The sequence below is a fragment of the Elgaria multicarinata genome, chromosome 3 (genome assembly GCF_023053635.1).
Source record: "Elgaria multicarinata webbii isolate HBS135686 ecotype San Diego chromosome 3, rElgMul1.1.pri, whole genome shotgun sequence".
NCBI lineage: Eukaryota > Metazoa > Chordata > Lepidosauria > Squamata > Anguidae > Elgaria > Elgaria multicarinata.
The window spans coordinates 17,501,339-17,571,502 of record NC_086173.1 but is presented as its reverse complement, the minus strand read 5'-3'; the positions used below and the strand labels follow the sequence as shown (position 1 = coordinate 17,571,502).

At 49.4% G+C, this 70,164-nt stretch overlaps 2 protein-coding genes across 5 annotated transcripts in view; one reads left to right on the top strand and one right to left on the bottom strand.

Moving 5' to 3' along the window:
• Window positions 1-28,340, top strand: part of ITIH6 (inter-alpha-trypsin inhibitor heavy chain family member 6) — a 35,211-nt gene extending 6,871 nt beyond the window's left edge. Inside the window, exons 2-14 of the mRNA XM_063119442.1 lie at window positions 6,829-6,983; window positions 11,155-11,265; window positions 12,279-12,526; window positions 13,558-13,727; window positions 16,375-16,491; window positions 17,148-17,319; window positions 18,973-20,760; window positions 21,268-21,294; window positions 22,679-22,708; window positions 23,773-23,823; window positions 23,916-24,029; window positions 25,270-25,650; window positions 26,986-28,340. Of these exons, the coding sequence (XP_062975512.1) occupies window positions 6,829-6,983; window positions 11,155-11,265; window positions 12,279-12,526; window positions 13,558-13,727; window positions 16,375-16,491; window positions 17,148-17,319; window positions 18,973-20,760; window positions 21,268-21,294; window positions 22,679-22,708; window positions 23,773-23,823; window positions 23,916-24,029; window positions 25,270-25,650; window positions 26,986-27,221 (3,600 nt within the window). The 3' untranslated portion in view covers window positions 27,222-28,340. The remainder of the gene's footprint in view (window positions 1-6,828; window positions 6,984-11,154; window positions 11,266-12,278; window positions 12,527-13,557; window positions 13,728-16,374; window positions 16,492-17,147; window positions 17,320-18,972; window positions 20,761-21,267; window positions 21,295-22,678; window positions 22,709-23,772; window positions 23,824-23,915; window positions 24,030-25,269; window positions 25,651-26,985) is intronic.
• Window positions 28,341-31,231: 2,891 nt separating this feature from the next.
• PHF8 (PHD finger protein 8) lies at window positions 31,232-68,518 on the bottom strand. 4 transcript variants are annotated; one of them, XM_063119438.1, is made up of 22 exons: window positions 68,139-68,518; window positions 67,405-67,574; window positions 65,492-65,577; window positions 63,915-64,035; window positions 61,547-61,707; window positions 59,429-59,570; window positions 56,939-57,125; window positions 54,632-54,794; window positions 53,965-54,052; window positions 53,130-53,236; window positions 52,931-53,022; window positions 52,090-52,179; window positions 50,177-50,398; window positions 49,848-49,948; window positions 48,570-48,739; window positions 46,500-46,585; window positions 44,277-44,413; window positions 43,358-43,629; window positions 42,250-42,345; window positions 40,937-41,046; window positions 39,792-40,173; window positions 31,232-32,847 (listed from the first exon to the last, which is right to left on the bottom strand). In XM_063119438.1, exons 2-22 carry the CDS (start codon window positions 67,500-67,502, stop codon window positions 32,759-32,761), a joined length of 3,000 nt encoding a protein of 999 aa, XP_062975508.1. In that variant the 5' UTR covers window positions 67,503-67,574; window positions 68,139-68,518; the 3' UTR covers window positions 31,232-32,758. The 4 variants fall into 4 exon arrangements, with proteins under 4 accessions (XP_062975508.1, XP_062975507.1, XP_062975509.1 ...); XM_063119437.1 differs by having other exon boundaries at window positions 67,405-68,518; XM_063119439.1 differs by having other exon boundaries at window positions 50,177-50,386; window positions 67,405-68,518.
• Between the last annotated feature and the right edge of the window lie 1,646 nt (window positions 68,519-70,164).

The following is a 70,164-nucleotide window of genomic DNA, read 5'->3' as shown; positions in this document are numbered from 1 at the left end:
TTTTAAACATAATAGCTATGTTTGTGCATATGTGTAAATTGTAATTTTCACAAATTCAGCCCTAGTATAAATTCAGCCATTACAGGAAGAAACTAGAAAACTAAACAAAATGTTGTGGGGAAAATGGAAAGCAAACAGGTGATGCTAAAAGAAATATAACTTGCACAAGAATCTAAGAATAAAGCAGAGGGGTGTGTGTGTGTCTGTCTTCGTTCCAAAACATAAAATCACTCATTTGAACCCACAGTTTTCTGCTCCAGCACCCATGTCCAAAAAGCAAACTGATATGGCTCTGAGATAAGAAACTGAGTACATAGAGGTTGGGTGGGAGTCACTGTTCGGCCTCCCCACTAAGGTGAGGGCGTTTGGCGCTCCCCCTGCCTCCTTGGAGCTCTCTAGCCAGTTCTAGTTCTCTCTCGAGCTTTTTGGGGGTGCTCGAGAGCCGGGCAAACTCAGCTCTCAAGAGGTTGCCCACAGTGAAGTCTTGGCATGGCGTTGTTCGGCAGGCTGGCTGCTCGTGGGCATCGCTGTTCCTGCAACTGGGTGGCAGCTTTGCGTTAATAGGCTTTGATTGTGCATACAGGATCCGGAACTCCAGGTCAAAGTGTTCAACCACTTGGCCCGAGAGTAGCAGCAAGTTGCTGCTGTTGAGTTTCCCATCAGTCCATGTGAAGCTGTAGGAGCCTGTAGTCACTCTTACACCATCAACCAACATGAACTTCTCATGGACACTCCCAATTATCTTGGCTCCTGATCTTGCATAATAAGTGCTTCCAGTAATAATTCGGACTCTCATCAGATTCTCCTGTTCAGGACAGAATCCCAGGTTTTTGCACATTTCCATGAAATGACAGAGAAAGGCCTGATCCAGAAGGATGTAAACTGGAATCAGCCTCTTTCTACAGGCTTCTTGGAGGTCGCTAAGGATGTCCATGTCTGTGAAGGAGTCCATAACTATAGCAATCACCTCCCTAGCCAACCAGATCTGCTTGCGCACCGCCTCCTTGCAGGGGTAGATGGTCTCGCCAAAGCTGGGCTGGAAGTGAGTCTCCACCCGCGTGAGCCCCTGAAAAGAGCCGCTCACAAAAGCCGGCCAGCCCAGCTCCAGCACCGGCGGCTCCACGTCGGATTGCACCGGGAAGTAAGTGAGCGACGAGCAATCCAACGATCCGCAGCGGCGGCGCTTTCGTCCTGTCCAGGCGGCAGCACCGCGGCACGCAGCACGGCCCAGATCTCGGGCTCGGAGAGGAAAGGGCGCATCTTCTCCCGGCGCAAGAAAGCGTGGAAAGCCGGCCGGCCGGTGGCCACGAGTTCCTCCAGCGCCAGGCGCTGCGCCTCGCTGTAGGCCTGGGGCGGGCTGGGCGGCTCCCACCCGCGGAACCCCCTGAAGGGCGCATCGTCCAAGCACTGAGATAGGTTCGCCATGGGCCGCTCCCTGCCCGCCACAAGCCGCCCTCCCTGGGGATTAACAAGCCATGGGGGAGCAAACAGAGTAATAGCAGAATAAATAAGCATGTGGGTACAAACAAGGAAGAGATCTTGCCGCTGTAAAGAAGGCAAACTCCATGTTAGACATTATAAGAAAAGGAATAGAGAATAAAACAGCCAGTATCGTACTGCCATTATACAAATCGATGGTGCGACCACGCTTAGAATACTGTGTACACTTCTGGTCACCACACCTAAAAAAAGATATTATAGAGCTGGAAAAAGTGCAGAAAAGGGCAACTAAAATGATTAAGGCTGGAAAATCTCCCCTATAAGAAAGGTTACATCAACTGTGATTGTTTAGCTTGGAGAAAAGGAGGCTAAGGGGAGACATGATAGAGATGTTCAAAATTATGCATGGTATGAAGAATATTGATAGGGAGACATTTTTCTCCCTCTCTCAAAATACTAGAAACCAATGGGGTCATCCCATGAAACTGATTGGTGGGAGATCCAGGACAAATAAAAGGAGGTACTTCTTCACACAGCGCAGAGTTTAATTATGTAGGGTGACCATATGACCGGATTTGTCCGGGTTCTTAATGACAAATCCGGGAGGAGGGGAAATCCGGATTTTTCCAAGAGCAGCTCTAATGGGAATTAACTAAAATGCTTATAACTCCATCATTTTTTTAAGATAATGACATGAAACTTGGCACAATGGTAGCTCTTAGGAAGGGCTTTAGTCATACCAAATTTGAAACAGATCTGTTCATCCATTGATTTTTTAGGGATTTTTTTAAAATTGAAGTTTTTAAATTATTATTTTTTTAACTGTCATTTTTAAAGATAAAGAGCTGAAAGTTGGCACCATGATAGCTTTTAGGTAGAGCTTTAGCCACACCAAATTTGAAACAGATCTGTTCATCCATTGATTTTTAGGAATTTTTTAAAATTTGAGGATTTAAAAAAAAATTAAAAAAATTAAAAATATATTATTTTTAAAGATAAAGAGATGAAACTTGGCACCATGATTGCTCTTAACAAGGACTTTAGCTATGCCAAGTTTGAAACAGATCTGTCCAACCATTGAGTTTTAGGATTTTTTTTTAAAGTTTGAGGTTTTAAAATTATTTTTTAAAAATGAATTTTTTAAAAGATAAAGGGCTGAAAGTTGGCACCATGATAGCTCTTAAGGAGAGATTTAGCCATGCCAGGTTTGAATCAGATCTGTTCATCCATTGTTTTTTTAGGATTTTTTTAAAAGTTCAAAGTTTTAACATTATTGTGTTTTAAAACTGCTGGAGCCATATCCTTCGAACTCAGGTTGTCAAACCTCCTCTTTGGGGTTTTGCATATTGAACAGTTTCAGCCCTTGGCATTAAGGGGATCTGCAGTCTTTAGGTAAACTGCCACAACACCCACCCTAATGTTAGAGTAGAGAAACTTGTGACAATTATACACAAGCTTTTTTAAAAAATTGAAATTAAAAAAAGCCAGCCACCCGGCCGGCCAGTAGCAAACCCTGTCAACAACAACAGCAGCTTGCAATGAGTGAAGACACAGTCAGAAAAGATATTTGAGGGAAGGGGAGACTGTATCACACAAAGCATAGCAAAAGCTTCAAAGTACAGCAAAACCTAGAAAAGCAGGAGTGAGTGCAGTTAATTTCAGATACATTGAATCTCTCACTTGTTCTTTATTTCAGTGATTTTAACATTAAGATGCTATGTAGAACAGATTTGTCTTAAATGTGTGCTGTAAAATCAGACATGTGACCAAGGCTATGTTCGGGTGGGCACGCCCCCTTGGTGCTGGACATGCCCCCTTGGAGGCCGACCATGTTGTCCTCCTTTTTGGTTTCCAAAATATGGTCACCCTAAATTATGGAACTCACTACCACAAGATGTAGTGATTGCCACTAATTTGGATGACTTTAAAAGGGGGTTGGATAAATTTCTGGAGGCGAAGGCTATCCATGGCTATTAGCTCTGATGGTTGTGTGCTATCTCCAGTATTCGAGGCAGTAAGCCTGTGTGCGCCAGTTGCTGGGGAGCATGGGTGGGAGGGTGCTGTCGCACCATGTCCTGCTTGTTCATCCCTGGCCGATGACTGGTTGGCCACTGTGTGAACAGAGTGCTGGACTAGATGGACCCTTGGTCTGATCCAGCAGGGCACTTATGTTCTTATGCTCATGGTAGGTTGTAGATCTGCATCTGGACTGTAGGCCCTATAAACTTTGGCTGATTGTTGTGGGCCTTGCCTTTGACCAAAGGCCCACAGCAAAGCCAGATGAGGGCCTAATGGAACAAAAATGTCTCCACATCCTCAGCTGGTCCAAACAAGGCTCAATTTCATTCTAAACAAGTTTTATGCAAGGTGAGAACAACCAAGGCTTTAAAAGGAAGCTACCTATTCCTATAAACTCAACCCTGTGGTTTGGCAGGCTGTAATCTGGAGGAAATAAGACTTCTGTTGTTGTTGCTGCGGGTCTGGCCTTCCCTGGTCACTGAGGCTTGCAGTCTGGGAATTCTCATAAAAAGCATAAAAAGAGCAGTGCTGGATCGTGGCAAAGGCCTATCTAGTCCAACACCCTGTTTCTGAACTGGCTAACCTAATGCCCCAATGGGAAGCCCACAAGTACCAGTGTGGCGTGGTGGCTAGAGTGTTGGACTGGGAGTCAGGAGATGCGGGTTCTAGTCCCCACTCGGCCATGGAAACCCACTGGGTGACTTTGGGCCAGTTACAGACTCTCAGCCCAACCCACCTCACAGGGTTGTTGTTGTGAGGATAAAATGAAGAGGAGAAGGAGAATTATGTACACCATTCCTTGGAGGAAAAAAGGCAGGATATAAATGAAAATAAATAAATAAATAACATAAATAAATAGGACATGAGGGCATATTCTCAATCCATGACTCCCCTTGGAACATCAAGTTGCAGCAGTGGTTGGAAGCTATTTTAATCACATCCTTCTTGTGACAAGTTTGAAGGCTGGGATATTTTCTTCCACATTTGGATTTCGCAATAATCACTCATGCCTTTGGAAGGCATTTGATTGCTCCTAGGTAGAGATGTTTTTGAAGTCTGTTCAGAGGTGGCAACATGTGCAAAATATGCCAACTCACGGTTTCTCATAATTAAGTTTGTTCCAGAGCCTTCCTTTTTCATTTTTGTAATATATAGCGTCAGCCTGTTTATAAGAGACCAGAGATAGAACCATTTTGAAGGAAATCACTCTTATGTTTTCTTTCACAGAGGACTACACGCCAAGTGAAAGCCCCCAAAACAGAGGTAGGTGACACGTTGGACTACCAATTAATTTATTAGTGATCTTCCATTCTTTCTACCACAGCCACATCCATGTAAAGGCTGTTCTATGTAGATAGCAGAATGAGGTAATAGAATGGGTTATACTGCTTAGTCTGTAGATGTGGGATGCCATTTTGAATGCTCCCTCACATTCACTACAACACAGAACACATGGATGCCTGCAACAGGAAAACTAGCACAGCAACTCTCCCCTCTTTGTGTTAGTTTTCTGCTTGCAGGGAGTTGTTGCACAGAAGGGAACATTCCAAAATGGTACCACCCACGCACCCACCCACCCAGCCAAGCCTGAACTGTATAGACACAAATTTAGACATGATGATTACTATAATTTAAACAGAAATAACATCTCATAACAGGGAAGACTGTGACCTCTGTTCCTGCTCAAGTCTGCTGTCCAGGTGCTAACTTTTGTTGGACAATTTCAAGGTCTCCTTTATTTATTTATTTATTTATTTATTACGTTTATCTACCACCCCATAGGCGAAGCTCTCTTTTTTAAAAACAGTGAACATTAAAAGCAAATATACATTATAAATATATATAAAATATATAAAAATTCTATATAAATATATAAATTATTTTTCTTATAATTTCTTATGGTTCTTTATCTTTAAACTGGACTTGGATTGGGCAGCCTGTCAAACAGAGGGTGCCTTCAAAATAGAGAACTGTCCTCTGACAGACCTTGAAATAGAGGACTGTCTTCTGTAAAATAGCCCCCCAAGCCACTCTAGCGTTGATGGAAAATGGAAGGCTGGTTTTCTTAGCCCCTTCCTGTGCTGTGGTTAACAACACAGGGGTGGCTTTGAGCAATTCAGTTCGCAGTCAAAATATTATTAAAAAATGAACTCCCAGCCGAACAACTGGAACACCTGGGTCTACCACCTTTTCTTCATCCATCTGCTGCCTGGTTCTTACCATGATCCAGGAGTATTATCCCAGTAGAGTAACTTTCCTTCTCCATTAAAACTGAGTCCTGGTTGTCATGAAGCAAACATACCAGAATAGAACAAGTGAACCAAGTATCAACTGACCACTGTAAACCTATCCTATAAGTAAGTCCCATTAAATTCATGGAGGCTTTCTCCCAGGTAAGTAAGTATAGGAGTGCAGAAACCCCTAAAGCAAGGTTATTCTGCCACCATCCAACATTTATTTAAAAACCAGGCTGATGGGATGGCATTGGGGACAAGGACCAGTCAGGCTTCTCAGCCACCATAGGATAGCAGCATAAGCAGCTGTAGCCTGAGTGATTGGCAGGTTCCAATTCATAACAAAGGCAGAGTCGATTTAGGTGTGTATCTGTGACATCACAAAACTATGCATTCCCCCACCCCCTGAGTGTGGACCCTTGGCAACTGCCCAAACATTCCTACCCTTAGCAATGGCCCTGCAATCAATAGCTAAGCAATAAAGATATTAATAACTGCATGAATCAATGCAATTCCACTGCATTATTGTAGCTTGAAAGGCCAATAGCAGGGTTTTTCTTGGTCCTCACTCCACCCACAGCCCACCTGCCCGGTCACTGAGGTCATCTGAGGGCCTGCTCCTGGTGGTTCCACATAGACCCATCCTCTGATTGGAGTCCACCAGGGGAAGAGCCTTCAGCGTGGTGGGGCCCCTCCTATGGAATTCCCTGCCTCTGGAGGTCAGGCAGGCGCCAAATTTGTATTCCTTTCAGTGCCGCCTGAAAACATCATTATTCCAGGAAGCTTTTCCTTAATGATCAGCTACGGTTCACTTTTCCTTTTGCTTCTTTTAAAAAATCTATTTTGAAGTGTTTTATTCTGTTTTTATTTTATTTTATCTTGTACACTGCTCTGAAATTTTGAATGGGGAGCAGTATATAAATATTGTAAACAAATAAATAATAAATATTCTGTGAGGCTGGGGACCCCATACAAGCCAGGTGGGGGACAGAGGGCCTTGTCCCACCTGGAGTGTTCTCACTGCTGGTTTTGGTCAGACTCCCATGTACCTTACAAACAAGCCAGAGAACACTTCCAAGAAGTGTTCAAGGATGGCCACAATTCTTTTGATGATCCTTCTGGTTTCTCTCCTTAGCTCATCATTTCTAGCTTCTTGGTGCGCTCAGCTGTTGTGTCCCGCTACGCCTCCACCCAAGTGTGGGCTTCCATGACCAACCCGCACACCGAGGCAAAAGAAGCCGTCTTTGACTTGGACCTGCCCAGTTCAGCCTTCATCTCCAACTTTACCATGTGAGTCTGAGCTGGAGAAAGACGGTTCCTACACCCCTGAAACTTAGTCCACAACCAACCCATAATTCTGTCAGCGCTAGAACACAGGCTTTGCATACAGGTTCTATTCCTGGCACCTCCAAAAGAGTCAGGTAGCAGCGGACGGTGGGAAAGAGCCTCTGCTTGAGTGCCTGGGGAATGGCTGCTGGCCAGAGCAGGCAAAGGGGTGGGCAGACTCCAGGTTTAAGGATGTATTTTGTGGTTTACTAGAACTTCAGGTTTCACCAAGCAGAGCCAGGTGCAAAATGGCGGCTCAAAGAGGCTTCTGTACACTTAGAATGAAAGGCCAGAATGTCTCTGAGCCTATGCTCACCCCAAGAACTTGTTTTCAGTCACCAGAACTGAGCTCGCAGTTCATTCACACAGACTCATGCATGCATGGTTCCCCACACCCAGCTTTCTTCATTAGAGCAGCCTAATTTGGCAGGGGAGGGGGGAGCCTTTTCTTTCTTGCCATCTTGTGGTCATCCCCGGAGAAGGCAATACTGGACTAGATAGAAAAATAACCAGATCTGGTAAAAGGCTGCTTCTTATGCCTTGGCCCTATGGGATATTTATGTTCCAATCTCTGCATCACAATTTGTAAGCAAAGATTCTGCTCCCATGGCTTATACGAGGTTAATTGTTGTAAACCGCCCAGAGAGCTTTGGCTATTGGGCCGCATAGAGATGAAATGAAATAAATAAATGCCCTTCCTTCTACCCTAGTGAAACCTGTGTGAATTCCAAAAGAAAATTTCCACAATCTAGATCACTAAATGCCTTTATTAGACCAATTCAAAGATAACAAAATACTGTGCAAGATTTTGAGTTCTCCAGAACTCTTCATCAGGCAAGATGGTGACCAAAGCAAAAAGGGCAAGAAGGAGGGGAGGGGAAGAAAATAATGGCCAATGTTCAAGCCATAGAGTTTGCATTTGGTTACAGTCTTATGATGGAAAGGAGGAGACAGCTGCTGCACATTCAGATTAGGCTCTACCAGGTACAGAGATGGTTTCTGGTTGCCTCTGGGAGCCTCCCAAGGGTTGCTGGGAAGAAGAAATAAACAATGGTGTATGCCCCATTTTGGAAGATTTAGGGCACACTCAGCTTCAGGCTGAAATCCCACAGCCTTACCAGAGCTTTTTGCTTCTGGTTTCTTCGTGGAACTACCATGGGCTTCTTTACATGATGGACATGTGATTTGAATTGAAAACTTTATTTCTCAGCAATGTTCCATTTAGTTTCATAATACAGTGTCAATAATACATGCTGTCAATACACACTGTTGGTATCTCGCATTACCGTTTGTATCAACTTATCTCCCGTCTTTTCAAAAGCGGGATAAAACTCAAAAAGCGTGGGACACGCTCTGGAGGTAGTCCTGTAAAGGATCCACAAACTTCCAAGAGTGACCAATCAAGATTGTGCAATAAAAGCCTCGTGTAGAAATGCTGCTAATCTTTATGGCCAAATTTCAATACACATTCTCACCATTTCGGGGGGCATCTTGCTAGCCACTTTTTCACGATATATGGTGTTGCGGAGTCTGATCCTTTGCTCTAGAGCAGAGGTGGGGAACTGTGGCCCTTCAGATTTGGGTGGCCTGCGGAGTCCTCATCAGGCAGCATAGCCAATGGTGAGGGAGTTGCAGCATAACAACGTTGGGAGGGCCACCCCTGCCTAAATGGACAGATGACTTTCAAACTTCAACAGCAACCCATGGATCTTAGCAGTGTTACATGAAGCAGAGGGCTGGAGGACCATCCTGCCCCCCCCCCCAATTATGCATTGCACGGTACTGCTTGCAGAAATCAGCATAGGCAGCTTGAAATACAACTCAGCTGCAAGCCTGCAGGGTGCTGAGCACAGCTTGGTAAGGTCAGGCTTTGGGCAGGAGTCATCCAGCGGTGTCAGTCTGGAGCAAATTCCAGATCGAAGAGCTCAGCTCTACAGAACATGGGAGAGCTCTCAGGGCAAGGCAAATGTCGATCCGATAAATCTCAGAAGTTCAGCTGAGCCCTTCTATTCCCAAGCGGCACCGATGAGCCCCAAGCAAAGTTGCAGAGAATTTGAAAGGACTGCGCTTTCTCCAAGAGAGACCTGCCCTCCCCCACCTGTGCCCAGGAGAGCAAAACGTTTGTGTGGCAAAAGGGCTGCCTGATTCAGATGCCTCACTTGAGCTGCTAATCCAAGGTCTGGGATCTGGCAATTCATCACAGTCGTCACCCGCCCCCCTCAGGTTCTAGGACCTGACCCAACAGCTCCCCCAAATGTTCCCCCCTTTGCTGCAGTCGAGGCCTTTAAAAATCTTAATGTAGAGGGGAGGAGCAGAGAAACGGTCTGATGTCCAATCAGAGATATGGCAGAGAAGCTTGTAGGCAGGATGGAGACCTCCTGTGGGTCATGATAGATCCACAGACTGGAGGTTCCCCATCACTACTTTTGGTCCTACAGAATCAGTTTTTTATTGCTTTTAGAGGATTCCTCGAAAACTGGAACACAACAACACAGCCTAATAAAGTCAGCGTGACTTACTTCCAGCAGTTTGACAGTGGCACAGCAAAAATGGGTGTTCGAATTGTGACTTCAGTCCCTGCGGAGATGGGGGGCACACTTGCTGAATCTTATTCGGATCTGTTGCACCTTTGTTCCACAACATGCCGATTTGGTTGTGTGAATTCAGTTGCCCCTGTGTTGGGAAGCACGGACTGGTTTTCAGCTTCCTTATAGCCGCTCCTCCTGTTATTTTTCTGGTAATGTTTAAACTATGAGGAAGCCCTTAGGAGATTTGGGACTGCAACTCTCATCATACCTGACTGCTGGCAATGCTGGCTGGGGCTTATGGGAGTTCTAGTCCAGAATATCTGGAGGGCACCAGTTGTTTGCCTTGGATCATTCAAGAGGGGCTGATGACATGGTTACTTCCCATGCTGATGTCAATGTGTAATCCTTGGCGACGGAGTAGTATGAGAGGATCAGGCACACCACACATGCATTGCAAGAACAGCCTCAAAGTCTTGAAGGTTCTGTCACCAGCTCAGAGAAGGCCTAGAAGTTAAAAGCAGAGAGAACCAGGATTTCTTTTCCACTCTGTAGAATTGAAGCCTGAAGGATCACGGACAAAGGATGTGAAAGTTAGGTGTTTTGGTATTCCAGGGCTTAATTTCTAGATGCCAGGACTCGTCAGTTGATAAGCATTATTCTTTGATCTGGAAACCCTTTCCTTTAATCCATGGTATATGGGAAACTCTAATGTCTCAGTGGTTAAGGAAATTTATTATATTCTCTCTTTGTTTCTTATAAACTGCCCAATATTCAGAGTTCCCTGGGTGGAATACAGGTACATTAAAAACATAAAACACAAAACAAACAATTATAAAAGCAGCACACAATAAAACCAGCAACAAAGGTGAAAAAGAGTGCAGGCACAAAAATGAAAATAAAAACGAGCAGCAGAATAAAAGTGCTTTCAAAATGCCTGTACTCTGTAGCTGCTCAGGGGCAACTTCATCTGTACTTAGAAAAGTCGAATGCCAGGAGTGGGGAGTCAGGCACACCCCGGCAACGCCACCTTATGTTTCAGACCACTCATGATAGGAGTTCCTGTATCTAATTCTTACAATGCATGCTTTTGTTTACCACAACACTTTACCAAACACTTGGAGGTTGCTTTGCAATTTAAGCTTGAATAGATGCAGGAATAGACCTGTGAAGCTTGCTGTGAATCTCCCCCCCCCCCTCTTAATTTCTTTGGTCTCTCCGTCTTCTGCCCTGAAGCCTGAAAAGGCACCACTGCCATCCTAAACCTTACATTCCAGGGCTGATCCTCCGCACTGAAAACATCATACCGTGGTGAGCCCTGGCACAAATTAATGCCCTTTTCTCCCTTTCTCCCCAGCTCAGAAAGTAGAGAGAGATGTTTAGAGGATAAGACCAAGCACAGGAGAAAAGCAGAGCTACTATTTTTCTCTGCCCTGCCAGAAAAGGGATGCAGACTCATTATGACAGTTCTTATTCTCAGAACTTTATAGTTTTAAAACAGCAATAACGTTTTAAAGATTGTTTCCTTGTGATCCCATCTGTTCTCATGGCCTGACCCCCAGGAATCTTCTGGGACTGGTTGTATTTCTTATTCTTTTCCTGCGTATTAGAACTGTCAACGGGAAGTTCTACGTGGCTGAGGTGAAGGAGAAGCACCAGGCTAAGAAGATGTACGATGAAGCGCGCAGGCAGGGAAAGACAGCAGCTCATGTGGGCACCAAGTAAGTACTGCTGCCCAGAATGCTGCCCGCCCACCCACCTTGTCCTCTGGGGAGATCTACCCTCACCCAGGGGCTTCTGTTAGCACACAGTTCAAATCCCATGGCACTCTGAATCAACAAACCGAGATCAAGCATTTAGAACCATAGGAATAGCAGTGGGACTAGGATTGTGGCATCTATTCTCAGTATTGTCAACGACTCATTAAATCAGGGGTGTTTAACCTCTTTCAGCCCGAGGGCCATATTCAGTTTGGGAGCAGCTCTTGGGAGCTGCATGCCAGTGGTGAGCAGGGCCAAAGGCAAAAAGGCCCAGCACCAACATTTTTATTTATTTATTTTTTATTTAATTTATTGCATTCCTGAAGCTTTCTGGGTGGTTCACAGCAGTCAGATAACAGCCTCTTAGTTTAAAGCCCTTACTGCCGGTAACTAAGCCTTAAGAAAGGCATTTCAACCTTTTAGAATGGGGGGAAAGCCACCAAACTCTCAGGGGAAAGGGGGCACGGCCATCCGAGGAAACTCAGAGGGACGGATCGGGACCCCAGGCTGGCCGGATTTGACTCTGGGTTCTGCCCTGTGCAGTAAATAAACTTCACCTATTTTCTTCTCGGTTTAGAAGAAGGCAAACAAGAAAAACAATATCTTATCTGTGGATACTTCTGGGCTAGCACATGACAGAAGAGTAATTAATTAATTAATTAATTAAACGGATATCATTCTGATGGAAGAAAGGTATAGCGTGGTTCAATTTGTTGCCGTGACCCTGGGTAGGGGGCTACAATATATCTGTACGTGCTCAGGGTACAGGAACACATACTATTCCAAGCTTCCTCTACTGGTGCCATCTAGGTGCATTGGACTGCAACTTCCATCACTCTCAGCCAGTGGGCATGCTGCCTCAGAATGATAGGAGTTGTAGTCCAACACATCCAGAGGGCGCCAGTTGGCAAAGGCTGCCTTACCAGATAGCAAACATCACCGCTGATAACCTGCTATTGGGTGGCCTTTCCCAGGGTCCGAGAAACGGAGAAATTCAGGGTGTCCACCAGCGTGGAGGCAGGGGGCAAGGTGACCTTTGAGCTGACCTATGAGGAGCTGCTGCAGCGGCATTTGGGCAAGTATCAGCACGCCATCAATGTCCGGCCCCAGCAGGTGGTCCAGAACCTGAGCGTGGAGGTGAGCATCTCCGAGCGGACCGGCATCGACTATGTCCACGTGCTGCCCCTCCGCACGAGCCGGCTGCTGACCAACACCCTTCGAGGTACGGAGTCACCCTCTTGGTGCACGGAGGGGGCTGGCGGGTGGGGCTTCCGGAGAAGCGGAGCTCGCCACAGGGAAAGGTCTCTTCTCTTGCTGTTTTGGAGGTCAGCAAGGCTGCAGGGCTTCCATGCTGGCTGGCTCCTTCAACCCCCGGCTGCTCTTCCAAATGGCTGCCCAGGTATAGGCAGGGGGCCAGCGCATTGGGCGACCCACAGGGCTGTCTCTCTAGGGAAAGGGCCGCTTACGCATTGCCAGAAAAAGATGAAACACATCACCCCCCCAAAGAGGAAACTCATTTGCATATGCTAATATATGAATGCAAATTTTAAAGTAATACATATCATTAAAAGAGGAATAAAATACATCTCATGATAGGTAGGGAAGGCTGTGACCTGTGGGCCTGCTCAGTCTGCTGCCCAGGGACTAAGTCTGGATGGGCAACTCCAAGGCCCGGCTTTTCCTTTGGCTGGGTCTTTGACTTTAAAGCAGACTTGGACTGGGCAGCCCATCAAACAGAGGACGCCTTCACATAGATGACTGTCCTCTGACAGCTCTTCAAATAGAGGACTGTCCTCTGTAAAGTAGGCTGTCTGGCCACCCTACCTGTGACACACACGCCCCTCCATTCATGGTTAACCCAAGAAGTTAGTAGCGCACATGGGCATCAGTTGCAAAGTTGTGCTGCGTACACTTTTGCCTCTTGAGATCTTTTATTTAGGCTTCCAATAAAGGCACACAAGAGTTCACATTCTGTTCAGATGGGTCATAATGTACAGGAAAACCAGGACCTGGTGCCGCCCTGTAGAACCCAAGACCTGAGGCTGGTTCATACCTGCATGCAGAGTGCTTGATTTCTCTACTTTTAATGACTCATAGATGTCAATATGTGAGAGGTATTGAGATGGGGAAGTTGCCTTCCTGTAGTGCTCCGTCTGTGAAAGCCACTTTGCGCGCATCACCACGTGCTCTTGGACTCATGCACGTTGTGAGCCAGCCCTCGGCCCCACTGATCAATTTGCCGTTCCGTCGTAGGTGAGGCTGATGCGCCGCCCTCTACCCGGGTGGAGAAAGGGACGCACTGCGCCTGGATTATCTTCACCCCAACACCCCAAGAACAGGCGGCGTTTTCCAGCTCAGGAATCGTGGGCGATTTTGTGGTGCAGTATGACGTGGCCATGCCGGACGTTGCGGGCGATGTGCAGGTTAGGGAAAGGGCTGTACGACCAGAACCAAGAACAGAAGGAACATTGGGGGGATGAGGCCGCCTTAGAAAGGATAAGGCAGGACACCGTTCCGTGCTGGCTTCAGGCTTTGGAGGGCCTTTGGGCAAGACACCACCGATGGGCCGCTTCCTCCTCCCTCAGTGGGTCTGCCTCCTCACCGCCAGCTGCTCCGCCTTGTTTCCTCCTTGCTCCCACTTGCTTGCTTGACTGCCAGAGAGCCAGAGAGCAAGCAGGCAGGGGGCATCTCCTGCTCCTCCTTCTCACACCCACCCTTGTCTGGGCCAGGGCGAGAGGCAGGTGAACAAGCAGGATGCAACGGTGAAGAGGAGGAGCAAGTCCAGGGGGGTCTTAACAGTGGGTCCCTACTGGGTTGTGGGCCCTCAGCAGCTGCCCAACCATGCCCAACTCTGCCTATTCTTCTTGCCACCACAACAGCATGATATGGAAGGGCCTTGGTAGAAGCTTCTGAGGATTAAGAGGTGCCCAGGTTGGATCAAGCCAAAGGGCCAGCTTGTCCATCGTTCCAACATGACTCAGTCAAATAGTTCTGGAGGCTCACGGGTCAGTCGGGCTGTGCCTACTCCCTGGGAAGAAACAAAATGTGTTTCAGGAAAAATAGAATTATGCAATCTCAATAAATTACGCCTGTATGTCTATATAAATTACGCGAGTGTGCACCATTTCTCTTTATTTGTGCATAATATATCCTGCCATGTTACCTGGTGTACTTAATTTGTTTCAGTTTTTGCATGGGAATTGGAGCAAGGAGTTATGCAAAGCAATCTTACGCAGCTCCTCATCTGCTTCTGAGAATTCCACAGACGTGGCCCCGTACAGGTTTCCCACAGCTGTAAGGGATCAAAACTTGCTTGGAAGAATTATTAGGAAGCTGGATTCTGCAGCCTTGCACTGTGTGTGTATTCCTGCAGCATCAGGAATTTTTTGTGAACCGCCCAGAGAGCTTTGGCTATTGGGCGGTATAAAAATGTAATAAATAAATAAAATAAACCAGACATTACTGCCTTACAACAGGGGATGAAGAGGATGACCCTGGTAAGGTTAGAGGGTGGTAAATCAAACAGAAAAGGACAAGGCAGGCAAGGAATTTTAACTGTATGAGCAGCTAGAAATAATAATTGTTATTATTATTATTTATATAGTGCTTTCTAACAAAGTGCTTTGTACATGAGATAAAATAGGTCAGGGGGTAAACAAAAATGGAATAAATACAATCATTCTAATAAAAGTCCTAGCTGAAATTTAAAGAATATAACAATAAAACCTTAAAAACTCATATAAAGTGCGTTGTGGCCACCACAAAAAACGTCAGGGAAAACTTCCTGACTGTTAGAGCAGTACGACAATGGAACGAGTTACCTAGGGAGGTTGTGGGCTCTCCCACACTAGAGGCCTTCAAGAGGCAGCTGGACAACCATCGGTCAGGGATGCTTTAGGGAGGATTCCTGCTTTGAGCAGGGGGTTGGACCCGATAGCCTTACAGGCCCCTTCCAACTCTACTATACTATGACTCTACTTCAGGAACAGGAAAGAGAGCAAGGATGCAGATAAGTAAATGTAGACTATATGAATTAGTGCTATCTCAAGAGGGACCAAAGGGGTTGATTTGCAGGTACGTAGCCAGGGGTGTAATGCTGCCAGGGCTCACAGGGTCAAACTGCTGGAAAGTTTTGGGTTAGCGACAGGTGGGGCTGGAGGCCACGTTCCCGGAAGTGTGGGAATGCGGCCCCCAGCCCCTCGCATCAATCCAAGGCTTTTCTTGGTCGCGCCATTGCACTGGCCAAGAAAAAGTCCCGGATGTGCACCGAGAGGTGACGGGCGGGGCTGGAGGCCAGGCCTTTCCCAGGTTAATTGGGGGCCAGTCCCAGTTGCCCCGGAGATCCCCGTATTTCCGGAGGTCTCTGGGGTTTTCCAGGTCATCTAGTCACCCTATTAGCGAGGGCGATGACGGCATCTGCTACCCCCCTCAGGCCCCCCTGTTCCCTCTGAGCTTAGCCACCCAGCAGCTGTGGGGGTGGGGTGGGGGAGTGGATTTCCCCAGCAGCAATATATCATCATGAGCTATTCCACGCACAGGCACCCACAGCTATGGATCAGTGCTGTATGCTTGGACTCCACTTGGGGGCATGGCTATGGCTATGGGGAATCTCTTAATGAATGCCTGCACTTTATTAATTTTTTATACTGCCCAATAGCTGAAGCTACCACTACCACTACACCACTGTCTATAGGTGGGCAAGAGAGAAAGACAAAACAAACGGATGTGAGAGGAGCTGACTGAGTTACGAATATTGTGGAAATTGATGGTTGGCTTGAGTGAGTTGGATTAATTCATAGTCAATGCAGAGTTTGGGAGGGGGAATTATATGAGAGCTTACACCAGGGATAGGGAATGTATGGCACTCCAGATGTTGGACTGCAACACCCCAGACAGCATAGCCAGTGTTGAGGGATGATGGGAGTTGCAGCCCAACAACCTCTGGAGGGCCCCGCGTTCCCCTTCCTTGCTTTACACTCGTTGCCTAATAAACCGGCCGCGTTGCCGTGGCTCAAGGGCCCGCTGCCTCCTCGCTGTGGCCGTTCTCTACACCTTTCTCTTCTCTCCCAGATCTACAACGGCTACTTTGTCCACTACTTCGCCCCGAGGGGGCTGCCCCCCGTGCAGAAAGACGTGGTGTTTGTTATTGACGTCAGCGGCTCCATGTACGGCACCAAGATGAAACAGGTGAATATGGGTGAGCGGAGGTGGGCAGGGTGCAGAAATTGCAAGCGGGAAGAGGGAGAGTTCTGTGGAGCCAGAATTGGTGTGCATCCACACATGTGCCACGGTTCAGAATGAACAGGAGGGAACCTGAATCTGTCAAGTATATGTAGAACAGTCTTTTGCGCCACTTTGGGTGATTATGTACAGCTAATTGGCAAGAATACCTTTTCGCTTGGAGCTCTCTGCATATGGCAGGGGTGGGCAGCTTATGGCTTTCAAGATGTGGCTGGACTGCCATTCCCACAATCCTTCGCTGTTGGCTACACTGGCTAGGGATGATGGGAATTGCAGTTCAACAACATCAAGAGGGTGCCTCTCTCTGGCATGTGACATGCACTAGTGGTTAGAAAAGCTACTGGTTACAGGGAATTTATAGTCTGCAGTGTTAGAGACTTTGAGCAGACCACCTGAGACACTCAGAACGTATTTAAACAAATGCTTTATGAATGGGAAATTTCCCCAACCCGGTACCCTCCATGCTGGCTGTGGATAATGGGAGTTGTGGTCCAACATATCCGGAGGGCACTAAGTGGGGCAAGGCTGATGTAAGGATTCCTTTAGAGTTTCTGCGTAAGGCCACCCTCCGCCGCCGCTGCCCACCACCTTCTGTTCTACAGACCAAGAAGGCCATGCACGTCATCCTAAGCGACCTCCACCAAGACGACTACTTCAACATTGTGACTTTCTCCGACGCAGTGAACGTGTGGAAGCCCAGCCAATCCATCCATGCTACTTCGCAAAATATTCGGAAGGCCAAGGATTACGTCAGCAAGATGGAAGCTGATGGATGTGAGTGCCGGCCAGGAAGACAGCTGGGCTGGGCCAGGGTGGAGGGACTTGGAGTCATGGCCAAGAATGTCTGTTAGCTTATCAGGAGGAATGCGCCAGCTTTGCTGCCTTGAGCTCCCACTGAAACTAGAGCAAATGGAGGCTGCCAACACTCTGCTCCCAGAACTCAAACCCTCCCCTTCCAGATGAGCCCCAGGAAGCCTTGCTCATAGCCACTTCGGTCTAGCCATGCCTTTAGACCAGGAGTCCTTGTCAGGGTTCCTTCGTATGACATGGACCTCCTGAGCAGCTCCTTAAAGATCTCTGCCTCCTTAAGAGTCCAACCATCCTTCTTTTTACCTTACCCTTCCCTGTAACGTCAGGTTTAGGCTGTAGACATGGGGTGAGTGACACTCCAGATACTTATGGCTTAACACAACAGTTTACTAGTGAATTAAAACAACCAAACTACAATAAAGGTATTTAGTCAATAGTGCTGAGTGATATAAAAAGCATTAAAATAAAATAAAAATTGCAAAAATGCAAATTCCTTCCCCCTCAGCTGCACCTAGACTTCTTCAAGCTGCTTCTTTCTGCTCCTCCCTTATGGTATGGCCTTTCTCTGGTTCTGCTCTTCTCTGGCTGGCTGTCTCCTTTTATACTGTCTTTCCACAAAACAGAAAATACTGTTCCAACTTTGAAGAAGTGAAACTTAACTGGAGAAATGAAACTTAACCAGGGAATGAAACTGGAGAAATGAAACTATTCCTCTCAGGGACACCCCATCCCAACAGAAAACTCCAGGACCTGAGGCCTGAGATTAGACTCTCTAGGCCTCCAACCTTCACAGTCCTGAGGTGGCTGGATCAGGCTCAGGTTAAACAAAGGGGCAATCCAAAAGCAAGTCAGTAAGCAAGCAATTGTCAAAGGCAGTTTTACCAGGCAACAGGGAGAGTTCCAGAAGAGAGGTCTGAAGAGCAGCCAAGGTCAAAGCACAGATAAACAATCATATACAATATGCAGTCCAGAAAGCAGAGCCAAGCAGAAGTCCAAGGTCAGTAGCACAGAGAGTCAATCACAAGGCAAGGTCAGGAAAACAGGACATAAGGCAGTGGGAACTGCAGATTTACATTTCCAGAGCTTCCTGAGCCCCACCAAGGGCTCAGCTGCAGTTCGCTACAGGCCTTGCTCCTGAGGAGTCTCTTCCTCTTGAGGAGTCCTTCTTTGTATTCAAGCACTTCTCCTTAAAGGTGCCCTACTGGCCTGCCTCTTGAGGTAACAACACTCTCAGAGGCTAGGTGTTTGCCCAGCCTCTGCCTCACAGGCCGAACTCCCTTCCTTATGTGGGGATGGAACTCCTTTGAGGGATGAAGCTCCCCCAGGTCTCTTGCCATGGTTGGCTCTTTGGTGAGGCCATCTCTGGGACCTCTAGCTCCTCCTCTGTGGAGGATTCCTCCATAACATCAGGTGTCTACTTGTGGTCCTTCAGCTGTTTTGGCCTACAACTTCCATCATCCGTCACCATTGGCTATGCTGGCTAGGGCTGATGGCAGCTGTAGGCAAAACCTCTGGAGGGCCACAAGTTGCCCAGCCCTGCTTTAGATAACACAATTCTTCCTCAGTAGTCTGGGTGGTTCCTCGTCTTCTGATTTCTATTGTCCTTCTGCTCCTTAGGGACTGACATCAATGCAGCTCTGCTTGCTGCCGCCTCAGTCTTCAACCAGAGTTCTGCAGCAGCAGGGAAGGTCATGAGGGAACCGAGAATCCCACTGATCATCTTCCTGACAGACGGTGAACCCACCTCCGGGGTGACAGCCGGCAGCCGCATTCTGTCCAATGCTCAGCAGGCCTTGAAGGGCACCATCTCACTCTTCGGCCTGGCATTTGGCGATGATGCAGACTATGGGCTGCTGAGACGCCTCTCGCTAGAGAATCGTGGTGTGGCCCGGCGCATATACGAGGACGCTGATGCCACGTTGCAGCTCAAGGGTTTCTATGATGAGATTGCCAGTCCTTTGCTCTATGACGTGGAACTGGCCTACCTGGATGGGGTAGCTGAGGACCTCACGCAGAACCTCTTCCCCAATTATTTCCAGGGCTCAGAGCTTGTTGTGGCTGGCCGTGTGAAGCCAGGGGTGTCGGAGTTGCGGGTACGCACCATGGGACACGGCCAAGAGGGGCCCCTGAGCCTCGAAAATGACATTTCTGCCAATGCCACCGAAGCATCTCCCTTTGGCTGCCCTGGGGAGGCCCACAGGATCAGCCATTTTGTGCAGAGGCTCTGGGCCTACTTCACCATTCAGGACCTGCTGCAGGCGCGATTCCGGGCCAATGACACCACCGCCCGGCACCTGCTGACCGAAAAGGCCACCAACCTGTCCCTCAAGTACAACTTTGTCACCCCCGTCACTTCCTTGATTGTGGTGAGGCCAGAAGAGGACCAAGAGAAGGATCGGCCTATGAAAGCTACCGTCCCTCCCGGTGTGACCAGAGCCCTCAAGACCGCTTCACTTGGGCCCTCTAAAATGGCTAAAACCACTCCTGTACTTGGACGTACCAATGCTCCCACGATCACAAAAGCACTCAAGGGAACGGTGGGGGCTGGAGCTGCTACCCCTTCCCTGGCTCCTGCAACAGCCTCTAGAGTAATGAAAGCAGCCAGAGCCACGTCTCCGCCAGTTGCTGCCATGACCACCTTTGTCATGACTCCAATGGCCTACGCTTCCCCAGCCCCAACCGTCCCTGGCCGCACCAAAGCAGCCAAAGTCACACCAGTCCCAGGAACAGTGGCCACATCTGTGACTCCTGCTGTAATCCACGGGTCTGCTAAGCCGCCCAGAGCCACAGCCTCCCTTAGGGCAACCAGACCACCCATCAAAACCCCCAAGGCAAGTCCCACCAGAGCCGGGAGGCTCAAGGTCACAGGTCAGCCTCACTCCATCATGGAGACCCGAGGGACGGCTGTTACCAAGGTCTTGGCAGGGGTCCCCAGCACCGCGCTCAGCATGTCCGCTGCAGTATACCCCTCTGGCAGCGCCAAGGTGCTGTGGGGGGACTTCAACACTTGGGAGCAGCCTGAGATGACCCCACAACCAGCCATTGAGCATCAGCCGCACACACATGGGCAGACAGGGACGGGGAACACGCCCTGGAGTAAGACGACTCCCAAGGGTGGGGCAGCCACAGAGGGGCACACTGAGAAGCCCCCACAGAACAGCACTGTTCCTTGGGGCACGGCCCCTGGGGGGCCCTCCCTCGGGACACAGGGAGCAGCCTCGAGTAGGATTCCCAGCAGCAGCAGCAGCAGCAGCAGCAGCAGCAGCCCGCCCACCTCTGACATCAGCCTCCTCCTCCTGCCTGGCGAGTCCGAGCTGCGCTCAGCCACCGACCACGACACTGAGTACGTGGAGTCCTTGAACCCGCCGGCTGTGTATAGTTTTGTGACAGCCAGGGGGCAGCCAGGTAGGTGCAAGAAACCAGGGGGAGCTCTGTGGTTGTGTGTGTGCGTGTTCCCCTGCATGGCTGAGGAACCTCTTCTAGGTGGCAAGGCTCCTATCACTGCCATGAGTCTTGATCCATGCTCTCTGCCGCTGGGCTCCCAAGCATGGGGAAAGCAGTGGGTGGACTCAGGGGGTGTGTGTGTCTTGATTTCTCACTCCTCATTGTTCAGCGACAGCCACAACAACATGACGCCCCATCGCCCAAATTATACTGCTGGGCTGAGGGTGGGAAAACCAGGAGTGGGTTTGTGGGTGGCAGGACTGTGAGCGCTGCACTGTTCTGGTGCTCAGCTCAGATTCCTGGGCCCAGAATTCTTTATAAGCCCCTCGGCGCATGACATTTGCACTAGGGTTGGTGGATCTCGGGGGTTCTGGTAAAAACAAAACAAAAAAGAAGATCGCGCAAGCCGGAAGTCTTGCCTCACTTAGGGCCAGCTAACTCTCCAACTCTCGTTTGTCTGCTCCTCAGGAAGCCTGGATTATGAAGACTATCCAGGTAATTCTGCTGTGCCAGGTACTCAGCCTGACCTCTTGGTGGCTGGTGAGGTCATCGTTTTTTCTCTCTTTAAAGGCTTTCCCAGATTTCAAATGTCCAGCAGCAGCAAGGGCGCCGTTAGGCCTGGGCCCTGGTTCCATTTCCCAGGCACCAGATCTATCCACAGAGCCCTGAGTGTCCATTGGTGCCAGTGGTGGGTTTTTCCTTCCTTCCACGCTGGGACTTGTAGGACTTTTCCCTTCTAATAATGCATGGGATTGACCCTGAGTTGCCTTGCAGGGGGGGATGTGTTCACGTGGGCTTTGCAGCTGGGGAGAGAAAGATTAACTCTGCTGCATCACCCCCTGCAAAAAAAGTTCGCCTGCGTGGCAATTAAATGTAGGGAGGATAAAGCACATTTTCCATCGGTTCAGGATGATCTGGGTCAGCGTGCAAATTAATTAAAGCCTTTATTTTATTTGACAAGATTTGGATGAGAAATTAATTGGCTGGCTTTGACTCTTGTGAAATTTAAATGAATCCTAATAATTCTTTTTAAACTTACCTATATCAATTAGCATATGCAGTTTTTCTTCAGATTGGCCTGGGACCTGAATCTTTTACGTGCTTAGCAGTGGAGGCTGGTGACCTCGATGTCAGTGGGGCTCTGGGTTGAACCTTAGCGCCAAAATGGGTTCAGCACCTTGGAGAGGTCCTTTAGAGTCCTGGCAGTTCTGGCTGAAACCCAGAGCAGATTCACTGCCCCACTGATATTAGAGTCGCCAGCCTGCACTGGCGCTTAGCAACACCCCTGAGCCGTGCATTCAGATAGAGGACTATCCACAGCAAAGTAGGGCACATGGCTTTGGTTGACACTGCTGGAGTGCAAATTTCATTTGATAGGATCACACAAAACTTCGGCCTTCCTGACAGGCAGAGCCTGGCTGAAAGTAGTTGGCCGTTCCTGGTTGCTGCAAAGCAAAGGAAAGACGCCCAGAACTATCCCTAGGTGAGCACCCTGCTAGGTGTCCAGGATTCACTTGGGTTTTGAAGGGGCAGGTAACGCTATTAAAAGTGGCCTAAAACAGAACCTTTCTCAGTTCAAACTGCCAAATTCCATTTCAGAGAAGATCTTTTAGAGTGAAGGGGAAATGTGCAAAAGCCAGGAAGCCACCAAATGCTTGGGGGAAGGGGAGGGAAGGATATGGACACCTGGCCAACCTTGGTGGGGTGTGTGTGTGCTCCAGGCAGGCTAGATTTGGCTTGTGGGCCTCAGGTTCTGCCCCTATAGCCTAAAAGGACTCTCTGAAGGACTCAAATGCCTGGGAAAGCCGTCTAGAGGGAGGCCTTTGCTGCTTGTCGATTCTGTCAGCTGGCTCTTCTGAAAACAGACTTTCCTTTGCAGACTTCTTAGAAGAACCGGACAGTGACTCAGGTACATCCCTGCATGTTGGGGGCACAGAGGCAGAGGGGTTGACGACCACTGGGTCCAACCAGATCTTCTGTTGGGCAGAAACGGGGTCTGAAAAGCCAGCCAAATTTGGGCTCAGCCAGGCTTTGTCCATAACCCATCATTCCGCTTGTAATCAAGCAGGTTCCCCCCCCCCAACCTGATATTCTAACTTTATTTTATTGCATTCATATCCCGCCTTTTTTCCTCCAAGGAACCCAAGGCGGCATACATAATGCTCCTCCTCTCCATTTTTATTCACACAACCACCACCCAGCAAGGTAGGCTGGGTGGAGAGTCCGTGCCTGGCCTAAAGTCACCCAATGAGCTTCCATGGCCGAGTGGGGACTAGAACCCGGATCGCCTGACTCCCAGTCCAACACTCTAACCGCACTGGCTCTCTTTGCTCCTCACCTGCCACGCTCTGTCCTCCCACCCCAGTGGGTGGGGCAGGGAAGGTTAGCCTTTGCCACATCAGAAGTTAGCAGCCCTAAAAGGAAATATAGGAATGTGCGCTATCTCTAACCCCATTGCATCAAATGTTCTCCCCGGGGCATTTCTTATTCTTAGCACTTCTGGGGCTCTCCTGGAAGGCCTTTCCATGTCCATAGCAGCCTGTTAAGAGCACCAGGAGAGTTGATTTCAGGGGACTTGCAGCCAAGGGGCTCCTAAGGCGGCCACTTAGGAGACCGTGCAGCTGTTCCATCTTTCCCTCTTGAATAGATTTTTGTCGGTAAGAAAAAAGACAGAAGCAGCAGTGGGGAAATGCAGGAGGTTTATAAGTAGACGATGACGAGATCTGGATCCCCTTTCAAGTTCCCCATGAATAGGGCAAGGCGGTGGCATACTAAAAGCCTCATCTGAAGGCAGTCTGAGTCTGTTTGAGGAGGCTGCTGGGGCCAACGGGTCTGCCCTGGGTCCAGTAACACCTGCACTTGCTGTGTGTAGGGCTGGGGGTGGCGGGTGGAGTGATACTTGACACCCAAAGAAGCCAAACGTTGCCTAATACCCGGCAGACCGAACGCAGCTCATTCTTGATCTCTTTGCAGACTCTTTGGGAGGCTCCTCCGACGCTGGCTTCTTCACCTTCTCCTCTTGGGGTAAGGCCATCCCCTTTCTCAGTCATCCAGATGTCCCATCCGATCACTTTTTAAAATTTTGTCTACGCCTCTCTGCTTTGTTCCCCTTGCAGTGGATGGAGACCCTCACTTCGTCGTAAGGTTGCCGCGTTCGCTGGGGAACATGTGCTTCACCCTGGATGGATGCGCAGGAGATATCCTGAGGTTGGTGAAGGACCCTGACACAGGTAAAGCTCGTAGCACTATTCATAGGCCCAAAGATCAGAAAGATGGGTAGGATCACCAACTTTCGTTTTCAAAATTGTTGGCCTCACATCCAGGTACTTCTGAGTATATGAAGAGCGCCTAGAACTCCCCCCTCCCCCCATAGGATAGCTTTTTTTAAAAAATCTGATACAATGCTCTGGGCATGCACAGAGATTCTTTGTGAAGCAACCAACATCTGTTAAAAAAAAAGGATCTAAGGACACAGTGCCCCTAGGCACGACAAGATGCCTTTCCTCGCTGGCGAGAAGCAACTTTAAATGTAAAAAATAAGGTTGATGAGGCTCACCCCAGTTTTGCACCTTCCTCTTCTAGCAAGCAGACAGGGAGAGAAAACCATTTAGTCAGTTGGCAAACCTGAAGGTGGGGGGAGCCCCTCTGGCTGAGAAAGAACGGGAGGCTCAGAGGGTCGGCGTGGAGCCGCTGTGTCACAGGTCACCTTGGTTCTGTTACCTCTCTCTAGGTCACAGGGGAGCAACTTGTGGCCCTTCAGGTATTGTTGGACTGCAATTCCCAGCAGAAGTAGCCAGCATAGCCAATGACAGGGGATGATGGGAGTTGGAGTCCAAAAACATCTGGAGGGCCACAAGCTGCTCACCCCTACCCAAGACAGCTCAGTGTGATAGAGCACCTGCTTTGCATGCAAAAGGTCACCGGTTCAATCCCCATCTTCTCCAGGTAGGGCGAGGGGGGAAATTCTGCCTGAAAACTTGGGAGAGCTGCTGCCAGTCAGTGTCAACAATATTGGGCTAGATGGACTAATGGTCTGACTCAGTATAAGGCAGCTTCCTACGTTCCTTTAGCAGAAATAAATAGTCTGACCTGATATAAGGTCATGTTCCAATTCCTATGTTCCGATTTGGAATAAACCTTACTCTCAATGGGTGTTTCCCTTCAAAGGTAAACAGAAGGTTTAGAGACTAGGTTTTAGTGAGCCAGTGTGGTGTAGTGGCTAAAATGTTGGACTAGGAGCTGGGAGATCCGGGTTCCAGTCCCCACTCGGCCATGGAAACCCACTGGGTGACTTTGGGCCAGTCACAGACTCTCAGCCCAACCCACCTCACAGGGTTGTTGTTGTGAGGATAAAATGGAGAGGAGGATTATGTACACTGCCTTGGGTTCCTTGGTGGAAAAAAGGCAGGATATAAATGCAAAATTAATTAATTAATTAATAACGGAGCGCTGCTTTCCTTCGCCCTCCAGGCTTGTCAGTCAATGGGCACCTAATGGGGGCCCCTTTCAAGCCAGGCCACGAAGAGCACCCCCGCACCTACTTCGACGCCATCACCGTGGTAGTGGAGCAGCCACACGCCAGCTACGTGGTCAACATAACGCGGGAGGGCGTGACGCTCCACGGGGAGGCTGTGCTGGCGCTGCCCTTCGCCCGGCGAGCTGCAGTCCACAAGCCGCGGCTGACGATTTCTGTGTGGTCCGAGGCCAACGTGACGGTGCGGATCGGGAGTGAGGTGGAGTTCCTGGTCCTGCTGCACCGCTACAGCCACCCCACAGCCCTGCAGCTGGACCACCTGGGCTTCTACGTGGTGAATGGCCAGGGGCTGTCCACTTCAGCACAGGGCTTGTTAGGTGAGCAGTGCCTCTTTCCGCCGTGGCTCCTGCCAAAGGCTGGAGCCCTGAACGCTTCGATGTCACCGCCAGATTCCAGACGACGCGCCCCTTCGGCTCGAGGAGTGCACTTTCCTTGGCACGAGGAAAAATAATAATGAATCAGTCCAGGTCAGGGGAACAGAACGCCTTTTAGCCCAAAGGCAAAAGGGGATGGGGCCAAGACGCCAGCAGCAAAGCCTTAGGAGAGGCAGTTCAACATTTTAAGAATGAGGAAGAACGGCACAAAATCTGAGAAGCCACCACATGATTGGTGGTTGTGGGGAAAGGAGGTGGGGCCAGAGGAAGAGGGTGGGGTCATCGACGGAATCCCAGAAGGCCAAATTGGGACCCTAGGTGGGCTGGATTTGTCCACTGGGCCTGAGGCTCTGCACTCCTCCTATGCACCGGCCATGCGTGGCAAAGGCACAAATCCCTTTGCTTAACAAATAGGTAGGTGTGTGCATGGATGTGTATGAATGAGACAGTGACGAACCAACTGACTTGCCAACCCAGTGTAGATACCAGTGCTTTAAGTGCTGAGGAGGTGTAGCTTAGGGTTGAACTATATGGGAATACCCTCCTCTGCACCTCTCTCTTTTAATGTTAAACTAACCACAGTTACAGGGGGGCATGATCCAGATTGGGACTATGGGGAGGGGTGGGTGGAGTTTGCTCTCTTCTGTGCTGCCTGCCATTTTTCTGATGAAAATCACCCCCTGAATTTCCCCAAATAGCAGCTTTGGACAGGCAGTTTTTCAGCCAGAGAACAGCACAGCCGGAAAGGGCTAAATCCGCCCCCGTGCTGAGGTCTAAAACGGCACTCTCTCCCATGGAAAAATGACAGAGGAAAGAGGGTATTCTGAAGAGCAAAAAGCAACGGGATAAGCAAAGGAGGCGTTCAGTTCCATAAAAAATAAAGTGTTCCACCGAATTTTGGACCAGATGTAGGTCCTTCTTCAAGGAAATCCAGTGTGGCTGATTGACATATGGTCCGAAACGCATTGGAATCCCCCCCCCCCGCATGGAATACCTCCTTTGCTTTCCCCGTTGCGTTTTGCTCTTTGGCATCCTTTTTGTGGTTTCCCATTTTGTGGGCTCCTATTCCTACCTCGTGCAGGCGGAGATCAGCCCCAAACGAAGCTGCAGGAACTGGAGCCTTCCAGACATGGTGGAGTACTAGTCCTGCACGCTGGGTGTGCTGACAGTGGCTTGAGTGGATGCTTCATCAGTCTCGTTTGCCGCGTGCCCCTTTCCTGCTCACACACAGAACAGCACGTGCACCATTGACCACCATGACCATTTGCTCTTCCACAGGCCAGTTCCAGTATGGTGACGTCAGGCTTTCCCCAGACCCAGCGGAGGGGGAGCGAACAGCCTGGATATCAAGGGGCTCGAACAACGTACCAGTCACCGAGGTCACCAAAGTACTGAAGGATTCCACCCGGAGGGCCCATGAGGCTCCGTGCTGGCTGGTGAGGCGCAAGGATGTGGAAGGGCTCTTGGGAGCTCCCTACGGTGCCTACCTAGCCTCCAACCTGCTGGAAATGTGAGCTGGCCGCCTTCCACTCGCTCAGCCTGAAACAGCTGGGCCAGCAAGCAGGAAAAAAGAAAAAGACTCTAGCACTACCCCCATTCCCCTATCCCTCCACCTCAGCCTTGTGCTCTGGGGATGAGGAAGAGGAAGGGAGGCCATCATCTCCCTTCCAGGACTTTTGCAGTAGAGGCTGTTGAGAATGGGTTTGGTTGGTGTAATATAGAAAGGGAGATTGGATCTAACTGCAAAGGGGTCTTCTTCTCATCAAGGGACGGAAGGTCAAAAACATATTGCTCACCCCCCACCCCTCACTTGGGACAGCCAAGTTCCTAACGCCTGGATCCTTCCTGATGGGAGACCAGCCCTTTCCCATCTTGGAACGTGCCACAGCAGAGTCCCCAAAAGTTCACAAAAATAACTTGTAACGATTAAACAATAAGGAATAGGAAAAGAGACGGGGTTCTCCATGGGACTCAAAATTATGCCAAACTGACAGCCCTTGGAGCTCAGGACCATCTACACCCCCCCGCACCCAAATGCATTGCTCTGAAGCAGTGAGGCAACCAAGGGGAATAGCCCCGGGTGGGTTAAGATAGCCTCTGTCCACTGGTGAGAAGAAGCCTTTGAAGTAAGCCCGATGTTCCTTTCTCCATCAGTGGAGGTGGAGTATCCTGAACAGGAAGTTGCATGGCGGATGTGGGTGGGGGTGTCCCTCACTGCCTGGAATTTAATGGAACATGTTGGAGAACTTGCCTGCCAAAGGCACCATCCGAGGTGGCCAAGATCCAATTGGCCATCCTTCTTGATCAAGAGATCAACAGAACCCAACAGATCTCTTTAAGGCCCAAAGCTGCAGAGGCTGCTGTACCCCTGGTAGGGTGAGCTGTCATTCCAGAAACGACAGGCAGCTGCTGCGCTTCATAAGCCAGAGTAGCTCAGTAGTGGCGGGGGGAGTCAAATCGGCCAGCGGACTCGCTAATCCGGCTGATGGCAATCCTTTTCTTTGAAGTGTTTTGGCTTTGGGCAAGGAGGATGGCAGCATTAAGTCTTGAGATCTGATCTGTGAAAAGGAGCATGAACTTTCGGGAGGAACTTTCATGCAAGATGCAGAACTCTTTTTGAGAGCGATCCCAGCTCAGAGGAACAACTGAAACGTAGAACCTGTTCAGGAGGGCCTTCTCCACTGATGAAGAATGGGCACCAGGCTGTAAAATTTAACAGGGAAAGGACAGGGGATGCTCCCCAATTTAAGATGGACCAGACCTTCTCATGTGCAGAACCCTTCCCAGCAGTCTATACAGCATACTAAGCAAATCAGGTTCATTACTGGGTGCCCTAGGCAAAGAGAGAGAGAGAGAGGAAGAGTACAATAGGAATTTGCCATGCCTTCCTTTCTTCATCTTCATCATCATCATTAATAGGTACTACTTCATGCATCTGCACTTTTGCACTAATGGACCAAACCAGAAGCAGGCAAAGGGAGAGCTACAAGGCCTCTTCCCCCAATCGCAGCCCCGTACTTTTGAACGGACCCTAGAAATGTCCTCTGCACAGACCACAGCATTAGTCGAACAGCACAGCTGAGAGCAGATAGGTGAAAGCTGTCCTTCTCTCATCACTGTAGCAGCTTGGGAGCCTCTTATCCACAGCTGAAGGCCTGAGGTCTCTGAGTGGGGGTAGTACATTATATACATTTTTTTTTTAACGTCGTAAAGCCCACGTCGCCATGGGCGCTAGTAGCCATGCTCCTTTCCCGCTCCCCCACCCATGTCCTCTCATGAATAATGCAAGCATCGCTCCTGCACAGTGAATTCCCCCATCTGAAAATTGCATGCAGTGCAGCCCCGCCCCTTCCCTCTCCCCTCTGGCAGCGACAACCTAACCATTTGATTGGGCTGGGCCCCACCTTCGCACCACACTGATTGGCCAAGCAGGGCTGTCTAACATCTCGTCGGTGGAGGGACTGCCCTGCCTGTTTGGGGCGGAGGAAATTAATGGCTATTAAAGCTCGAGCTGTGAACTTTTTGGAATTTCCACAAGTGTCTGTATGTCTACGCTGCTCAAACTAGAAACAACAACATTGGTCTGGTAGATCTCTAGTAAGAAGCCTTACATTACCGCACTCTTATCTAAGATTGATGATGGCGTGGGCCTGCAGTAAGCCATCTCCCCTTTCGCAGACGTCTGATGACCAGTTGTCCCCAAGATCCATGGCTTTGCAGCTCCAGCAGGATTAGGTTCTCCTTTCATGCATTAAAAGTGTATTTTACCATTAATACAATAAAAAATAAGTGCTGTTGAGGATGTTTGCTTAAGCAAACAGGCAATGGCTTTCTGGCAGCATGGGAAGAGAAAACCCTTACCAGTGCCGGCTGCAGGCTTTGGAGGGGCCCTTGGGCAAAGTACCCTTAGATGGTGGCATCTCCTGCTCCTCCTTCTCACCACCACCATTGTCTGGACCAGAGCAAGAGGCAGGTGAACAAGCAGGTTGCCGTGGTGAAGAGGAGGAGCAAGCCCAGGGGGCTCTTGGCAGTGGGCCCCTGCTGGGGTGTGGATCTTTGGCCAGGTGCTCAACCATACCCGCCCTGGGACCTCTTGCTTCCTCCTAGGAATGCCTTCCCAGTGTTAATTTTGTGCATTCAAAAAATCCTTTGGGAAAAGCACAACAGACATGTCGATTCTGAATGGCCATCTTGTATAGTTCCAAGAATCCCAAGAGAGAGCAACGTGGGACAGACTGTACAGTGTGAACTTATTGCAAATATTGAGCTCATCATAAAGGGAGGGGGGGATGCATCTCTTCCTCTCCTAAATTGGTGGTTTTCAAAATGTTCTGCCTTTTCACATTGGCTTGTCTGCCGAGAGACACCAGGGAACCCTTGTGCACTGCGGCGAATTCTAGGCCACACGCTCAGGTCGTGCAGGGGATTGGCCAGGCACGTTGGGCAGCCCCGTATTTAAGCACTGGGCTGAGAGTCCGCCTAACACAGTCCCCGACTCCATCCGTCCCTGCAGCTCCATGCTGCACAGGAAGAAGACCGGTCATTGATGGCAAAGTGCCGGCCGTGGACTCCTCTTTTACAGAGGGAGCCTTGAGGAGTTTGAGAAACCCCAAGGCTCCAGAGTGAGCACCGTGGGGGCCACGTTCCGGCAGTGGGTACTTGCGTGCTTAAAATAGACTTAAGCAGAGACTGGAAAGCTTCAGCTTCCACGCATTCTGAATAGGAATACACAGAACGGATGGCAGCTTTGATTTGGGGGCTGAAACTAGCAACTCTGGTGGGACAAAATTACCCCACCCCAAAAGGAACAACTCCAGTCATCACCTTTTTAAAAATAAAATAAAATGCTGCTCTGTGCCATGCTTTTCCTGCTGCTTCCTGCCTGGATTAGTCACATGGATGAAACCACCCACCCGTTCAGAGATGTTACAGAACGGACTGTATCACTAGGCTCGGTCTGATGCCGTAACATCACTGGATGTTAATAAATAACATTCTGTGGGCCGATTCGGTTTGGCTTCTTGATGACACAACTAATGCCAGGGTGATGTAGCAACTGGGCAACTTGAGGCCCTCCAGATGTTTGGGGCTACAACTCTCATCATCCTTAGCCTCTATAGCCATTGGTGAGGGATGCTGGGAACTGTAAGCTAAAACATCTGTAGGGCCACAAGTTGCTCACTCCTGTTTCAAACTAATAGGAGAACTCTCCTCGCCCCGCCCCCAAAAGTCTCAGAAGATTGTCAAGAAGGAAGAAGTATTTTGTTGGCACTGCTGAAGACATTCGCCCAAGATGGCAAGCCCTTGCAGGGCAGCTCCGATTTTAAAACCGCTGCAAGTAATGCGCACACGGACCTTTCAAAACGGACACGGCCGGTCTTGGCAGTGATCTCCCAACCCAAGTGGAAGCTGCCCTAAACACCAACCTCTCTGGAATACAGACTCTCTCAGATCCAAGTCAAAGCTTTTGTTCCTAGAGACCCAGAAATAGAAAATGCCGCCTCCTTACAGGCATGAGCCACGCTTAACCGACAAAGGTTTTTTATTCTAACCCTGAATATATATATATAAAAAAAGTTTCAGCTTCATTTCTTTTTTTTTTTTAAACACACATTTCTAGAGAGATGCCTAAAAAATAGAATTCAAACATTTACACAAAGCCTGCTGGAGTCTGGCGTAAAAATATGGTACACAGCCATATAAACTGAGCCGTGCAGCTGGGTAGAAACGTCTTTTAAGTCCTTGCTTTGGGGGCTTTTGTGCCCTCCCTGCCGCTGAAGAAGGGGGCTGGGTGGGGGAAGGGAAGGGAGCCTGCTTTAACCCCAACAGGAGAGATCTGTGATGGGAACAACAGCGAAGCCTACTGGAAACCCCTGGCAGCGTAGGGGGGAACCTGCCAGGGAGAGTCTCCACCCCTTTCCAGACCCCATTGGATGCAACTGATGCTCACCTGTACCACTTCTGACCGCAAGTGCAGGATTGAGCGTGAAGGTTCAAAGGAAACAAACACCAAAACATCAGAACTCCCTTCATGTGCACAGATGGGCAAGACAGGGAGAAGCCTTCTTTCCGACAAACTCGTCTTGAATATGCAGCGAGTTTATTATCTGGGGGAACATGAAACATTTGGGTCCCCCACCCCACCCCTCGCTCCTGCCCTCAATTTGCATTCTGAAGTGGTACAGGTAAACCAGGTGAAGCTACCAATGGGGTGTGTCGTCTGCATGTGCCATGACGGACGGACAAAATGCTTCCACTTGACCGGAGGTTTCGAAACCTATTCAACACCGGGGGCATTTCTAGCCTGTACTTGCACTCCGACCTCCCAGGATGTTGAAAGAATGCCGTTGCCTTTTCCAAAAGAGGGGCCTCCGTCTTGCCTCCTTTTGAGTCTGCCAAGCTGCTGGGTGACCCTCTGTGGGGCAAAGGGCCAAAGTTGCTCTTCCACCCCACTCCCCCAAGGTGCGTCTGGAAAGGGGCCGCAGAGGCTCTAGAAGACCGGGAGGGGAAAAGGGGCTACCTGCTTCAGCGAAGGCAATGAACAGTTGCTTCCTGCTGGGAATGAACAGTTTAAAAAGTAAAGTAATAAACCCTTTTTGCCAGGGTCCGGGTGCAGCAGCAAAAATACAAAGGACGGGTGAAGCCGCTGGGAAGAAAAAAAGACCAACCGATGTCCCTGTGTGTGATTTGGCAGAGGAAGGGGAGAATTCTACAGAGGTATCAGCCCCAGAACAGAAAAGGAAGTGCAGCGGGTCGAGGTAGGGATGGAGAGACCACGGGCGTGGGGAGCCCTCCGCCTCCGGCACAGTCTGCCTCTCCAGGGGAAGCCAGCGTGGTTCAGCTCAACAACTTGCTCAGTGATCCCTGCAGCAGGGGCAGCTCAGTCCTGGCTCGGAACCGCGGGAGGCAGGGAGAGGGAGCGCGGGCCTCATCCGCACCCCACTGTCCTGGCAGCTCTCCGAGGCAGTGCCCCCAAACGGGACGTGTCTCTGGGCCTCCCTCATCCTCTGGTGCCGGAGGGGCGTGAGGTCTGGAGCTGATGGGATGGCGCTCAGAGCAGCAGCTTGCCGTTGCGATGGATCTTCAGGATGCGTCCCAGCCGCTGCTTGGCCGTGGCCAGCCCCTTCTTGGGGCGCTTCCCTGGGAGAAAGAGAGAGGCAGGGGTGAGGCCAGCCAGCGGCTAATTGATCCAAGGCTGATGCACAGCTGAGCTATCCAGGGCACAAGACATCTCATAATGGCTAAGATCAGGGGTGCAGAACCTCAGGCCATCTGGGGGTTACAAAATGCCCCCGTTCCCCCGGCCCCACCCTATTTCCCCCAAAAGCCAATTCTTTGGTTTCCCCGCTTCTGTGCAGGTCTTTCCCCCATTCCAAAAGGTCAAAATGCCTCGGCCTCAGGCTCAGTTACTAGCAGTAAGAGTTTAAACCTCAGGGCTGCTATTTACGTCTTGTCCCTTTTGCTTTCAGGCCCTCCCACCTCTGTAACGTGGCCCCCAAAATTCCTCTAAAATGGAATTTGGTTCTCTGGCTGAAAGAGGGTCCCCCACTCCAGCTCAAGATGAAAACTATGCCTCTCTCCCCAACTCTAACACAGGGACACAACCCAGTGGAAAGTTCTCAGCTGTCAGTACACTGCAAGTGAATTGCTGCACTATTCTATGCCCATTTTCAGTGGCGCTTGCGGGTGAGAATTTCCCCCAAAGGCCTGTGCCTGTGATGGGTTCAAGAGCTGCCCCACTCACCGGCCAGAGGCTCTGCTAAAGGGCAACTCTCTCACCTTCCATCTCAAGGAAAAGGCCGCCGGGCTATTTAGAGGAACGCTGCATTTCTCTGTGTGGAGCCAGGAACTCCCTCCAACCAGGGCCGGTGCGTCCATAGAGGCCACTAAGGCAGCTGCCTAGAGCGCCAAGCTCTGAGGGGCGCCTCCGCCGGCCGGGCGCAGCGCACGCAACACTCACCTGCGTGTTGGCTGTGACTGAGGACAGCTGCCTGGCCCGAGGATTCAATTGGGGATGCTGGGGGAGGGGCGGCGCTCCATATTGGGCTTCTGAAGTGCGCCTGGAAGCCGCCCTCCGCCCCCGCCCCTGCTCCCAGAGCCACTCTAGCAGCTCTAGAGAGAAATGACTGGGCGGGTGAGAGATCCGCCCTGCGCCTGCCCAGCCAAGCAAAGCAGCGACGCTGGGGGGGGGGGGGCAGCTCCACTCGGCACACACGTTCATTCAGGCTTCCGGAACGCGCCCGGAAGCTGCCCGCCTCTTCCACAGCTGCAACAGCCGAGGAACACGAGGCGACAGTCGAGGCGAGGGCAGCCAGGAGCAACACGAGGCGACAGGCGAGGCGAGGGCAACCAGCCGTCGTTGTTTGTGAAAGTAAGCTATTTTCTTGGTTTCTTCCTCATTAGCTTTGCTCTGGGCCTGCCAGTCTGCTAATAGTAGCCATTGGTGCCCCTCACTTTGCCAGTTTCTTTCTGGCGCTGCCTGAGGCTGCTGCAGAGAGGGGCTCTGTGATGTTTTAGCCAATCCTATTAGCTGTATACTGTTGTTTTTATGTCTCTGATGTTTTAAAATTTTCTTATACTTTTGATGTTTACTGTTTTTGGCTTTTGTGAACCGCCCAGGGGCAGTATATAAATGAAATAAATAAATAAATCCTGAATGGTGAAAATCAATTTAGGCTAATGAAGGCAGAGGAGAAGGGTCTTTAGTGTTAATCCTCTGCTATGTCCTTTTTTGTGTGTAACTCGGTATTTAACGGTATGGCTAAACAGCAAGTAATTGCATTGTTAATTGCACCAAGTTACAGAAAAGGACACAAGCAGAGCACTCAGTTTGTTACAGTAATCACAAAATAAGAGAACTGGGACACCCTAAAGTCTGATGTTCATTGTGGCTGAAGTTTTCATGGTGCGGGTTGTTGCTCACAAAAACTCACACTGTAATAAATTCAATTTTAAACATTTCTCTTCCCTCTCCATCTCTTTGTGTGTTGTGTCATTTTGGATTGTTAAGTTTGGAGGCAGGATCTGTCTCGTTTTACAGCTGTTCTAGGAGCCTTTTTGTCTAAGAAGGTGGTTAAAAATACTTTAAAGAAATTCTGTAGATTCTAAGGTACCACACTATGCTTTGTACTAATACCCTCCTTTGGCACAACAAAGAGCCCTTGTGGCAGCTTAAAGTTTAACACATTGTGGCATAAATTTAGCCTTACGTTTGTTAGCCTTTTAAGGTTTCATAGGGTTTTTTACAGTATGCTCTTATAAACGTCTATTCTGAAGAAAGTCCTATTGAGTGTACTCTCAGATAGTGTGTGTGTCTGTGGGATTGTAGTAAAACTGACAAACATGGTTATACATGGGGTTGCAGTTCATGTGTGATGTGTCTGACTGATAGGGTTTTTTCTTCCTTTTCTTAATGACTTTTTCATACTGAGCACTAACATGTGTCAGAGTAAATATTGACATGCATGCAGAATTACATTAAGACGTAATATAGCCAATTGTTTGCTAAATGTGAGGTGATTTGTCAGTACTATTTTGTGCAGATTGACTTGAAAGTAAGTCCATCGTTTTAAGTATGACTGCTTTCTGGATGTTGGCGTGCATGTATTTTGTTAGGCCTAATTTCTGAAGGTTTTCTGTAAAAAAAACCCAATGATGTCATGCTGTTGACTGATGCGACTAACGAATAATTGTAAGTTCTTCCTGTTGCCATAGTTCTTTACCTTCCATAGCCAGTGGTGTATATTTTTCTCTCTTTTCCTTTTCCGTAACGTTTTTGTCATTAGGTATTGCAATTTCAATGAAGTAGGTGTGTTTTTCTTGGTTGTTTTTGACTGTTATGTCTGGTTTATTGATGTTACATTTATATCCAGCCTTTTATGTGCTTGCAAAGAGGCCATTGTGGATGAAAATGAAAACATTGTCTTTTTTTTAATGTACAACATTACCTAAATAGACAGAGGCGGTGGTTGGAAATACTACAAACAAAGCTTACGGTTGAAGGGTGTTTACCCCGGGTTGGTTTGTTGTTGTTTTATGTGCCATTTGTCTGTAAATAAATAGAGAGTGTGCGTGTAATAATGTGCTCTTGTGTAGGGTTTCATATATAGTCAAGTAGCAGAATTATGTCAGTCCCAAAGCTGATTAATTCAGTAGGACTCCTTTTGAGGCAGTACATTTAAATTTTAAAGATGTTCTATTTAAGCCTGTGTGCATTTAAGCCTTGTTTTATAGATTTGATAGGAATTGAAGTCCAAAACATCTGGAGAGCACCAGGTTGGGGGCAGGTGTTGTTGATAGCATGAGCATATGGAAAGGAGGTCAGGGCTCCTGTATCATTAACAGTAGTATTGAAACGGGATTTCAGTAATTAAAGCTGCAGGAGTCCTTTCCTCTTTTGTATCTGGTCACAGCTGCTGCAGCTGGAATTGTTGTGATGAACAGGGACTATCACCAGGTGCTGCATACATTTTTTCTTTTTTCTAGTGAACTATGGCTGATTAAAAAAAAACCTTCTGGAGCCCAGTACCGCAAACGAAAGGCAGAAAAAGCTAAGGAGCAAGCAAAGCAAGAGGGGTTGTTCCTGAAATACCTTCGTACACAGAAAACAGATCAAGAACAAGCTGAAACTAGCACTGGGGGCACTGAATGTGGTGCTCCTACTACAAGTGATATTAACACAGACGTTTCAAAAATTGAAGATATTTCTGGAGAACACACAAAGGAAAAAGAAGATGTCAAGAAAAGTGAGAGTACTGCAAAGTCTGCAGAAGAAGATGATATTATGCCTGACTTGAATTACAGTGACCCTGCCAAATGGCCCAACTGTTGCAGTGATAATTTGTGACAGCTTATCATACAACACGGACCACAGCAGGTTGTATCACATGATTTCCCCAAAGACTAAAAAAAAGAAGATTTTCTTCTATGCACTACAAGAGGAGACTAGCAAATGGTGAAGAAGTGTGCCGTCAGTGGCTGATATATTCAACCTCAAAAGATGTGGTTTTTTGTTTTTGCTGTAAGTTGTTCATGAAAAAACATAATGCATCAGTGCTACAACAAACAGGTTCAAAAGACTGGAAGAACATTGGAGCAATTCTTTCTTCACATGAGCGGAATACTGACCATTTAGAAAACTATCAAGCCTGGCGTAAACTTGAATTGCGCTTATCTAAAGGAAAAACAATTGATGCTATTAACCAGCAGAAAATTAGGGAAGAAGAACAGTATTGGCGACAGATCTTGCAACGCTTGATTGCTTTGGTCAGAGTACTTGGCATGCAAAACTTGTCATTCCGTGGTACAAGTGCTATAAGGCAGTAAATTTTAACAGATGCAAATTCAGCAAAATACTATTCAATTATTTTGGACTGCACACCTGATGTTAGTCATATTGAGCAAATGACAATGATTATACATTTTGTTGATGCAACCAAACCATCAGATAATGAGATGTCTGAGCCTGACGTTATCATAAGAGAACATTCCTTGGGATTTGTTCCACTACAGTAGACTACAGGTGCCTTTATAGCAGAAACTTTTCTTGAACAGCTTGAGCAAATGAGATTACCAATTGAAAATCTGCGTGGTCAGGGTTATGATAATGGGAGTAAAATGAAAGGCCAAGAAAATGGTGTGCAAAGGAGAGTCCTGGACATAACCCCACGTGCCTTTTTTGTGCCCTGCAATGCACACTCTTTAAACTTGGTAGTCAATGATGCTGCTAGGTGTTGTCTGGAAGCAACTAGTTTCTTCAGTTTGGTCCAACAGATCTACAATTATTTCTCTGCATCGACTAAGCGTTGGCAAATTCTAACTAGCCATATATCAGACTTTGGCATAACTGTTAAGCCATTGAGTGAAACAAGATGGGAGAGTCGGATCGATGATTTGAAACCACTGAGATATCATCTTAGTAATATATATGATGCTTTAATAGAGATCTTTGATGATACAAGCCTAACAGGTTCATCTGGAAATACTTCCCGAATTGAAGCTAAGGCCCTTGCTGGTGCAATTAGTAAGTTCAAGTTTGTGGTATCCCTTGTTACATGGTACAACATCCTTTTTGAAGTAAATCTTACAAGCAAGCTACTACAAAATAAAGAAGCAGATTTAAATTCAGCTACAAGACAATTGCAAGTGACTAAGAATTACCTTGTGGACTGCAGGTGTGATGAGGGTTTTCAACAAGTTTTGACAGATGCTACTGAGATTGCAAAGGAACTAGAGATACTACCAAACTTTGAGACAGAACAACTTAGAAACAGGAGTTTGCATATGAGGCCCAAGAAGAGGCACCACAAGATCCAAAGCAGAAATTCAAAGTAGGTTTCTACTATGCTGTTTTAGATGTGGCCATAGAATCAATTGAAGAGAGATTCCAACAGCTCCAACAATATAATTCCCTATTTGGCTTCCTGTATGATATAAACAATATAAAGACAAAATCTACTGAAGATGTACTTAAGGACTGTAAGAATTTGGAAAAAGCATTAATGCATAATGGAAACAAAGACATTGATGCTGAAGATCTGTGTAGTGAACTTATAGCTCGAAGACTTGCAAATTCTATGCCACCACAAGAAGTACTTCTCTTCATACTACAACAAAAACTCCTGGATAATGTGCCTAATGTTTCCGTTGCTCTAAGGATCCTTCTCACACTTCCAGTATCAGTGGCAAGTGGTGAACGTAGTTTCTCAAAGCTCAAACTTATAAAAACTTACATACGCTCCACAATGTTGGAAAAGAGACTAGTTGGCTTGGCAACTATATCTCAGAACGTGCCCAGGCATCAGCACTAGATCTGGTGGAATTGGTGACAAAATTTGCAAAGGAAAAGGCACGCAAAGTGAGATTTTGATGTGCCTGAAATTGAAACTTTAATGAGACCTTTTTAACTCTGTTTGTCTGGTTTTTGTTTGTTTCTCTATCTGAATGTAAGCAAAATATTCTGTTAACATATTGGTTACGCCAAGTTACCTTAAATAGTGTAAGTCTAAGTTTTTAATGTTGTGTTGCCAATGGCGGAGGTATACTTTTTACTGAGCACACTTTAGTTCAAAATTATTTATGTGCCAAAATATTTTCTTTTGTATTTGTGAAAGATAATCGAAATTTGATTATTATTTATTCTTGCACTTTAAAATAAATTTAGCAGTTTCAAGTTTTGTGCTTCTCATTTTTTTCTACAAAACATCTCTTCTTAAAAATCAAAGTTGGCAATTTTTCGGGGGGAGGGGGTGAAAATAGCTCACCTCGCCTAGGGCGCCAAATAGTCTGGCACCGGCCCTGCCTCCAACAGCACTAAGAGCCAGGTGAGTTTTTTTATATGGCAGCCTCTTTCTGGAGGAAAGAGCAAGGAGTCAACATCACTTGGTCTTGCCAGGAACTGGTGACTCAACTTGCTTCGACTTCCAGTTGATTTAACATTGCAACGAAATACTTAAGTGTTTAGAGCTGGGGTGGGCAAATGGATTCAGATGGAAGGGGGCACATGACCATGACCATGACCACGCCCCCAGCCCCCCACATGATGAATGACATCACTGGGGGGGAGCAACTCAGAGGGGGTTCTTCATAACACTGATCACAAATCAGAGATAACAAGGGATTTCCTCTCTCCGCCTCCATAAATTAGTCCTGCAGGCTGAGGTTGCACCACCACCACCACCCAGGTTTAAAGAGCCCTTCAGAGCATTCAAACCACTTCACATAGGTTATTTTAGCAATCCTTACAAAAGCACTGTAACGTCTATCGGGAGCATCCAATGAGGGACAGTGGCTTGCCCAAGGCCACATAGTAAGTTCCTGGGGATGGATTCGAGGGAAGGACCTTTCTGGCACACAGCTCACTCCATAGGACCATACGCTACCCTAACTCAGCTCAGAATTTGTTTCCTACGGTAACGGCCAGATACCCACAGGCAAACAGGCCTAGCGGTATTTCTGCCCAGATGTCAATTCTTCATCTCCTCTGGAAAAACTGGTTCCTACAGCAGACTTAGATCCCCATAATTCTTCCAGATCCTCCTCTAATTCGCTTCTGCCCTCCCAAAAGCCCATGCCCAGCCACTTACCTTGCGCTGCCTGAGGACCTGGCGAGCCAGCCGAAGGACGCCGCTGGGACAAGAAGACACCCGGCGCCATGGGGGTGGAGCCGCGGTTCACCTGGGCCATTCCAAAGACGTTGGGCCGGGCGGTGTACTCATGATCCACCAGACTGCCGGCAAACTGCTCCTGTTTGGGTTCTGGAGTTGGAGGGGTGGGCACAGGAACCGCCGCCACCCCAGGGTCTGGATCCTGCTGCGGTTCTGGCGGTAGGTCTGGTTCCACCTCTGCTTCCACTGGTTCTGGCTCGGGTTCCGGTTCGGGTTCCGGCTCTGGTTCTGGGCTGGGTGCTTTTGGAGAGGGTGGTTTCCTTTTGACAACCAGCTTCCGCCGCTGCAACTTCTGGTGTTCCTTTAGGTGGAAAGAGCAATGAGGGAGCCCCTGATCCAGAGTTGCTATGTCAACACAGCTGGCCTTTGATAGGGTGGGAAGGGGCCACAAGAGTGGGCAGCGTGCGGCCTTCCAGGTATTTTGGACTACAACTCCCATCAGGCCAGCCAATGGTGAGAGATGATGTGAGCTGCAGGACAAAACATCTGTTGGGCCACGACTTGCCCATTCTTGGCATAGGGACTCCTGGGCAGAATCTCAGCATCATGGCCCACCCGTACTTTGAGTCACTAAAGTTATCAGTTAGCTGTAGCTGGATGGTTGTTGAACTAATTTCTATGCACTTTTTATCACACGTTGAATGAATGTATCCTTTTGGCCGTCAGCCTTAATGAAAATACTAAAACCAACACAAAATAAACTCCAAAGAATACAGGACTTGCTTAAGTACAGCATGCACGAATTATTTGCAACATTATTTTGAGTGCCTCTGAGGAAAAAGCAATAAATACATTAACGTAGTTAGCATAGCCATCTCAACGATGAAGGTCAGAAACACGGATGTCCAATCCTATTCCCTCTGAAACATCCCGAGGCCTCTTCTTTCGTGGAGACAGTAGGCCCTCAAGAGTATCCGGGATGCTTTAGGGTGGATTCCTGCATTGAGCAGGGGGTTGGACTCGATGGCCTTGTAGGCCCCTTCCAACTCTGCTATTCTATGATTCTATGACGACCTGGAAGGGTGTCCACCGTCCCCGCCTGGCAAGCAAGTCCCACCATTTACCTGCTGAGCTAGTTTAGCTGCTGCGGCTGCCAGGCCCGTCTCGACAGACGCCACTCTGGTCCCCTCACGCACAGGCCGGACTTGCTTGGGCAGCGTCGGGGTTACCCGGGCTGTGAGGAGGGGGCGAAAGGCATTTGCATTAGGGACCCCGTGCTGGCTCCCAAGGGCACACGGCTTTGAAAGGAAGAATGCCCCCTACTCCATCCTTTCCTCACACAGAAGAGTAGAGAGGCTTGAAAGGAGGAAAGAAACCCACCAGGTGAGAGACCCAAAGGTCACCCAGTCAAGTCCAACGAAGAGAGACAGAAAGACAGGCAGGATTGCTCCACAGATGGTGTTCATACATTGCCTTATCATGCGTGTGAAGAATTTTTCATTTCTGTTGTCAACCCCCCCCCACCCCTGCCAACAGGTTTTATGTACCCCAAAATGCTAAAAACAGGCACAACCTACGTCACGGGCCCACAACTGAACACACCTGGGAGCATTTCCAGCAGATGTGGCTCTCGCTCCAGGAGGCGCGGCGGACACGCATGGGGGAGCATGAGTGAGGGAGAGGGAAGGGAAGCAACGTGCCTTGTGACTAGAGGACATCCTATTGGAACCCAGGGGTAGATATAGAAAGCACAGGCCTCGTGGAATAGGTCAAAATAGGTTGCGGTTTCTGAAAACAAAATCCCTTTAAAAAAAAAAAAGTGGGGGTGGGGGAGGGAGGAAAGAAAACCCAAACTTCCGTTCTTTCTGCCTGCCTTTCCATATGGCAAAGGACATTTCCATCGGTTTCTGAGCATTGGTACCAGAAAGGTGCTCTCCCAAAACAAATAAATTCAGACGACTCAAGCAAGACAGAGAGTCCACAGCAGGCAGAAGCGCTGCCCTCTCAACGTCCTCTGTGCTGCCAGACGCTGCCAAGGCTGCATTGGTCGGGGCAGGTTTTTGTCTATGTCCCTCATGCAGTGTTCCTTATCCCTTGCATGAAGAAAAGCTGGGTTCTGTAAACTGTCCATTATGCAAACCCATGCACAAATTTGCACAAGTTATTCTGCTATTGCTGGAAATAGGGGAGGTCCAGAACCAATGGGGGACCCTGACGCCCTGTCGCTCAACCCCTGGACGTCTTATTCAGCACATGAGAGCTCAGCAGGCATTTCACCCACAGGCTTTCAAACTTGTCTTCGTAGCCATAAGGGCTAGAAACTTGCCTTTTAACAAATTAAGCTAAGGCTCTCTGGAAACTGAACTCTGTGCTTTTTGCCTTTGTGCCGAATCGCATTAAATGTGCGCCGCCCCAATTACAGGTGACGGATCGTTACCCTTGGGACTCCAGGGAGCATCATCTGTGCACTTCTTCTTCTTTGGTAGAGACTTCAAGGCGGGGTCGTCCTCATCCGATTCCAGGGAAGGGTAAACTGCAGGGAGAGAGACACAGCTGGGGCTGAATTCTTTCTACCTAGACTCTTCAACTGGAAAATTCTGATGAGCTTGCATAGTTAGACATTGCTACCGTCATCACTACTACCAATACTGCTAATAATTTTAAAAGGAATGCTGGAATTGCCGGGGGGTGGGGTGGCATGCCAAACCATGACACTGTCAGCACCTACATCTTCTGCAGCAACTATCTGGGGGTCACAGAGACAGAGAACGGGGAGGGGCCCTGTAATCCAGTCCTCCTGCAATGAAGGGCAGGACCATTCATCCGCTCCCCTATAAATAACTCAACGTCTGCAATCCAAGCCAAAAAGAGGGGCCACACAGGGAAACCCAGGTGAAGCACACAAATGAGCCAAACCACACGGAAGAGAGAAAGGGCAAGGAACAACAATACCCCATCTGTTCGCCTGGGGGCAAGTTCAACTAGCTTAAGCCAAGGGGGCAAATTTCATTGCTGGACTGAGGGAAAAATAAGAATCCAAAGGCCCACGACACTCCAGCAGTTCTGCCGTGAAAGCAAAGCAGCCCTGGCAGCTGCTTCCTTTGCAACAACAGCGTTGAACTTCAGGCCAGTGGGCCATGGTTGGGTTCCCCCATGGCTGCACCCCCTTCCTTTGATCCGCCCCCTGCTCTTTCCCTGACCATCAGTTGTCTGGTGGCTTCCTAGCTTCTGCACAGTTTTTTCCTCATTCTGAATGATTGAAAGGCCTCTCCGCCTTAGGCCTCTGTTAAAGCACTTAAAGCAGCACGTTGAAACATGCTGGTATTTGAGCCGTTCCTGTTTTGCCCCCAGCCCTGCCCTGCCCACCACTGAAATGCCCCCCTCCCCCGAGAGCCTCCCCAAAATTGTATTCAGCCCTCGGGCCAAAAAAGGCTCAGCACCCCTGCTGCAAAAGGAAAGAGAGAGAGAGAGAGGCCTAGTCTTCTAGTCTTCCTCAGGCGGTCTGAGGAGAAATTGCTCTCCTCTCCTCGCACGCAGTGCCTTACTGTACTCGGCGTCCTTGAAGCAGGCCCCCAGGCTCTCCTGCTCATCCAGGCTGGCCTCTTCCTCGCTGTCGGTGCTGTGGTGGGCGGGACGTTTGATGGGCCTCTTCCCTGAGCGCTGAGCACCAGAGGCTCCCGCAGAGCCGCGTTCGTGCCCGGCCGCCAACCAGGCCTGCAGGCTGGAGGCCCCTGGCGAAGACGAGGAGGACTGGAGGTTGGCCATGCACAGCATGCCCTGGATGGCTTCCTGAGTGCTGGGGGAGGCAGGCGCATCGCTGGGGGGACGACACAAGATGGCACTTATCGGATCAGCCTTCAGCCACAACTGCCAGAATGCCTTTGCCTATCAAGCCCCCTAACCGTGTGGCATCACTCGCCTCCCTTGGGCTTACTCTCCACTTAGGAAAAAGGATAAAAATCCTGCACATAGAAAAGCTAAAGTCCATGACTTGGCAGACATCAAGTAAACTTGCCTAATTTTCCAGCCCCTCCCCCTCTTCCCCCTCGTGGCTTGTGAGAGTTCAGGAGGTGTTGCTCATAGACTCGCAAGCATATCTTTGCATTCATGAGGGATTGAAACTTGTTATTCTTTTAAAATGAAAAACAAAGGTGTTTTCCCCCCTGGTTACTGAATTCTGTACGCAAGACTTCACACTGCGCAGATGAGGGGCAGAGTGCTGTGGGCACCCCTTAAGTGTTCCGGAAGGTTCTACAGCCTGGTCCAGCCACAAATTGTCCCGTACACAGAACTGCACAGGTGCCACAAAGCAGCAGCAAAGGCTTCTGCAGTATTTATTTATTATTAGAATTTATACACTGCTAAAAAACCATCAAGGCGGACTGCCCTCCCTTCTTAAGGACCCCCACTCCTCCCTAGAGTTGAGGCGTGCCCATTAGGGTCCTTGTGGTGGCCGGCTCTTACCTGAGCTCGTCGTAGTCCGCACCGCCCACCTGCCGACTGGCCTTGAGCAGGTCCAGAATCCCACCAGCGCTACTGCTGCCCTCCAGCTGGTCGTCGCCGGAGGCCTCCTCCTCCTCCTCCTCTGTGGTGTAGTCCTCCTGAGAAGGAAAGGAGTTCAAAGAGGCCCTCTTGGAAATCCGTTTGTAATAGGATTTCAATCAAATTCCTATCCTGCCTTCTCCATAGACAGTGCCCAACGGAGGAAGGGCCGGCAACTCTTGCTCCGGCCACTGGCCCGTTCCTGGCAGGAGCCAAGTTGCCAGCAGAGCATGTGTGGACGTCTTCTGCCCTGCCGTGTGAACTGCAGCCAAGGCAGAGGCCTCCGTCCGCCCATCGATAGGCCCCTGAGGTGGAGCAGCTGGGGTGGAAGAGTGGAAAGCCGCAGTTCACCAAAGCACTCTGGAAGCCAAACACTCTTGTACCATCTGCGTTGCACAACAGAAGGAAGTTGAGATGGCTAATTAAGGGGGGGGGGGCTTTCCTGAGGATTTGGCACTATGTTAAGGGCTCAATATAGGGGGTCCTCAACGTAGTGCCAACAGCATCCCATCTCCCCCATTCCGTGGGGGAATGAGATGTTGCCTCAGGCTGCCCAGCCCCTGCCACAGGAGCAAAATGATCCACATCCCCAGAGTACCTGAACTCCAACCTCAGGCCAGGGGACCAAATCCAGTCCTCTGGGGTCCCCTAGAGCCCCCCCACCAACCCTTGGGTAGTTTGGGGGCTCTTGGGCTCTTTTTCTCCCATTCTAAAAGGCTGACAATGCTTCTCCTCCAGCTTAGTTGCTGGCAGTAACAGCTTGATGCTAAAACATGCCGGCATTTTGGCCCCACCCCCTTCTGCCCTGGCCATCCCTGGGACGGACGGAGCCCCCGAGAGCGACTCCGAAACAACATTCGACACCCCTGTTTCAGGGCAATAGAGTCTCTCTGCTGCCAGGTCAGTGACACCTGCCCCAGAGGTGCAATTTAGGGAAGGGAGGGGCCATGCTTCAGATCACACAAGATTATTCCTCGGTGGGAGGGGGGATTCCCTCTCTGCAGTTATTATGGGATACAAAAATAAATAAATAAATAATGGGCCTGTTCAGACAACACACTAAATCATGGTTAGTCCACTAACCCTTTTGTAGCAAATGGTTAGTGAGGGTGTTTAAGCCATGGTTATGTAGCCACCATGGTTAGGAATGGTTCACACAACACGCTAAGCCATAACGTTTAGCCAAAAACGCTTAACCACTGTGGCTTAGCGTGTCATCTGAATAGGGCCATTCTTAAAGTGCACTGGTGGTGGGGTGTGTGGGTGTGTTCTCCTTTGCAATTTAACCTCGAATTGGTTTCATTTCATTTATTTTAGGTATTTATATGATGCCACCTAATCCAATCAACAAGCCATCAGGGCAGCTTACAACAAGGACAAAAGCAAATTTAAAATATCTTGAATAAAACAGACTGTGTCTAAGAGCAGGCCTTTGAACCTTGCTGTGGATTCTTGCCCTCCCCCATGAGAAAACCTGCAATTGCATCCCTAGCCTGCATTCACTGTTTATTCCAATAAGGAGATCTTCCGGAAACCCATGCCCTCTGGATGTTTTGGGCAACAACTCCCTTCAGCTCCAGCCAGCATGGCCAATGGTCAAAGATGATGGGAGTTGTAGTCCAACATCATCTGGAGGGCACCAGTTTGGGGAAAGCTGGACTAGACAGATGGTTGGTCTGGTCCAGCAAGGCAATTATTATGTCCTTAAGACTGACTGACCCCTAATCTCAGAGGTGGTTGGTGGGATGGGGTTATTCAGTGAGCCAAGGAAGACACTCAGTGACCCTGTTCAGATGACACACTAAGCCACGGTGTTCAAGCATTTTGAGCTAAACATCGTGGCTTAGATTTTTGTGTGAACCATTCCTAACCATGGTGGCTACATAACCATGGTTTAACCATGGTTACTAACCATTTGTTGCAAAAGCGTTAGGGGCGTAGCCATGGCTTAGCGTGTCGCCTGAACAGGCCCAATACTTGTTCAGAGGTCCTCGCCTCTAATGTAAACTTCACAGACTCCAGAATCTTGAAAACAACTGCTGGGGCCAGGGTCGCCCTGGTGGACCCTGGCCCAATTTAAGCCCCACTTCTCCTAGAGAAGTCTCCCGACAGCACCACATCTCTGAAGGCCTGAGCCTGACTTACCTCAATGTCAAACTCCACTTCTCCTGGCTCTCGTACTCGGTTTGGGTCAGAGCAGGGTTTGGCTCGTGGCAATTTCCGGGGAAATTCTGGAACCGGGGGAAAACAGTTGTTCAACTTGCCAGACACAGAGGAACAGCTGGGAAGTAGCCATGACTGTGACATGGTTTGCCCTCAATGCCAATGCATGGTTCAACAACCCATGAATTGATGGGGCCACCCGGGAACAAGCAAGCAAGCCACCTCCTGCCCTCTTGCTTTGTATCCAATCCAGAGTGCTGGGTTCAGACACCACACCTGACAACCCAGGAACTTCCTGGGTTGTTTTGGCCAGCTGATGCAAAAGCACAAGCGGCAAGTCAGTGGGCGGGGAGACTGCGCATGCGCTTGGCCCCAGCCACCCATGGGTTGTCGCTACATGTAGAAGTGTACTATCTCCACAGGAAGGGACGTCTCCAGTACAGCTCCATCGAGACTACTGCAGTCCTATAAGCTACTTGGGAATAATCCCTGCTGATCTCAATAGGACTTATTGCTGAGTAAATATACACAGGATCAGGCTGCTACCTTGTAATCTGCCTCATCAGGGACGAGGGGCATATTTGGAAATGAACAAGTGCAGCTCTTAACCACTTCTGCCATCAAGACTTGCTGCTAATGATCTTCAAAGTGGGACCCAAGGGAGGGGTGGGTGACATGCAGCCCCCTCCCCCCCCCAAGGAGAGGCAGGAGGACAGAGCTGGGCAAAGAACCACTGAAGAGGGAGACAGGGAAGGGTCACCAACAGTAGAAGGCACAGAAAGGCAAACTGGCATTATGGACTCTGCCCGTATTGCAATTCTGCAGAATTACTGGGGGTGGGTGGGGTGGGGGAGAATGCTGTATGAGGTGCAGAATTACTGGGGGTGGGTGGGGTGGGGGAGAATGCTGTATGAGGTGCAGAATTACTGGGGGTGGGTGGGGTGGGGGAGAATGCTGTATGAGGTGCAGAATTACTGGGGGTGGGTGGGGTGGGGGAGAATGCTGTATGAGGTGCAGAATTACTGGGGGTGGGTGGGGTGGGGGAGAATGCTGTATGAGGTGCAGAATTTGGCCTCCTATACGATTCAGTTTTAATTTTTTAAAAGCAACTTTCTAGCCCTGATGGTGATGATAAAGTTAATAACCACACATCACCATTATTTTCAGAAGCAAGTAGGACGTTTCTAGCCCTTACGCTAAGGCAGATAGGCTTGAAAGTACAGAAGCGATGCCTGTTTAAACGCCAGAAGCCAAAGGCGTTTCCGAGTGAGCTGTGAAGTGGCCAGAGATGGGCTTCCCGTGCTCTGGGTAGAACCTTGTATTATCCTGCCACCTCCCATCCAGCCCCCACCAGGAGCAGAGTAGATTATGAAAAGAGAAATAATTCAAATCTCCTTTGCACAACATACACAGCATAGCTTAAGTGGATTCTCTGTGCCCTTTTGACAGCTAAAAGACTGATATTACAACACTGGAAGGTTAAATGCTCACCTCCTATAACGCCACGAAAATTGGCGGCTTTACAACAACATCAACATTTGAACCGGTGGTGTATAGACGCCACCTTCAAATGGACACTCGTTGGGGCATTAGGTCTGCTTTCATTGAAGCCTATGTAGGACTGCTAGAAAGTTGCATTTTCACTTAAATATATATATGCATTTCATAGGTATTCACTGCTATGGATACATACAAATTCATCTCTGTGTATTAAAAAGACTTAACAAAAACCCACTAAGTTTGGGATGGCTTGCAGTTTTCTTTTCTCCCCCTCCCTCCCCCCGCTCTACTCCCCCCGTCCCCTCGCACAAGTGCAGTGTACCCGCAGCCCTACTTAGGGCAGCCTGGGAACGGGATGGCCCAAGAAGTTGGTTACGGAGAAAGGGGGATGTTGACCTTCTTGATAAAAAGAGGGATACTACCCCAAGTCCAGGGAAAAGAGAAAGAGGGGGACGCACGGCATGTGCCTGCCCCGGCCCAAGAGAGATGGACCGGCCAGAGACAGCCCCCGGCTGCCTCTGCCCAGTCCGGAGGAAAGAGGGAGCCACGTACTGGACAGCCCCTTGTGCAGCACCAGGCCCCGCCTTTCCCTGCGCGGCGTCTCGTCGATCTGCAGGTCCTCCTCGGAGTCGACATCCGGGGCCTCGGCATCGGAGGGACTGGGCGGGGTCCGCGCATGCGCGCCTTTACGGCTCCGGGCACGTTCGGAGGCCTTGATCTTCCTGCGGAGGGAAAAGTGGCACGACTAGTCATATGCCCGCCTCTCACAGCCCTGCTCTGCTAGCCAGTGTCCACATCAGAGGTTCTGAGGTGCCCCAAACATTTTTACTAACTACCCGGGCGGATACATGATTACATCATGAAAATCTGCCTTCCTGGCTCCACTTTTGGCCTCAGGCCTAACGGAGGAGCAGCGGAGGCAGGGGAGAGAATATTGCTCTTTCCCACCCCAGTGGCCACCTCACCCCCACCCCCCGGCTTGAGGCTGAAAAGAGCTGGTGTGGGAAGGAAGCAGATCACCCACCCACCCGGCCCCACACCAGTGCAGGAGTGTGTAGCGGCGAGCATGGCAGACGATGACCGAGGAGAGCATGTTTAAAGCCTCACCCTGTCCACTAAGTTGGTTGCGTACCTTTGAGCCAGACACTCGCTCTCAACCTAACCCACCTCACAGGCGTTGTTGTGAGGAGAAAATGAGGACTGAGGAGAAGAACCACGGACCCTGCCTTGAGGTACTTGGAGAAGGTGGGCTGTAAAGGTGCTAACTAAAATCAAAGATTTCCCCATGTGGAATGCAGCGCAGTGGCGAAAGACTACAGGGGAGTGCAGTGCTTCGCCACCACACATCGCCTCAGTCACCAACAAATGCGGACCCTATTTTGAGGGGAGCAAGGGCTGAAGGCCCAGCAGCAGAGGCTTTGCCCACCAATCGCCACAGGCAAAGGACACCTGAAGGCCCTCCCCCTTGTGTGAACAGCAACAGCGGTTCGGGCAGAGCTCTTTTTTGCTTCCCCCCACTGGCCTGTGTCTTGGCTTATGGATGAGAGGGAGCAGCTTGAAGGGCATTGTGGGAAACTCCTGTGGGGAAAATGGTGTTGAGGAAACATTTGGGAGAATAGTTCTCAGGGGCCTGAAGCTACGCTGAGGGCTGGATTTGGGGCCCCAGGCTTCCAGTTGCCTAACCCTGGGGTGATGAATTCAACAGCCCTGAGGCGGCTGGGGGACGTGTCGGGCCGGCCTCAACAGAGCGTCACAGCTCAGCTCCCCATAGCACCTCTCCTCCCCTCGCCCCACACAATGCACATATGAACCGCGCGCACAGAAGCCAACCTGGTGCCCCGGCCGTTGGTTGCCACCACCAAGGACAGCTCTTCCTCGGTCAGGTCGGGTTCCCCATCCGTATCTTCCAGGCTGGAACTTGGCAAATCAAACTAGGAGGGAAAGCAAGGAGGGAGCTGCATATGGGTGGTTGCAGGAGGCCAGAAGAGGGCAGGCACAGACCCCTGCCCTCGCCCCCCCCCCAAAAAAAAACCCCAGGCAGTGAGCTCCAAGCTCCGAGAGACGGCCTCCCAGACACAGCCCCCCTCCACACAGTGGTTCAAAATCCAGCTCTGCTGCCCCCTCAGAGTTCCACCTGCAGCCCCACCGCGGAGGCTCACCTCTTCCGGGCCGGGGCTCTCCACACCCTTGAGGACCTGCCGCTTGTATTTGCGCAGCAGTTCCACCTCCACGGCTTTGAGCGAGGCGACGTCCTTCCGGCTGCCTTTCTTGCCCACCTCCTTCGGACTCTGGTCTCCCCTTTTGGCAGCCGCGCCAGGCTGGGTGCCCCTCTGCCGGCCGAAGGGACTGCCCGTCTTCCCGAGGTTCTGCTGGAAAATATCCTGGACGAGCGTGAGCACCGACAACCCAGAGAGGCCTCGCTCGCCCACCCCAACATGGCTGGACCACCCACCCAGGGCACAGGCAGCAAGGCAGGTGGGCCGCCCGGGAGAGGCAGACGTCGGCCAGGGGAGGCGCCAGCAACTCCCTACACCCCCTCCTCAGAATGTGCCTTTGGAACAAAGCCGCCTTATAGCAAGTCAGATCCTCAAGGCCGGAAGAGGCTTTCCGGGGCTAAAGGCAGAGAGTTCTTAACATCATTTCAGTGGAAATGCCAGGATTGAACTTGCAACCTGGTGGTTCAAAACACCTGCTCTACCCTTGAGATACCAACACTGGGCACTAGAAGAGCTGCATATATACAGTAAAAAAAAAGTTACTAGCCTGATATCGCCTATGATGACCAGGCAAGCAGGTCTGCACTACAACAACTAGACTCCAGCTGAAATACCCAAGCTCAGGAGTAGACAACCCGGTGACCTCCAGATGTTTTGAACTACAACCCCCACAATTCCTGACTATTGGCTATGTTGGCGGGGGCTGCTGGGAGCTAGAGTCCAAAACATCAGGAAAGGAATCTCTTCCTGCTCTAGATAAAAGCTGTTTGGTGCCTCCCAGTACAGAGAGACTTAGTTTGCAAGGACTCTCTGTGCGTGTTTGGGATGCCAAGATATTTATTCTGCGGTGTGGTATAAACAGCCAGGCTGTGGTCTCTGCCGAGACTGCTCTGAGCACACCGGGGACTCGAACCAAGGAACTAGCATCCAAGACCAACATGATGAGCCACTGTTCCCTACAGGTCACCTAATTCATGGAACGTGTGAAGTTTGAAAAACCAGGAATCCCCCAGCTCACACTCTTGGCTGCTACGCCATGTTCAACCAGCTCCTGCGTGCACAAAAGGGCGATTTGGAAATTACTTCATGCATTCAGAATTTGCTACCACAAGATGTAGTGAGGGCCACCAACTTGGATGGCTTTAAAACTCCTGGAGGAGAAGGCTATCAATGGCTACGAGTCCTGATGGCTCCGTGCTACCTCCAGTATCAGAGGCAGAATGCCTATGTACTCCAGTTACTGGGGAACATGGGTGGGAGGGTGCTGTTGCACCGTGTCCTGCTTGTGGGTCCCTGGTTGTCAGCTGGTTGGCCCCTGTGTGAACAGAGAGCTGGACCAGACGGACCCTCAGTCTGATCCAGCAGGGCTCTTCTTAAGTAACACTCCAGCCTGCCACGTCGAAGGGGTGCAGACTTGAGGCTACTGGGTGGACGTGCAGCCAGCTGTGTCAAGAGACAGGCTGGGACTGGCAAATCCGCCTGCCGCAGGCTCACTCATAAGCACTCAGACCTGCCGGCTCAAGCAGCTTGCTTGCAGAACAACCTGCAAGCAGACCTCATTGAGGAAGACACCCCAGAGTTAAAGCAGCACAGGGGCAGGGCAGAGGATTCCTCTTGAATCTGCCCAGGGCAAATGACAAACTGTATCAGCTGTTCCCGATACGTGCTGCGGGCATTCTTCCAATGGAGCGTCGACACATTGAGAATCCTTCATCTACAGATCTGAGAGACTGGGGAGAGGGTCGCTCTAAGGTGGGGAAGGATGGGGCTGATACGCTACTCCACCCACGCCCTATACCATCTCAGACTCTGGTCCCCATCGTCCCTAGGGAAGCGCCCGACCTCCTCATACTCACTTCAACAAGCCTGATCTCCTTGGCCAAATCTTTGATGAGCTGCGCTGGACGCATGGTGCCAGGGATTTCTTCCTCGTGCTCGGCCAGGGCCTGCGGAAAACAAGACCTGGTGGCTCTGAGGTCCGGCCCTCAGCGCTGGACTGAGAGGTTCCGACACAGGGAGATACCTCCGCCCCAGGGGTTCAGAACTCAGGTCCGGAGGCCAAACCCAGCCCTCCAGTGTTCCCCAGATGGCAACACACACCCCTTTTATCCCTGATGGTTTGGAGATTCCTGGCTTTTCTGCACTCCCCTTCCCTCATGCCCTCATTCTCAAAGGTCAAAATGCCTCTCAGGCTCAGCCCCTGGTAGTTGGAGCTTTAAGCTACAATACCTTCGTATTTTGGGCCCCACACCTTTGGCCCAGTCCTCTCTTTCTTAGGGCCCAGCTGCCCAAGAGCCTCATCAAAATGGAATCCACACACACACACCCCGGGCTGAAAGAGGTCCCACACCCCTGCACTACTGTTTGCCTTCCCTTCCACGTGCTTGAGACTCCGGCCTAGTCCTCACTGAGGTCTGGGCTGTACCACTTTGTCTGGGCTGTACCACTTCAGACCAGAGGCAGGGGCTCACGTAGCTGAAGGCTTTTCCAGGCAAAAACAATTCCTCACATAAAGAAAGCCGGCATGCTGAGGAAGGTGCTACTCTGAGCCGTCCCGTCCTAAAGTGCTATTTCTCTGTCTCTGGGGAATTTCTGTCCTCTCTTGGCTGCTGGCAGGAACTTGCACAAGCAGCGTCCGGAATCAGCAGGCGCTCCAAACGAGCTCACAGCAAGGTCATCCCTCTCACAACCCTTTACCTCCTTCTTCGTCCAGGAGCGGAAGGCCGTGTTCAGGGCTTTGGCCCCAAGAACCAAGTAAGCAGCGGGGTGCCTGCGGTTCTCTCGAAGACCTGTTGGGGGAGACAGAGAGCATGAGCAGCGGGCACACACCTGTGCGCCCGGCAACAAGGAGGCACCCGTGGGTCAGTGGGTGGGTGGGAGCAGACGCAAAACCCACCTCGGAAGATATCCAACAGGTGCTTGCCGACGTACCAGCAGATGGTTTCGAAGTTGGGGAATTTGAAGAGATCGGCTGTGCTGAGGCGCTTTTCAATCTCGTACGCCCTGGACGGGAGAAAAAGGAGTGGCTGGTGAGGCCTGAGCAGGGCTTGGGGTAATCCAGGAAGGGAAGGGGGGGGGGGGGTGAGATCAGTAGAATTTTGTGCCAAGGGAAACAAACCTCTGTGACCCATCAATCAATAACTTGAAAATAACCCATCCCAAAATGAATTCGGTCAATTGAATTTGACAGAACTTAATTTCAGATCGTTTGTTTTGCTGCTGATAATTGTGGGAAGGAGCAAGAAAGTCCGCAAGCCTGACTCTGGAAGCCTTACTCAGCAAAGCGCCAGCAATTTCATTAGGCATTCCCCACCCACCCACCCACAGTTGGACTAGAAACTTGCACTTTGAAAAAAACGGAAACGCTTTGGAAGCTTAATTATGCACCCAGCGTGGCGTTCTGGGCTCCCACAGAAAGCGTGACGTACATCCAGCCCCAGCCCCATTCGGAGCTGCCCCCCCCCCCCCTGCCCTGGGCAGCATCATGTGCCTTCCCCAACCCTGGAGCCTTCTAGGAACCTTGTTTATACTGAATCAGACCCGTAGCCCATCTAACCCAATATTGTCGACACTGGCTGGCAGGGTCTCAGGCAGAACGCTTTCCCTGGCTATATCAGGGATTGAACCTGGGACCTTCCACAGGCAAAGCAAGCGCTCTGCCACTCAGCTGCGCTCCCTTCCTCCGCCAATTCCCACTGTGGGCAGCAAACGCCTCTTCCCAACAGACTCACTTGAGTTGCATCTCAATGTTGAGACTGTGTAGAAAATTGCCCCCAAAGGCCAGGCAGTCGACTGGGGTCAGCACCGCATGGATCCAACCTGAAAAGAGAGACAGTGTGGCGTAGTGGTTAAGAGGGTCGGACTGGGAGATCCGGGAGATCTGGGTTCTAGTCCCCACTCGGCCATGGAAACCCACTGGGTGACTTTGGGCCAGTCACAGACTCTCAGCCCAACCTTCCCCACAGGGCTGTTGTTGGGAGGAGGATTCTGTACGCCGCCTTGGGTCCCTTGGAGGAAAAAAGGCAGGATATAAACGTAAAAATAAAATTAAAAAAAAAATAAAAAGGGGAGGGAAGGGAGGGAGCCACACAGACGTGTGACGGGTCTCTTATCAGCACCTTCCCGCTTATGAGGAAGGGAGAGGGGAACATGGCCCAAAGAGCCGAAGGAAAGGCACGGGGGCGGAGCTTTGCTGCTCTGGATGCCCCCCAACTGCTGGCTGCAAATGGACCTTCCCCGTTCTCAACAGCGGAGAGTGCAAGGAATTCAGAATAGAAGCGGCAGGAAGCAGAGGCCCTCCCCTGAGTAGGGGGGAAATGAAGGCCCAGGAAGCATCACAGCAGCAGTGACGGGCCTTGGGGGCTCCAGACATTAGACCCAGCTCACAGGGGCCAATACCTGTGGGTATGAAGAGCGTCTGGCCCTGGCGGACGGGGCAGCGGTAGCACCTGTCCACCTGGTCCCCGAAGAACATTTCGTTCTGATTGGAGGAGCTGCTCCACGTCTCGAATAGCGTCAGGTTGGCAGCAGTGGGGCGCACCAGGTAGAAGATCTTTTCTCCCTGTGGAGGGGGGATGGCAATGAGAGCAGGTTGTGAGGGCATCCTAGGCATGGACCACCCCCTTTGTCCACCCGTCCACCCCCAACTAGGCCTTTCCTTAATATACCCTTTCATCATCATCTTCCCAAATGACTGGAGCAGAAGGGGCTGAGGAGCAGAGAAGCAGGGCAAGAGCAGAAGGTCTGGGAGGGCAGGAGGAAGCCCTCTCCTTTGCACAGGGGCATTTGAGGTACAGCAAATGGGCAGCAAGGCTGCCACCAAACCTGCAGAAACAAGGCCTGCCTCAAATTCACGATGGGAAGATTTGGAAATCCACAGAATCTGATGGGACACCGTCCATCTCTCTAGACAGCCTATACGGTCCCTTAAAGTGTCCTCACCAACCTTTCCAAGATTTCGCAACTTCCCTTGGTGGCTTATTTCATATCAGTCACATTTTTCACTGCCCTTCAACTTAGATTTCCCTTCAAGGCACTGTGCCCTTGCTACATAAAGGAGCCCAATCAAAGAAATGCATTCTATGCCAGGGGGGTTAAAGCTCTTTCAGCCTGAGGGCCAAATTCCATTTTGGAGAAGCTTTCAGGGGCCGCATTCCAGTGGTGGGCGGAGCTGAAGGCAAAGGGGGTGGGGCTAGAAGAAAAAAGGGTGGGCCATTTAAAAAACAACAACACCCACCAGCTTATTTTAGCTCAGAGCTCTTCCTGCCAGTATCGAAGCTATAGGAGAAGCATTTCAACCCTTTAGAATGGGGAAAACTGCAGAAAACCCGGGGAGCCAACAAATGACCATTGGCTCAAGAAAAACGATCACTGGTTAAGGGCCAGGGGGTGGGGCCAGGAGAAGGAGGCGTGGCCTCCTGGTGAACCCCAGGTGCCTAGGTTTGGACCCCGGGTCTAAGGTGCAGCACTCCGGTTCTCTGTTAAGAGAACTGAAGTTCTGCCTTCTGTGGTGCCGCACATTTTCAAACCTCTCTTCACAGCCGTAGGGGTTAGAAATGCGAGGCTCTGTGAAAGATGAAATCCGCAACAGTAATAATTTGTGATGTTTTCCTCCTGGGTTTCTACAAAATCACCACGCAAACATAGCCAGGTCTATGTTCCTGCAGTTTAAACCAACATTTCTCGGCCTCTTCTGAGTAGAGAGGTCTGGAATCACTCCTTTTGTGCCTTCTGTTTAAAACAGGAGGAGTTTAATCTATTAAAACCTTAACTCCCTTTCCCCCCCGCCCCCTCTGGATCCAACACACTCAGTCTCTTCAGCCTTCCTCATGTGAGGGCTTTGATTCACCTGACTAGCAGTCTCCCCGGAAAGCATGAAGAAAAATCATACTGACTCTGGAAAGGCAGCAGCACCCCTACAGGCAGTGAGTACTGGATGAGGGACGGACGACTGATCAAGCGCAAGGCAAGAATTGCCTCCTTGCTGCTTGTTTCTCACTTTCCCTGGAAAAAGCCTGTTTTGCCTTTCAACAACATCCAACCAATCCACATGGCAGAGCAGACCGGTCACGTTCATTTCTTATGAAGCACAAACACAAGAGCAGACAAGTCACCCGACTGTACCAGCTGCTGGACTATACCACTTCAGAGCACAGGTCTGCCCCCATTGGCCTGCCATCTCTCCTGGCAGGCCATTCCACAATCTGGGAGGAGCAGAAGAAAATGTCCTCTGGGTAATAGTTGTCAGCCTTGTTTTTGTTGGCTGGAGTAAATTCTTCCCAGAGGACCTGAGCGTGCGGGGCGGATTGTACGGGAGGAGGCGATCCCGCAGGTAGCCTGGACCCAAACCATGTAGGGCTTTAAAGGTGATAACCAACACTTTATACTTTGCCCGGAAACTAATTGGCAGCCAGTGAAGAGATTTTAAGACTGGTGTAATGTGGTCACCCCTAGGTGTACCGGTGACCAACCTGGCTGCCATGTTTTGAACTAGTTGAAGTTTCCGGACTAGGCGCAAAGGTAGCCTCATGTACAGCACATTGCAGAAGTTGAGCCTGAAAGTTACCAGCGTGGGCACTTTCGAACATTCAGCCCCCCACCACCTGAAAACTGAAGTGGCAGTACATCAGGGGAGCCTCTCCCTTGTGTGGCTCAGCTCTTACGATCCCACTCCTGCTGCAGCTCAGTCTTCCATCGCAGCCTTACCCGCAGCACGTGGTACCAGACAGAGGTGCCTCCAAAGTCAATGTGGAAGTCCGTGTAGCTGTCCCGCACGCCCATCAGGCAGTACTTCTGCACGTTGGGCCGCTCAAAGACCGACTCCCCTGGCCACAGGTTCTCCACCCAGGACAACTTGCGCACAATCTTTGGGGTCTCCACCAAGTTAGAGAGCCTGGAAAATCCCAAGGGGAGACAAAATAGAGCTTGCCACCTTCCAAAGGTATCCCCTGATGGAAGTCCAATCGGTGCCAGCGGATAGGTTGCTGGATTTAGACCAGAGACATTTCAAATCCTTGGGCTTACGCCCCCCGTGGATTCTGCTGTACCAGTGGGAGCTGCTGCTTGTGCAGGAGTAAATCAGCGCTTCCCAGGGGAAACTCCGAAATGAGCGGGAGTGCTTCTTTCTTGATCAGGACAGGTGGGCACAGCAACCTTACGTGAGCTCTGCCAACCCGCCCTGTTGCAGAAACCATCATTTTTGCTCATTTTAGGTTGCCCCCAGAAACACTACCGTTTTGTTCGGCAAGCAGCGAGTGCCACTTGTGGACGGGAGATGGCAAGATGATTGTGCCCTGTTGGATTCTGCCCCTTATTCACACAAGGCAAATGACCTCTCTGCCTCAGTTTTCCCATCTGCAAAATGGGTAACCAAACAGAATGGGATGGTTAGTATTAAGATAGAGCTTTTGGAGAGTTCAACGCATTTCAGTACCTAGTCCAAATAATCCTTATGAGAACCCTATAAGGTAGGTCAGTATTGTGGAGAGGGGAGGTTTTGAGGAAGGGGGAACAGTGGGATGTCTACGGCCACCTAAGGAATTGGTGGATGAGGGGCAGACTGGAAGTGACACAGGGAAGTACACAGAATCATAGAATAGAATCATAGAATAGCAGAGTTGGAAGGGGCCTACAAGGCCATCTAGTCCAACCCCCTGCTCAATGCAGGAATCCACCCTAAAGCATCCCTGACAGATGGTTGTCCAGCTGCCTCTTGAAATCCTCCACTATGGGAGAGCCCACAACCTCTTTAGGTAACTGATTCCATTGTCGTACTGCTCTAACAGTCAGGAAGTTTTTCCCGATGTCCAGCTGGAATCTGGCTTCCTTTAACTTGAGCCCGTTATTCCATGTCCCATCCCGTCCCATCTCCCCACATTTTTAAATGGAAAAGCAGACTTGGCAACTGTGACTGTGAGCGGAAGAGCAGTGAGGAATTGGGCCGGGTGGGTGCTTTATCTTTTACCTTCACTTTCATTGGAAAGCAGGCCCAGCAAGCTACTGGTTTGAGTGGGAAAACAAGGTGGGAACTGCTTCACCATTTCCCCCCACCCTGCTATTTGTTCACTCAGTATCGGCCGCATCCCTGCTGTTTTCCAACGGCAGCGGAGAAGATACGAGGACCCTGAATCTTTTCTCTTGAGAGGAGAAAAGCCGCTCCTGGGAAGGGCTATTTTGAGCAGGCAAACCAACGGTACGGGAGAAGGGTTCATCAGACTCTCCCTGCTCCCTCCCCACAGCCGCTTTTCAAGAATTAAAAAAAAAAATCCCACATAATGTCTAGGTTGGCCCCAAGATACGATGTTGAATAAGAGCGTCCCCTGCTGTCATCAGGGGTGCAGAACTGCTTTAACCCCAAGGGCAAAATTTCATTTCAGATAAGCTCGAGGGGGGGCACATTCCAGGAGTGGGTGTGTCTTGAGACAAAAGGGGCGGGGCCAAAAATACCAGCAGGTTTTAGCTTATTTATTTATTACTTATTTAAAACATTTATATCCCGCCCTATATCAATAAGATCTCAGGGCGGCGTACAGATGAAAGCGTACAGTATAAAACCGTAAATATACACAGCTAAAAACAAATTAAACCATAAACCAAGTTAAAGCAATATATAATTTAAAAGCAGTAAAACTATTAAAACAGTTAAAACAATGTGCCAACTTAGTGAATTCAACCATTAAAAGCTTTGTTAAAAAGCCATTTGGCGCCGGAATAAAATCAGCGTTGGCGCCAGTCGGGCCTCCAAGGCGAGGGCATTCCACAGTCGGGGTGCCACAACAGAGAAAGCCCTCTCCCTTGTCCCATCATAGCGAATGTGTTGTGCTGGTGGGATGCGGAGCTTAAAGCTCTTACTGTGAGGAACCTTAAGGGAGGCATTTAACCTTTTAGAGTGGGGGGGGGACTCCACAAATGCATCAGACAGGAATACCTGCCCATCTCTGCATTTAGGAAAAGAGGGTAGGAAGAAAAATATCCATCAGGAAACAGTCCATTCTTCCCTTCCCAAGGGAAAAGGAAGAATGAAAGCATGTGGATTTTCACGGCACCCCATGGGGGTAAATGAACCCCGTTGGGAGGGGGCGAGCGCAGCTTCAAGTAAAAAAAAAATCAAAGGGGGCTCCTTCTTCAACAGGGCTCTCTCCCTAGCCAGGGCGCTGCTTTTATATTCCCCCCTCTGGCCTCCCCCACTTTCCTTACCGGGTCTCGGAGAACTCCAGGCTGATGACATTAAGGACTTTCTCCTTGCGGCTGCTGGAGTAATAGCTGACAAAGTCACCCAGGTGCATCTTGAGGTCGGCCTGGCGCGTCACGTCAATTACGTCAATCTCCTTGTCAGCACCTGTTGAAAACAAGCACATGGGCTGGGAAAGTCTGAAGAGGGGGGCGGGCAGGAGGGGGCTGCAGCCCCCGGAGACTACAGCTCCCTTCCCACCCTTGGGTGCAGCAGCAGGCGTTACAAGCACGGGGGCACTGCGCCCCCACCATCGTGAAGCACCCAACAGGTTGGCAGTGCGACGGTCCCCCTCTAGTGGCTGCTTCTCTCCAGCACCTTGGCCAGCAACTGCTCCTTTCATGGAAGAGCCAGACATCTTCCGCTGCTAGCTGTGCTGGCAGCTTCTACTTATGCATGCATTCGTAAGCACATGCGCATGTACACCTTTCACTTGTTGACAACTAGAGTGGAAGGGGCAGGATTCAAACCAAGGGCCACTGGTGGCTAAACCTTACACTAGTGAGGTGTACACAGAATGCTTTCTAGCTGCTTCAGCTGGTGGCCCTGGCCACAGTAGTTTATGCTCTAATAACCTCCAGGCCAGATTACTGCAATGCACTCTCCATGGGGCTGCCCTTGAAAACAGTTCAGAAACCGCTGCTAGTACAAAATGTGGGAGACAGACCGATAAAGGTGACCAGAAGGTCCGAACATATTAGACCGACTCTGGCCTTCTTGCCGACTGCTTAGATGTTTCCAAGCCCAATTCAAGGCACAGGTAGGGACATATAAAGCTTTATATGGCTCGGGACCGCAATACCTGAGTAAGTGCCTCTCCTGGTATGAAGCTAGCCACACACTGCTGCAATCAAAATCTGAGGCTCTCCTCAGAGGGCCTTCTCTGAGGGTGGCTCGAAGAATAGCAACAAAGACAGGGCCTTTTTGGTGGTGCCTCCCTCCCCAACTGTGAAATGCTCTCTTCAGTGAGACCTGCCTTGTGCCAATGCTGTCATCTTCTTGGCGCCAGGTCAAGACTTTCCTCTACTCCCTCATTTACCCCATCAACCACAATCCACAAAAGGGCACCTAAAATGATCAAGAGACTGGAGCATCTCCCCTATCAGGGAAGGTTACAACAGCTGGGATTGTTTAGTTCAGAAAAAAGGAGGCTAAGGGGAGACATGATAGAGGTGTACAAAATTATGTGTATTGTGGAGAATATGGATAGGGAGACATTTCCGCCACCCCCCTCCTATAACACTAGAATCCAGGGTCATCCCATGAAGCTGATTGGTGGGAGATTCAGGACAGATAAAAGGAAGGACCTCTTCACACAGTGCATAGTTAAAATATGGAACTCACTACCATAAGAAATGGTGATGGGCAACAATTTGGATGGCTTTAAAACAGAGTTGGATAAATTCCTGGGGGAGAAGGCTATCAGTGGCTATTAGTCCTGATGGCTATTTGTTACCTCCAGTATCAGAAGCAGTAAGCCTATCTACACCAGCTGCTGGGGAATATGGGTGGGAGGGTGCTGTTGCACCGTGTCCTGCTTGTGGGTCCCTGGTTGTCAGCTGGTTGGCCCCTGTGTGAACAGAGAGCTGGACCAGACGGACCCTCAGTCTGATCCAGCAGGGCTCTTCTTAAGTAACACTCCAGCCTGCCACGTCGAAGGGGTGCAGACTTGAGGCTACTGGGTGGACGTGCAGCTGTCTCCTTCTTATGGGTCCCTGGCAGACCGCTGGTTGGCCACTGTGTGAACAGAGTGCTGGACTAGATGGACCCTTGGTCTGATCCAGCAGGGCACTTATGTTCTTATCCAGTGGCATGCAAAGAGACCGCCTTGGCTCTCCATAAGAGTGAACACAGAACGAATAATATTAATCCCAAAGAATAATAATTCTCTCTCTCAGATATGGCACAAAACACACCTTCAAGTAACTACAACAGTTGAGCAAATAAGGCACAGTATTACCTACAATCAGGTGACCTTCTGCTCCAGGCTCTACTCCTGACCACAGCCCTGCAGCAAAACCGCCCACGAGGGAGATTCTCTTTTTGGCCACTCGAGCAGCCAATCCTGGCTCTCCAGCACTCACCCACATAATGCTCCACGTCCCGCACGGTGAAGGAAGGCGGAGGGAGGGTCATGCCCAGCCCGTCCTTCTTCAGGACAAGGATGGGCACGCTGAAGCTGTTCTCCTCCAGGAACTCCACCGTCAGCTGGGTCCCGCTCGGCTTTAGGATCACCTCATCCGCACTGGGGAAGCAAGAAGGAGAGTCAGGCCAAGGCCACAACCCTAACCCCTTCTTAGCCACGTCAGTCAGAGAAGAGGGAGAGCGCTGCCACTGCCCACAGGCTGGCTTTGTATAATACACGCTCTGTTGCGTACAATACGCGCCGTCTTTGCTGCAGGAGAGCAGAACCTCGTACAGCCCAGGGGCTGCATTCCATTTTGGAGAAGCTCTCGGGGGCCGTATTCCAGTGGTGGGCGGGGCCAACGGCAAAAGAGGCGGGGTCAAAAACACAAGCGTATTTTAGTGCAAAGCTCTTTTTGCCAGTAACTTAGCCTTAGGAGAAGAATGGGGGAAATTGCAGAAAGCTCAGGATAGCCCCCCCCCCCCCAATAACTGATGGCTGGGGGAAAGGAGGCATGGAGAATACCGAAGGGCTACATTGGGACTCCAAGAAGCTAGATTTAGCCCCCAGGCCTACAGTCCTGCACCCCTGCTTGATAGATGTTTGCTGCCTTTCTGTTTGCAATTGTTTTGGAGGAAGCTGTTTTATTGTGTTTGTATTTTGTCTGATTACTTTTTACGTCTATCATACACTGCCCTGGAATCCACTGGAATGAAGGGTAGTTCAGAAATATGTCAAACAGAAATAAATAACATCTCTTCATTTAAAACATTTCTATACCACCCTTCCTCACGTGAGATTCCAGGGTCGCGTTCAAGATCAATAATGGACCAACTACAATAAAACTTTTGAGTTCTTTTTCTTCAGTAGCAGCCCCCACTTGGACTATCGCTTTGTAGGCTCTCAGTGCAGCTGCCTGGAAGGTGGGGCAGAAGAAGGGGTGAGCAGCTGCAGAGAGATTCCCCCAAGAGACCACTACTCCGATGCTGAACGAAAGGCAGGAGACCATAAATAGCAGACCAACTCCCATAGCAAAGAAGGGCGTCTCACACAAAAACAAGACTGTCTCAGGCTGTTAATGAGCTGTACTCTGGGCCTGCTGTTTATACTCCAAACTTTTCCACAGTTCAACCGGGATGTTGGTCTTTAACCCATTCTCACAACTGCCTTAATAACAAAGGAGTAGCGGGTCTGAACACCCCCAAAATACCGCCTGAGAAATTAACCCCCGTCTTGATACAAAGAACGGTTAATACATTGTTTTCACTGTTGTGTTTATTCAATCTTCTTGGGGTGGGGAGAGATCAGTTTCTTCTTCCTCAAGACTCAACCACTAACTGAGTAACAACCCAACATCCTATTAAACCTTAGAAAATGCAGAGAATACATTGTGGATCTACCACATCCAGCTCATTAGCACAGCCCTAAATGGCTTGTGGCCAGTTACCTGAAGGATTGCCTCATTCCATATACCTGCCCGGACCCAACGATCATCATCAGAGGTTGTTCTCCGAGTGCCCCCATCAAATGAGATGAGGTGGATGGCTAATAAGGACAGGGTCTTTTCAGCGATGGCACCACAGTTGTGGAATTCCCTTCCTAGAGAGGCTCTCTGGGCACCTACACTGTGGCCATTTTTCTTTCCTCCCAGGTGGGTTACTTGGAAAACGTCAAACGGTCCGGAAACTTCAGCTGGTACAAAAGAGGGCAGCATGTTTACTAACAGGGACTGGCCGGCAAGACCACATTACGCCAGTCCTTTTACAACTTCATTGGCTGCCAGTCCAGGTCTGGGCCCGATTCAAAGTGCTGGTATTAACATTCAAAGCCCTAAATGGTTTGGGGGCAGGTTATTTGAAGGAACACCTCCTCCCATATGTACCTGCCCGGACCTTAAGATCATCCACAGGGGCCCTTCTCTGTGAGTCCCTGCCAAAGGAAGTGAGGCAGGTGGCTACTAGGAGGGCTTTCTCCGCTGTGGCACCCCAGCTGTGGAATGAGCTCCCCAGAGAGGTCCACCTGGTGCCTACACTGTACTCCTTTCGTCGCCAGCTGAAGACCTTTTTATTCTCTCAGTATTTTAACACTTAATTTTAACTTAAAATTTAAATTTTACTGTTCTAATTCTGTATTTTAATCTTATATCAATTTCTGCTGCGTGGTTTTATTCTGGTTGTGCTTTTTAAACTGTATTTTGTATTTGTGTTTTTAACCTGTTGGTTGTTTTATTATGGTTTTAATTTTTGTGAACTGCCCAGAGAGCTTCGGATATTGGGCGGTATAAAAATGTAATAAATAATAATAATAAAAAATAAACACAATATTACCTGGGAAAAGTCCTGCTGCGAAGCTCCTTGATGAACTGACCGCTACCGGTCTTCACCGTCTTGCCAGCCTCTTTGCTGGCAGATGAGTCGGGCTGCTTCGGGTTCCCCCGGCGCCGTTTCACTGAGCAAATCAAAAAAAGGAAGAGAATCAAAAACTACCCATGCAGAGCAAGAATACAAGGATGACGGAATGGTGATGAAGAGATCACATACACACACACACAAACGCACACAGTTTTAGGCAGTGGCCCAGCAACTGAGTGGCCCTGTGCTATGGGGAGAATGTCCACAGTAGGATTAAGAAGCAGGCCAGGTTACACACACACACACACGTATCTCCACCTAAAGGACCTCAGGGAAAGGAGACCTTGAGAATCTGGGTCTGCAGGCAATGTTATTAGGTTAGGTCAGCCTGCCCCAACTTGGTGCCCTCCAAATGTTTGGGACTTCAACTCACATCATCCCCAGCCAATATGGCTAATGATCAGGAATGCTGGGAGATGCAGTCCAACACATCTGGAGGCTTTCCAATCGGGGAAGGCAGGGCCAGATCAGAGACAGTCAACCTTCTAACACTGCACCTTTCCTTTACCAGCTGGGTAGATGAGAGAATGGCTGCAGCAGTTGCTTCTAAAAACCCTGCTGGAATCCCCTTACCCCACAGTGACTAAAAATCAAGGTGTGCTGATTATGAAGAGCTGGCCATGCCTGGGGGCTATCAGGACTAGTAACAGGGCAGTATATATGTTACAATGTTCTGAAGCACAGGGGAAGCACAGGACGTGGCATTGAGCACAGAACTGAGCAGTGCAAGAATCTCCTCCTCCTTTTTAAAAAGCAAGCTTCTAGTTCTCATGGCTGCAACCATATGCTTTCAGCTGAAATCTCAGAAACCCGAAGGGTGACTGAATAAGTTTCCTGGCAGCCAGTGATGGATAGCTCCTTGCCCTTCCACATGACTAGGAAATGCATTGTGTCAGTGAATACATTATGCAAAACTGAAAAGAAAAAAAAAGAGTGAACAGTTGCAACAAATCTGCACAATTAGACTGAACTATGTCAAATGGTAGAAATGTAAACAAACTGAAGCGGTTTATGCACATTTGCTCGATATGAATAATATATAGTGGTTGCAGAATTGGCTTGGCACAGAATTATTATTTTTTTAGACCTGATTATATAAAGTCCTATTACTCATGAAGCTCTGGGTTGAATAGTGGCTAATTGCAAAATAGTGTAATAACAGAGTAGCATGGGTTAGTAGCGGATAGGAACAGGGGAACTGAGAAAGGAGTCCATGAAGAGTTGTGTGAAGAAACAGTGTCTCTCTCCAAACTCTTTTTACATCCTTTGGCAGACAGATGGTGCTTTCATGTGATGAAGCTTCTCTCTTCAACCATAAGGGATAGGAACTTTAAAAACATACACACCAAACGTTCCCATTCACAGGAATTTGAATATAGCAGCTTTGCAGCAAGATAGCAGCCCCACACCAAACAGCATACTTGCTTCTATTCTGGCAAGTCTTCATCCCATTGTGGGGGGGGGGGGGGAGTCGCAGCAGGATCATAACTTACTGACAGATGGTCCATGAAGAAGTTGGCAGTTGGGGCAGTGATACAAGTCAATGTCAGCTGCCGCATCCTCTTCTACTCCGACGCAGCTTGAAGAGAGAGAAAGACAGTCACGCACTTCTCCAAAACCGAGGCAGCAACCTCTACAAAGAAGCATGACCCACAAGTCCTTTCCACAATCACACGGGCTTGGCTGACAGCCCCGCAAAAGCCCAGACGGCAACATCTTTTCACTCTGAATCAGCGAAGTCAGAGCACCTACGTTGCCTGCTCAAGGAGAGAGGCACGAGAGCTGGGAAAGGCATCTGCCTCACGACTCAGAGAACTACAGAACATCACTGCATGAGATGGGCCCCCTTCTCTGACCCAGACAATTCTTTATATTCTCAGCCAGCACGGCCTATTGACTTGCTGGAATCAAAGCCAAAAGTCCCTTAAAAGAGAAACAGTCCACATTCCAATGGTCACAATTTTGGCTTAAAAAGATCACCAAGAGAATTACTTTCCACCCACCCCAGCAATTACCTATCAGCTCTATCCCCTGACCTCGTAGTAAAGCTGTCTTTGCCTGTTTTAATATCTTATAAGGCAGGGACTCAGTAGGCTTTGCATAGTCACTACCAGTTGGAAGAAACAATATTGGCTAGATGAACTAATGGCCTGGCATAATATGAAGCCGTTTTACATTCATATGGTCCTTGGCATATGTATGTGCTCCATGCATGTGTAAAAGGAGGCCATGTGGCAACTGAACCACACCACAGAAATAGGATCACTGGATCTTAAATCTGTGCTGTGCTTCTATAACTTCTGGTCCTGCTCATAGGGGAGAAAGACTTATTTCACACTTCCACCCCAAAATGAGAGTTTACTTGTGTCAGAGTTTATGGCAGGGCTGGGGATCATGAGGCACTCCAGATGCTCTTGGACTACAATCCCCATTGCTCCTGACCACTGGCCTTGCTGGGTGGGGCTGGTGGGAGTTGGAGTCCAAGAACATTTGGGGGACCACACAGATTCTCCACTGCAGGCGTAAGGCACATAAATTGTTTGGCAGGCACACAGGCAAAGTCTGTTGCTGAACTCACATTCCGAGGGATCAATACCGTGGCCCCCCCAAATCTATTCCTAGCACCTATTCATAAGCTTCCATGTGCAGAGACAGCATGCCACTATATACCAGACACTAGGAACATTCAAGACGGGAAGACCAGTCACTTCAGTGCCTCACTAACGCTGAATGAGAAACTGGATTGGCCACTTTTGAAAAGAGGATGCAAGTCCATCTCAGCAATTTTTATAGCAACTGATGAAGAGGACAGTATCCACAAAAGCTTATGCCAGAATAAATAAATGTGTCAGTCTTTAAGGTGCCACAAGACACTTCATTGTTTTTGCTGCAACAGACTAACACGGTTACCCCTCTGCAAATTATCCCTTGAGAGTTACTGACATATTCTACCCATACAACAAACTAGTGCATCTAAAATTAAAACTACCATCCCCAAAGATAAGGCATGCTATTCAGAACTGTTAATGTAGGGTGACCATATGAAAAGGAGGACAGGGCTTCTGTATCTTTAACAGTTGTATTGAAAAGCGAATTTCTGCAGGTGTTATTTGTATATATGGAGAACCTGGTGAAATTTTCTCTTCATCACAAAAGTTAAAGCAGTAGGGTGCCCTGCCCTCTTTTAAATCTGGTCACTCTAGTATAGCTCCTGAACCTTTAACTGTGGAGATGAAGAGGGAATTTCACCAGGTTCCCCATATATACAAATGACACCTGCTGAAATTCCCTTTTCTAGGCAACTATGCAAGATACAGGAGCCCTGTCCTCCTTTCCAGATGGTCACCCTAGCTAATGCATCCCTCCCCTCAAATGCCAATTCCCCCCCTTAGCTCTGGCTTCTTACCTGCCATGGAACCAGTCCTGACAAACGTCACACTCGATCATGAAGCGGGTGACATCGTAGGGCAGGCGACAGAGACAATACACAGGTACAGAGGCCATGGTGGGAGAGGGGGTTGTTCCAGGTTCAAGCAAAGGAAGACCCTCAGGAATCGCACAACATCAAACTGTCCACTATGGCAAGTTGGAGAAGCCGATCATGTTGAGGCCTGAGGGAAAGTCAGCTTTGCCCCAGCTAGGGCAGGGAGCAAAACATTTCATCCACCACCCCCTTACTTCTCAGGCACCAACTTTCATGCAAAATGAACTTCTTTGATCCTTGTTAAGTCCGTCTTGTCTCTTTCCGCCTAAGGAATCTCTCTTAACCCACCAATTTTAACCTAAAGTTTTAGGCTAAGAATCTGAAACCCTTAAAAACATTAAGCCAGGCTCTCTGCTCCCCTCTCCAAAGCCCCCCCACTGCTCAGAAGTTTGCAGTTCCCCTTCCTTCTATAGTTAAGGGGGTAACCCCGTATCTTCTTGGGATATGCACCCCAGATTTGGGGAGGGGGGGTCACCCTTGCAGCTGGTAGAATCTCAAACTTCCCTGTCTTCTCTCCCAGTTTCTCCCCACAGGGGATTGTCAGCTTTTCCTTCAGCCTGACAAAGAGCCTTAGGGCTACTTCGCTCTCCAAGCGCAGCCTTTGGATTTTGCTTTCCCTCCCAAGTCCCCAAATGCCCAGCCAAGCTCCCTCTTACTCCCAGAAATCTTGTCTTGGGGGCTCCCCCTGCACTACAGCAGAGATTCCTCCTCCTCTTCTTGCCCCAGGCCCGGAGGCGGACGCGAGGCTCTGCTGATTCACACGCCAGGTTCCGGCACCTTCTCCCCGGCGGAAGGGTCTACTCCAGGGCGGGGATCGAGGCCTTCGCGAGGCAAAACAGCTCCAGTAGCCTTTTCTTCAGCTGAAAAGGCCTCAGCGAGGCCCAAGATCCTGCTTTTTCTTCGGCTTCTCAATAAAGTTTATTCAAAACAAGGGAAGGGAGAGGAAGAGAATAGAGGAGGGGCCGGCGGCCATCTTAGGGGAGGCACAGTATGGGACGTCGAGGTAGCCATCTTGAGAGCGGCGAGAGTAACGAAAAGCAAGCGACGCCTTTATCGAGAACTGAGGCAGCCATCTTGGGTTAAGGAGGTAATTCCACCATAGATACAAAGCAGAGCTCTGAACGGGATAGAGTCGACAGTCGGTTTCAATGGCTAAAGGCGAGATAAGTTGGTTACTTTTAACGCCACCCCAGCCCCTCACCTGAGTAGCAAAAGCGGCAGCTGAAACGCCTGAAACAAGGGAGAAATCCGAGAATTTCGTGGCTGAGATTTGGTTGCAGATTTGTTGCCTAAGCCAGACAGAAACAAAGAATTTCCGCCTTGGCGGTGCATATTATTATTATTTGCATTTTTATACCGCCCAACAGCCAAAGCTCCCTGGGCGGTTCACAAAAACTAAAACCATTCAAAGGATAAAACAAACAGTATAAAAACATGATATAATTATGGTTTAATTTGTTTTTAACTGTGTATATTTATTGTTTTATACTGTATGTTTTTATCTGTAAGCGGCCCTAAGATCTTAGTGGTATAGGGCGGGATATAAATATTTTAAATAAATAAATATAAAATACACATTAAAAATTACCATGCATGATTAAAACATCTTTAAAACATTCTAAAATTTCACTGGATAGGCCTGCCAGAATAGATCAGTCTTCATTGCTTTTTTAAATTCTAAAAGACCGTCAAGTTGACGAATTTTCTCCAGCAGGCCATTCCACAGTCTTTACTCGGAAGTAAGCCCCATGGTGTTCAATGAGGCTTACTCTCCAGTAAGTCTGTTTAGCATTGCACCCCGATTTAGATTTTATTTCATGTGAAAGTGTGATCTGTTGCTTTTATTAAAGTAGGGTGACCATATGAAAAGGAGGACAGGGCTCCTGTATCTTTAACAGTTGCATAGAAAGGAATTTCAGCAGGTGTCATTTGTATGTATGGGGAACCTGGTGAATTTTCCTCTTCATCACAACAGTTCAAGAGGCAGCTGGACAACCATCTGTCGGGGATGCTTTAGGGTGGATTCCTGCATTGAGCAGGGGGTTGGACTCGATGGCCTTGTAGGCCCCTTCCAACTCTGCTATTCTATGATTCTATGAAGAAGCTGCATGTGCCCTGCCCTCTTTTAAATCTGGTCATTCTAGTATAGCTCCTGCACTTTAACTGCTGTGATGAAGAGGGAATTTCACCAGGTTGTCCATATATACAAAATACAAATGACACCTGCTGAAATTCCCTTTTCTGTGCAACTGTTAAAGATACAGGAGCCCTGTCCACCTTTCCATATGGTCACCCTATGAGTCATAAATAAATCTTGTATAACAATACAGTAGTGTAAGGCATATTACTCAAGATCACTGCCCCAGAACTTTATTTAGGTTGTTAAATAAGGTAAATAAATCAATGTGCCATACAAAACGATGGACAAAACGCAATTCAGATTGCAGTAAAAGTCATTGTTTAAATTACCGTTTGAATTACCAAAGGCTAACACTCAGATAAATGCAGACACCCGCTTCATTCAGTTTCCACACAGACACTGTATTTTTTATCAGTCCGCCTCACTGGGTAAACTGGAGATAGTGAAGCAGGGGTGAGTGAGTTACTCTATTTCTTGTATCTCTATGCCACCCAGGAACTGCTGTCGTAAAAGTGTCGTAAAAGTTTGCGAGGGCAAAACAC

Excerpts from the sequence above, each read along its gene's own strand:
- PHF8 (XM_063119437.1), bottom strand. The coding sequence starts at position 67,502 with ATGGCCTCTGTACCTGTGTATTGTCTCTGTCGCCTGCCCTACGATGTC. Across the intron at positions 53,237-53,964 it reads AACATTGAGATGCAACTCAA|GGCGTACGAGATTGAAAAGC; the intron begins GTGAGTCTGTTG and ends TCTCCCGTCCAG. Across the intron at positions 44,414-46,499 it reads AAGTGGAGTTTGACATTGAG|GAGGACTACACCACAGAGGA; the intron begins GTAAGTCAGGCT and ends TTTCCTTCTCAG.